Here is a 63388-nt window from a genome sequence, read left to right on the forward strand (position 1 = left end):
TTGGTCTGGTTTGGGTTTAAAGAAACCACCAGCTAAGGTCATGGTGATGATGGTGATGATTTGTTACTGATATTATTATTGATATTATTATTTGTTATTCTTATTACCATTTGTTATTGTTATTAGTTTTATTAAATTATTTTTATCTTTATCTTTATCATCTTTATCTTTATCTTTATTATCATCTTTATTACCATTATTACCATCACCATCACTATTGACATTATTGTTATCATTCCTGCAGTCTGATCCTGCTCGGGCTCCCATGGGATGTTCCTCCTCGCACACAGAGGCTGTTGCCACCTTTCCCTTTTTCTGCCCCAGGTTTCCTTGCAGCAGAAAGAATCCAACCCAGAGTCATCTTTGGCTGCTCTTGCTCAGGCAGCTCTACCAAGGAGCAGCTCAGCCCTCTGTGATCTGTCCCTTGCCCTGTGCCAAGAGCTTGGACTAAAGGATCCTACCTGTAAAAGAGGACAGAAAGGATATGCCCCATCAAACATCTGGGCATCTTCTCCCCTTTTTTACCCTGCTGCCCTTTTTCCTCTTCTCCCTTTTCCTCTTCTTCTCCCCTCTTTCCTCTTCTTCCCTTTTTCCTCTTCTCCCTTTTCCCTCTCTTCTCCCCTTTTTCCTCCTTTCCCTTTTCCCCTTTTTCCTCTTCTTCCCTTTTTCCTCTTCTCCCATTTTTCCTCTTCTCCCTTTTCCCCCTCTTCTCCCCTTTTTCCTCTTCTTCCCTTTTTCCTCTTCTTCCCTTTTTCCTCTTCTTTCCTTTTTCCTCTTCTTCCCTTTTTCCTCTTCTTTCCTTTTTCCTCTTCTTCCCTTTTTCCTCTTCTTCCCTTTTTTCCTCTTCTCCCCTTCCCCCCCCGCCTCGCTTCTCCCCTTTTTCCTCTTCTCCCCTTTTTCCCTTTTCCCACTTCTTTCCCCTTCTCTCCCCTTCTCCTCTTTTCCCCCCTTCTCCTAGAGGACAGGAGAATGAACCCAGGGGGTGCTGAGTAAGAGAACCCAGCAGGAGAAGCTGAAGATTTAGTCTTGCTTGCGTTTAAATGAACCCCCAACTAAGATGATGGTGATGATGATGATGGTTTGGCAGTGATGTTATTATTTGTTATTGCTATTATTATTACTGCTGTTGTTATTTTTATTATTATTATTAACATTATTATTAACATTATTACTATTTTTATTAACATTATTAACATCATTATTATTAATATTATTAACACTATTATTAACATTATTAGCATTATTACTATCATTATCATTATTAACATCATTAACATCATTATTAACACTACTATTATTAACATTATAAACATTATTAACATCAATTAGCATCATTATTAACATTACTATTATTAACATTATAAACATTATTAACATCAATTAACACCATTAACATCATTATTAACATTATTATTAACATTATTAGCATTATTAACATCAATATTATTAACAGTATTAACATTATTAACATCACTAACATCATTAACATCATTATTAACATTACTATTATTAACATTATAAACATTATTAACATCATTATTATTAATGTTATTAACATTATTATTAACATCCTTAACATCATTATTATTAACATTATTAGCGTAATTAACATTATTATTAACATTGTTATTAACATTATTAACATTATTATTAACATCCTTAACATCATCATTATTAACATTGTTAGCATAATTAACATTATTATTAACGTTGTTATTAACATTATTATTATTAACATCATTAACATCATTATTATTACCATTATTATTATTGCCATTATTATTAACACTATTATTATTACCCTTATTAATGTTAGCATTGTTATTACTATTAACATTCCACACACACACACACCCCCAGCCATTGTGCTCCTGGCCCAGCTGCTGTGGGTGCCCTGCTGGAGCAGGGGGTTTGGGATGGGTGATCCCCAGAGATCCCTTCCCACGCTGGGCTTGTGTGACTTTGTTTTCTGCCCAATCCTTTACTCTCCCTTCCTCCCTCCTCAAGCCCAGGGTATTTTTAGGCTCCTGATAAATCTGGTATTTTCCAAGACCCAAGGAGAGGTCATTCTATTAGTAGCAAGAAACAGCATGAGCACAAGGAGGGGAGGGGGGATGGGGGAGAATGGGGGGTGGGGACTTGGGAAGTCAGGAAGCAGGTTGGGAAAATTTTTGTCCCAATTAAAAATAGCTCAGTATAACTTTCAATTAACTTCCCAAACATTTGGGTCTAGTGACACCTTTTGAAGGAGTTCTCTGCCAAAGGGGAAGGCAGAGGATTGAAGCAGCCCTCTCCTAGCAAGGAGACAGCAATGCAGTCAGCAGCAGAGCTAGCAGCAGCAGAGCTGTCAGGCAGCAGCAGAGCTGCCAGCAGCTCCTCTTTGAAACCACTTTGGCTGTTTGGTTTGGTTGTTTTTTTTGGTTTTTTTTTTTCTTCCTTTGCAATCACTTTTGGACAGGGATTTTAGGCACCAATATCAAGCAGGCAAATGAGGAGCCAGCACGCTTCATGTGCCTGATGGTGCACAGCCTCCTGCCCTCACCTGCACCTCAGCTTCTCTCTTCTGGTTGCTCAAGGTTGGTTTGACACCAGGGAATGAGGAGGGAATGTCACAACCAAGATTGAGCCTTTCCACCTCCTGATCCCAACCAGCATATTGACCCTTTCCTCCTCCTGATCCCAACGAGCACATTTATCCTTTTCATCTCCTGATCCCAGCCAGCAGATTGAGCCTTTCCACCTCCTGATCCCAACCAGCAGACTGATCCTTTCCACCTTCTGATCCCAACCAGCAGATTCATCCAAACCAGCAGACTGATCCTTTCCACCTCCTGATCCCAACCAGCAGATTCATCCAAACCAGCAGACTGCTCCTTTCCACCTCCTGATCCCAACCAGCAGCACTTGCAGAACACCCAGGAGGCTACAGGAGGCTCAAGGCATTGCCTTACAGAAGGCATCAGGCTTGCAGACAGGGGAAGAGGAGAAGAGGCATGGACCAGGGCAGTGTCAATATTTGATCAATACCCAAACATTAGCCACAGGCAAACACAGCTCCCATCAAGCTGTCATCAATCAAAGCAGAACTTATGGACACAGATTTCTCCTGAAGCTGCAGGCAGACAAAACTTTGGTCATTTAGTCTCTGTATTTTTCATTGGCAGCAGCACAATTTGCCAGCCTCCAGCACTTCTGCCTCTCCTTGGGGCACCACCAAACCCTGTCTGCCCTGCTGTGGGCCAGGGCAGAGCTGCTTCTGCTCAGGGCTGTGATTCCCAGCCCAGGCTCTGCTCACTGAGGCACTTTCTGCAGCTCAGGGCAGCTTGGCACAGCCAGGGGCTGCTGCCAGCAGGCAGAAGCTGATGGCACAGTCACTGCCAAGGGCTGGGCTGCACACCAAGGGCACTGCCACAGCTTGGGCCCCACCTTGGGGGGCAGGAGGGCAGAGGTGGCAGCTGCAGGCAGGAGCAGACAGCACAGGGGACCCTCAAGTGCTCCCCAAGGGACTGCAGTCCATGGAGGGCATCTTCAGGAGCAGGCTGAGGGCTGCCCAGGGCCAAGCCTCTTCTTCCCTGGCTGCTGTCCCAGCAGGACTCTGTCCCTTCTGCCTTCCATCCCCATCCTGTGCTCCTGAATCCAGCTCCAGGACCCAGCTCCTGAACCTGGTTCCCATCTGCTGCTGAGTCCAGGCTGGGCCCTGCCCAGTGCCTGCCCCCAGCAGCAGTGGTGCCAGTGGTGCCAGTGGTGCCCTCAGGGGTTGGGTTCCATGTTGGTTTGTGTCTCTGTGTCTCTCTCCCCTGGCATTGTTCTTCTCTCCAGCCCAGCTGGCTTAGTTTCTCTCCCCCCAGCAGGCTCTCTCCCTTCTGCCCTTTCTCTTCCCTGAGGGCTCCATGCCAGCCTCTGCAGTGCTCTGGTGGCCTGCCCAGAACTGTCTCTTGACAATGTCTCATCCCCAAGGGAAAGGCAGCAGTGCAAGAAGCTGGAGACCTTCCAGCCCTAGGGATGGGGATGCAGAATTCCCATCCATGGCACTTTTGAGAAGAGTTTGGTTTTCAGCTGCTCTCAGTGTTGGAGCTGGGATCAAGTGGGGTCTATGACTACATGAGGATATAAACAGTTGCATGCAGAGATCTGCTCCAAGGGAAACTCCTTTGAACCCCAGAAGTGATTCCTCAGCCGAGTATGCTGCAGGCTGCTGGAACACACGGGTGGGGTTTGAAGCCATCAAAGCTGACAGTGAATTGTTTTTCTGTCTAATCACAACGAATTCTATGTAATTATAACCCCCCTGGCCGTTGTCATCCTGGGCAAGCTGCTGTGGCTGCCCTGCTGGAGCAGGGGGGTCAGATTGAAAGATCTCCAGAGGTCCCTTCCAACCCCTGTGAGCCTGTGAAAGGAACCACAGCTGCTGAACCTGCACAGCCTAAGGACCTTAAAATAAAGGATTCTCAAATCCCAACTCCTTTGGCATCTTTGGAATGGCTCTGGAATAGTTTTCAGAGGGTCCTCTCTGCCTGTGTGTGCCCCTGTGGGGCAATCCAGCAGCAGCACAGGCAGAACCTGCCCCAGGGTGGGGGCTGGCAGCTGCCTTTCCATCCCAAACTCTTCTATTCACACATCTAACCCAGCAGCCACCTGCACCTGGTGCAATGAGCAGAGGGATTTTCCCCCCAGGCATTGCCCCCTCTGCTCCACTCTGCTAAGACCCCACTTAGAGCTCTGAGTCCAGTTCTGGAGCCCCTAGGACAAGAAGGCTCTGGAGGGGCTGGAAGGGGTCCAGAGAAGGGCCAGGAGGAGGAGCAGAGGGCTGGAGCTGCTCTGCTCTGCAGACAGCCTGAGAGAGTTGGGGTTGTGCAGGCTGGAGAGGAGAAGGCTCCCAGGAGACCTTCTGGTGGCCTTGCAGCATCTGCAGGGGGCTCCAAGAAAGCTGGGGAGGGACTTTGGAGGGTGTGAGGGAGGGATAGGAGTGGGGCAGATGGAGCAAAAGTAGAAGTGGGGAGCTTGATATTGACTGTGAGGAAGAAGTTGTTGGCCAGGAGGGTGGTGAGAGCCTGGCAGAGGTTGCCCAGGGAGGTGGTGGAAGCCTCATCCCTGGAGGTGTTTGCAGCCAGGCTGGAGGTGGCTGTGAGCAACCTGCTGGAGTGTGAGGTGTCCCTGCCCATGGCAGGGGGTTGGGACTGGCTGAGCCTTGAGCTCCCTTCCAGCCCTGACAGTTCTGTGATTCTGTGCAGTCACAGTGAAGCTGGAGAGGCTGTTTGGAGCTGCTGCTGCAGGGCAGTGGGGTGGGGGAGTGCTGTGATGGGGTGGACCAGTGGGGTGCCCTCCTTGCAGAGGAGGTTGGCTCTGGAGATGATGCAGCAGCAATGCCACATTCCTGCTGGCTTTGAGGCAAAGGCTGGGGGTTGGAACTAGATGATCCTTGAGGTCCCTTCCAACCCTGACAGTTCTGTGATTCTATATGAGACTCCTCCTCAGGTGACATCTCCTGTTGCCCCCAGAGAGACCTTTCCATGCCTCCTCTAGAGTGATGGGCATGTGGAGATCAGAGAAACACTGAAATATAGAATGGGTTGGGTTGCAAAGGAGATTTAAAGGCCACCTAGAACAACCTCCCTGCAGCCAGCAGGGACATCCCCACCCAGAGCAGCTCACAGCCCCAAACACCCTGACCTGCACTGCTGCCAGCCAAGGGCAGCTCCCACCTCTCTGGGCAGCCTGGGCCAGGCTCTCCCCACCCTCAGCCTCAAACATTTCTCCTTCTCTCCACTCTCCAGCTCCCTCTTGCAGTCCAAACCATCCCCCCTTGGGCTGGCACAAGAGGTCCTGCTCAGAAGTCTGTCCCCAGCTTTCTGCTGGGCCCTTGGAGCACTGCAAGGCCACCAGAAGGTCTCCCTGGAGCCTTCTCCTCTGCAGGCTGCCCAAGCCCAACTCTCCCAGCCTGGCCTCCCAGCAGAGCCCTTCCAGCCCTGCCAGCATTGCTGTGGCCTCCTCTGGCCCTGCTCCAGCAGCTCCCTGGCTGTGCTGTGCTGAGGGCTCCAGAGCTGCCCCAGCACTGCAGGGGGGTCTGAGCAGAGCACAGCAGAGGGGCAGAATCCCCTCCCTGCCCCTGCTGCCCACACTGCTGGGGCTCAGCCCAGGCCAGGCTGGGGCTGTGCTGGCAGTGCTGGGTGCTGGCTCCTGGCCAGCTCTGCAACCCCAGCGCCCCTAAGCCCTGAGCCCCATCCCATGTGAAATGAAATAGTCCCAGGGATGAGGCTTCCACCACCCCTCTAGGCAACCTGTGCCAATGTTTCACACCCCCCACTGCATACAATTTCTTCCTTAGGTCAGGTCCAAATCTCCCCTTCTTCAGTTGGCATCCATCACCCTTTGCCTTGATAGAACTTCCTTCTGCTGGGACACTGAACTTTCATGTCCTCTGAGAACTGACTCTTCCAAACTCCCTTGGTCCCCACTGCAGTGCTGTTAGGATGCAGAAGGGCTTTAGCACAGACAAACACTCAATGCATCTGTGGCAGATGCAGCAAATGCAGCACAATACTCCGTGGACCAGAGAGCATCTGGATGTTGAGAAGCTGCCACAGCTGGCAGCTACCCATCAGAGAGATTCAGGGCTGCTGAACTTCTCTGCAGCCATTTCCAGGTGCAACATACCCTCTCCAAAAGCTTTATTGGCTTTCCATGTCCCTATTGAGCCTTTGCTTGCATGATCATAGAGTCATGGAATCACAGAATGATAGAATGGTTCAGGTTGGAAGGGACCTTCACGATCATCCAGCTCCAACCCCCTGCCATGGGCAGGGACAGCTGCCACCAGCCCAGCTTGCTCAAGGCCTCATCCAGCCTGGACTTAATACCTCCACACCACCCACAGCCTCCCTGGGCAACCTGTGCCAGTCTCTCCCCACCCTCACTCTCAACAGTTTCTTCCTCTTCTCCACTCTCCATCTCCCCTCTCCCAGCTCAAAGCCATTGTCCCTCAGCCTGGCACTCCCAGCCCTTGGCCAAAGTCCCTCCCCAGCTCTCCTGGAGCCCTTCAGGTCTCCCTGGAGCCTTTTCTTATCCAGGCTGAACAGCCTCAACTCTCCCAGCCTGTCCTCACAGGGGAGGTTCTCTAACCTCTGCTCAACTTGGTGGCCTCCTCTGGACCCATTTCACAATGATTCCTGCAAACCCACAGGTTCTTGGGCCACCAGGAAGAGGAATTTCTCACTTCCACAGGATCACAGGAAGGAGTTGGAAGGGACCTCTGGAAATCTTCCAGTCCAAGCTCCTGCCAGAGCAGGAGCAGAGAATCCAGCACAGGGCACACAGGAACACATCCAGACAGGGCTGCAAAGGCTCCACACAAGGAGACTCCACAACCTCTCTGGGCAGCCTGCTCCAGGGCTCTGGCACCCTCCCACTCAAGAAGTTCCTCCTCCTGGTGAGCTGCAACCTCCTGGGCTGCAGTTTCCATCCCTTGCCCCTTGGCCTATGCCAGGGCACAAGTGAGCAGAGGCTGTCCCTGTGCCTTCCTTCCTGCCCCCCAGCCCTCAGCTCTTGACAGACATTGAGCAGATCCCTCTCAGCCTTCTGCTCTGCAGACTGAACAGCCCCAGGGCTCTCAGCCTCTCCTCCCCAGGCACTGCTCCAGGTCCTTCAGCAGCCTTGCAGCCCTCCCTTGGCCTCTCTCCAGCAGATCCCTGTCCCTCCTGACCTGGGGAGCCCACAACTGGATGCAATATTCCAGCTGTGGCCTCAGCAGGGCAGAGCAGAGGGGGAGGAGAACCTCCCTGGCTCTGCTGGCCACACTCTGCTGCATGCAGCCCAGGACCCCCTTGGCCTTCTTGGCCACAAGGAAACCTCCTTGCAGCAAGCCAAAGCCTCCTGTGGGAGCCAGGACGGGCATAGGGCTGTGTCCCTCTGCCAGCCTCTCTGCTGGAGGCAGCAGTGGCAGTGGGGGGGACAGGCCAGCTGGGCTAGCCTTCCACTTGGAGAGCAGCAAGTGGTGCTGCAGAGGGGGCAGGGGGCTGGCTGCTGAGCCCAGACCTGGCCGCAGGGCTTTGGCACTGCTGCGGGCAGTGCTGGCAGGGCAGCGGTGACCCAGCTGTCTGGTCAAAGGCCTGCAGGGAGCCAGGAGATAGAGCAGGTTAAAGTTTAACCTGTGGGGACTGTAAAGCAGCCCCGGGGCTGCTGAACCTTTGGAGTTTGATATGATGATCAGGGACTAGGCAGAAGGACACGTCGCAGGCTCCCCAGGATCAAGGAGACCTTTTTCCCGGGCGCTGCTCTCCAGCACTGCTCAGGTTAGTGGCATCAGCTCTGGGGAGAGGGCATCTGCTCCCCCCCTGGAGAGAGGGCTGTGGGCTGCCATGGGGAAGGGGCAACTCCATCACATGCCTCCCCCAGCACCGTGCTGGTGTCCCACAATCGAATTCCCACTGCTGGTGGTGCCTGATACTGTTGGGGGGGAGTGTGGGACCTCCCTTCAGTATGGAGCTGTTCCTGTTCACCAGCTTCATTCTGTGATGAGCAAGGGTGGAGGGACAAGGGCTCTGTGGTGGCCTCGGGATAATTCCTGCAAGGAGCCCTTTCCCCATGGCTGCTGGTTGTCAGAAGAGTGGAGCCAGGCAAGCTGCAGGCCCAGAGGAGGGATTTTCCCGGCGACCATTCAGTCTCCGTTTGTTAAAGTGCAACTTCCCAGGGCTAATCATTAGAGGTCTTTCCAGACCATGTCTTATTCTTCCTTCTCTTGGCCAAAAGGTAGTCTTCATCTCAAGGGCTGCTCCTAAAAAATTCCCATTTTTTTTTTCCTTTCTTCCAAATCTCCTCCAAGTAGGCAGCTTTGGGACCCAAACATGATGCTTCCCTCCAGGTCTCTTTACCTGGAGAGATGGGAGGCTCAGGTGGGCTTCAAAGCATCCAGCTTGTGATGCTGCAAATAAAACAGGGTGAGGGGGAAGGAGGAAGGCTGGCTTCAGCACTGGGCACCCCTCAGAGAGGGCTTTGTGGGGGCTGCTGCAGCAGCAGCTGTGCATGGCAGCAACGGTTTTCCAGAGAGAGAGAAGCTAAAGAGCACCAAACCTATTGGCTCCTACAGGAACTATGACCCCAAGGTTGATGCACAGCCTGCAGAGCTTTAGCTTCACTTGAAATCTACCCCAGTTCCCTGCCAAGAGCCCTGAGTTCCCACCTTCTGTGGGATCTCCTGAGCTGGAAGCAACCCAACCTCCTGCACAGCCAAGGGACTGCAGCCCTCTGCTGTGACCCAACCTGTGCACAGCCAAGGGACTGCAGCCCTGTCCTGTGACCCAACCTGTGCACAGCCAAGGGACTGCAGCCTTGTTCTGTGACCCAACCTGTGCACAGCCAAGGGACTGCAGCCCTGTCCTGTGACCCAACCTGTGCACAGCCAAGGGACTGCAGCCCTGTGCTGTGTTGCTCAATCAGACTCTGTGCTGAAGCCTGTCCTGGTGCAGTGATCAGCTGGGGACAGACTTTGAAGCTTCAAGGGGCTGTTTGGAGGAAGAATGTGAAGAATGCTTCAATAGAACTGCAGGATGTATATATTCTACAGCCCTCAGCACAGCCAGGGAGCTGCTGGAGCAGGGCCAGAGGAGGCCACAGCAATGCTGGCAGGGCTGGAAGGTCTCTGCTGGGAGGCCAGGCTGGGAGAGTTGGGCTTGGGCAGCCTGCAGAGGAGAAGGCTCCAGGGAGACCTTCTGGTGGCCTTGCAGTGCTCCAAGGGCCCAGCAGAAAGCTGGGGACAGACTTCTGAGCAGGACCTCTTGTGCCAGGCCAAGGGGGGATGGTTTGGACTGCAAGAGGGAGGTTAAGAGTGCAGAGAAGGAGAAATGTTTGAGGCTGAGGGTGGGGAGAGCCTGGCCCAGGCTGCCCAGAGAGGTGGGAGCTGCCCCATGGCTGGCAGCAGTGCAGGTCAGGTTGCTTGGGGCTGTGAGAAACCTGCCCTGGCTGGGGATGTCCCTGCTGGCTGCAGGGGGCTGGGCTAGGGGAGCTTTACATCTCCTGTCCCTGCCTGACTCTATGACTCTCTCTGGATGAGCTTTACAGGTCCCTTCTCACCTCAACCCTTCTGTGATTCAGTGATTCTGTGCTGTTGCACAGAGCCTGAGGGGAGGGGAAATGCTAAGCAAGCTGCCATCCCCAGGGGAAATGCTTTGCCTGGGTGATGAAGGGTGCAGAGGGACTGCAGCTCTCCAGCCTTGTCAGCTGAGTGCTTGCACTGGGGCTGTGCTGCTGCACCATGCCCTTTGCTAATTAATTGTGTCCAAGCAGCTGGCAACAGTCAGACCCCAGGGGGTATTGATCCCTGCAGGGCAAACACAGCTTCCTTATCTCATTCCTGGAAACAGTAACCAGGCTTCCCCAAAAAGTCTGGGAAGGGGCAGGCTCAGGATGCAGCAGCACTGGGGGGAAGAGAGCAGAATTCCTGACCACCTTTCCTCTTTGCCACAAGAATCCTGGCACAGGAGACCAACCTGTGTCCGGGAAAACTGATTCCCCTTTTCCAAGTGAAGCTGAAGGAGGGGAGAGTGAGAGTGGAGAGGAGGAAGAAATTGTCGAGAGTGAGGGTAGGGAGAGACTGGCACAGGTTGCCCAGGGAGGCTGTGGATGTCCCCTCCCTGGAGGTGCTGAAGTCCAGGTTGGATGAAGCCTTGAGCAAGCTGGGCTGGTGGGAGGTGCCCAGGGTGGTGGGCAGGGGGTTGGAGCTGGATGGTCTCTGAGGTCCCTTCCAACCCAATCCATTCCGGGATTCTGTGAAAATCCACATCTTTCTGGGGGTAAAAGCTTCTGGATTCATCTTGCTTCTGGCTGGCTGCAGTAAAACCATAGCAGCTGACTGCAGCAGCTGGCAAGGAAGCTGTGTGTGGAAGGAGGCATGGAGAGGTGAAAGAGAGCTCTGAGAGGTTTCCTTCTTGCCCATATGGGGTTTGCTAGGCATGAAAGTGCCGTTGGAGAGCTTTGAGAGAAGCTTCAAAATAAATGAGAACATTCAGTGCAGAGAGGCAGATGCACTAAAAGGGTGCTCTGACCAAAGATCACTTTTCTAGCAGCATAGACTCATAGAATGATAGAATTGGTTGGGTGGGAAGAGGCCTCTGAGCTCATCCAGTCCAACCTTCAACCCACCCCCACCATGGTCACCCAACCATGGCCCCAAGTGCACACCTTGCTGCAACACCTCCAGCCATGGGGACTCCACCACCTCCCTGGGCAGCCTCTGCCAATCCCTGACCACTCTGGCACCAAAGAAACTCTTCCTCCTCTCCAACCTAACCCTCCTGGCACAATTTCAGGCCAGTGCCTCTCCTTCTGTCACCTGAGACCAGGGAGCAGAGCCCAACCCTTACCATGAAGGAGAGTTTTTAATTCTGTGCCCATGAGGACTTGGTAGTGCCATTAAAAAACTGGCCCCAAAATGAGGATGATTTAGGACAGTTTGCACCTCTGGGTGTCCTAATTTCCACAGAAACCTGGTTAAAGTGCAAAATTCTTCCCCATTTGTATTTGGTTGTATTTTTAGCATGATGAACAGCATCCCTCTGAGGGTCAGAGCCAGGGACATGGTGGAATTCTGGAACAATCATTTTTGAGTTTCTGTATTTATTTCTTTTATTAAATTAATGTTTAAAAGGGAAAAAAAAAAACTTAATTTTTCCACAGGTATTCCCACTTTCCAAGAGCAGCCATGCAAAGGGAGTTTTCCCACTGGGAGGGTGGCTTTCCTACTGGATTAATGGCTCCGGGGAACATAGAAGGAGAAAACAGTAATGATGTGTCCTCAGCTCCCATGGCAGCAGCTCTCCTCCCTTACCCTTAATGACAGCAAAGCAGGCAGCCCAGCACAGCAGCCCTGCTGAAGGGGCTGAGCTGGTGCCTGGAATAAAGGTAAAGTGCTGAAATCCACCCAGTTCAGAGAATCATAGCATCACAGAAGGGGTTGGGTTGCAAAGGACCTCCACAGCTCATCCAGCCCAACCCCTCTGCACTCAGCAGGGACATCCTCCACTAGATCAGGTTGCCCACAGCCCTCTCCAGCCTCCCCTTGAAGATCTCCAGCCATGGAGCCTCAACCACCTCCCTGGGCAACCTCTTGCAGTGTTCCAGCAGCCTCCTGCTGCAGAACTTGTTCCTCACATCCAATCTCCATCTGCTCTGCTCTACTTTGAAGCCATTGCCCCTGGTCCTGTCCCTGCAGGCCTTTGGGAGCAGTCCCTCTGCAGCCTTCTTGTAGCCCCTTCAGGTACTGTCAGGCTGCTCCCTGGAGCCTTCTCTTCTCCAGGCTGAACACCCCCAGCTCCCTCAGCCTGTCCTCATAGCAGAGCTGCTCCAAACCCCTGAGCATTTTTGTGGCCCTCTTCTGCACCTGCTCCATCAGTTGCTGGAATTCAGCATCCCACTGTGGCTTGCATCCTGGAAATAGCCTGGATGCATTGATGGATACAGACACTTGGGGAGTTGGAGGTGGGAAAGGTGTCCAAAGAGCTGTTTGGGTGTCCTCAGGCCAAGGGAGGAAGGAGAGAAGAGGTGCTTTGAAAAGTGAGAGCTGGAAAGATGCTTTGGTGTGCTTGGGATGTGTTGTGCTGGGATGTGTTGTGAAGGCTGAGCCCTGGGGCTGGGGAGCCTGCAGAGGAGGAGGCTGAGGGGAGATCTGCTCAGTGCCTACAAATATCTGAGGGGTGGCTGGCAGGAGGTTGGGGCCAGGCTCTGCTCAGTGGTGCCCAGGGACAGGACAAGAGGTGCTGGGCAGAAACTGGAAGATAGGAAGCTCCATCTGAACATGAGGAGGAACTTCTTGACTTTGAGGGTGGCAGAGCCCTGGGGCAGGCTGCCCAGAGAGGCAGTGGAGTCTCCTTCTCTGGAGACTTTCAAGCCACACCTGGATGTGTTCCTGTGTGCCCTGCCCTGGGTGCCCCTGCTCTGGCAGGGGGTTGGACTGGATGATCCCCAGAGGTCCCTTCCAGTCCTAGCACTCTGTGAGTCTGGGTTTTACACCTCTTAAAAACAAGAGGTGTGAGTTCTGTTTCCAACCCAGAGGACCCCAATGGAAGGAGGACAGCTCTCTAGCAGCAAGGCTTACAGACTAGCTGGGAGTGACTTTGGGCTAGCAGCTGGGAGAAGGGACCCCTACAAGAGGGGTGCTACCAAACTGGACCCAGGTCTTGTGTTGGGTCACCCATGTGTGTGTCCAAGCCCTGAGCCTGCACTCTTGTCTGGATCCAAACTCTGATGCTCCTCCTGTTTCCTCTCCTTCCTGCCTTGTCCAGAGGACATCCAAACCCCATTTTTGGACAGGACCCTCTCCCACCTGCCCTACCCAAGAGTCCATATCCATCAGTGCACCCAGATGCAAGCCACAGAGGGAAGTTTAATTCCAGCAGCTGCACTTTAGCACTTTCCCCTTGTTCCAGTGGAGACTTGCAGAGGAGCTCAGGCTGAAGGGACCTTGGGGCTGGGGTCTCCAGCTGCAGCAGCTGCTGAGGACTGTGCTGGGGCACCCCTGTGGTGAGGATGCTCCCCTGCTCACATGTGGCAGGGCTATGTCCTTGGGGCTGGGGTTGCTTGCTGTGAAGACAAGAGTGTGTGGAAGCACTGGGCACACACTAAGGCCAGCTTGTGGTCAGCACACAGGCTGAGGGCAAAGCAGCCAACCTCCCTGGAGCTCTCAAAACAGGTTTCCAGCAGCAGATGTCACAGGGGTGGTGATTAATACCTTGAGCAACCTTGAACAGTTTTTGCTCCTTTATTCTTAGCAGACTGCTGGAGCCTAGCCAGCACTGCACCAGTGTCTAGACCTGCTGGTGGAGAGCCTAACCATGTGCAAGGTGCCTGAGGAGGAGAAGCCAGGAGAGCTTGCCTGGATCACCTGATAAGGCAGAAGCCAAGAGGGGATGAGGACTCCTGTTGCAAATGCAGCAGCTGGAGGCATGCTCTGTTCCCACCCTGCCCCCAGGCCACCAAAATGCTCAGGGGGTTGGAGCAGTTTGCTATGGGGACAGGCTGAGGGAGCTGGGGGTGTTCAGCCTGGAGAAGAGAAGGCTCCAGGGAGACCTTAGAGCAGCCTGCCAGGACCTGAAGGGATCCTGCAGGAAAGTTGCAGAGATACTGTTCCCAGAAGCCTGCAGGCCCAGGGGCAATGGCTTCAAAGTAGAGCAGAGCAGGTTGAGATTGGATGTGAGGAACAAGTTCTGCAGCAGGAGGCTGCTGGAACACTGCAAGAGGTTGCCCAGGGAGGTGGTTGAGGCTCCATGGCTGGAGATTTTCAAGGGGAGGCTGGAGAGGGCTGTGGGCAACCTGATCTAGTGGAGGATGTCCCTGCTGAGTGCAGAGGGTTGGACTGGGTGAGCTTTGGAGCTCCCTTCTAACCCAGAGCATTCTGTGATGCTATGATTCTATGACCACAGCCTGTGCTCCCTGCTCAGCATGAAACCAGCAGCTGCAGGGAGATGCCACTGGGTCTGGTAGGCCTGGGGCTGTGTAGCTTGGAGAAGAGGAGGTTGAAGGTTTCTGGAATTCAGCATCCCACTGTGGCTTGCATCCTGGAAATAGTCTGGATGCACTGATGGATACAGACACTTGGGGAGCTGGAGGTGGGAAAGTGCCTGGTCCAAAACAGTGTTTGGGTGTCCTCAGGCCAAGGGAGGAAGGAGAGAAGAGATGCTTTGAAAAGTGAGGGCTGGAAAGCTGTTTTGGTGTGATTGGGATGTGTTGGGATGTGTTGTGCTGGGATGTGTTGTGAAGGCTGAGCCCTGGGGCTGGGGAGCCTGCAGAGGAGGAGGCTGAGGGGAGATCTGCTCAGTGCCTACAAATATCTGAGGGGTGGCTGGCAGGAGGCTGGGGCCAGGCTCTGCTCAGTGGTGCCCAGGGACAGGACAAGAGGTGCTGGGCAGAAACTGGAAGATAGGAAGCTCCATCTGAACATGAGGAGGAACTTCTTGACTTTGAGGCTGGCAGAGCCCTCGGGCAGGCTGCCCAGAGAGGTTGTGGAGTCTCCTTCTCTGGAGACTTTCAAGCCACACCTGGATGTGTTCCTGTGTGCCCTGCCCTGGGTGCCCCTGTTCTGGCAGGGGGTTGGACTGGATGATCCCCAGAGGTCCCTTCCAAGCCCTTCCCTTCTGTGTGCTGTGATTTTCTGTTACTGGAAATGAGAAACTTCTTTGGTGTGAGGGTGCTGGAACCCTGGAGCAGGCTGCCCAGAGAGGTTGTGGAGTCTCCTTCTCTGGGGACACTCAAAATCTGCCTGGAGGTGTTCATGGGTGCCCTGCCCTGAGTGCCTCTGCTCTGGCATGGGGTGGGACTGGATGATCCCCAGAGGTCCCTTCCAGTGTTCTGTGATGCTTTGACTCCTCCCAGAGGAGCGGTACGGAGATGGGAGCCACAGGGACAGGCAGCCCGTGGGGATGCGGTGTGGGACGCTGCAGTTTGGCAGTGGGGAGGGGGGGAAAGGCTCCTGCAGTGCCTGGGGCGCGGATGGGGTCCGCCGGGAAGGCTGCGCTGCGGTGGGAAGCCGCCGCCGAGGTGTGGCTGGCGCAGCCCAGCTACCTTCCCGGCAGGGATGAGGCTGCTGCGGGCACTCACTGCCGGCCCCAGCTCCGCCACCTCCAGCAGCATCCTGCGGGGGAAGGGGGGGCCGGAGCATGGACACACCTGGGAGAGAGGGAAAACGCTCTGGAATCAAAGGTGGTGAGTGTTAGAGAGCCACAGAACCGGGCAGGGACAGCAGTGTGGGCAGAGCTGGAGGGAGAGGATCCTGCCCCTTTGCTCTGCTCTGGGGAGACCTCACCTGCAGGGCTGGGGCCTGATATGGAGCCCTCAGCACAGGAACGACCTGTGATCAGAGGCTGGAGAACCTCTGCTGTGAGGACAGGCTGAGGGAGCTGGGGGTGTTCAACCTGGAGAAGAGAAGGGTCCAGGGAGTAGCCTTCCAGAATCTGAAGGGGCTACAAGAAGAATTACAGAATAGTCTGGGTTGGAAGGGCTCCAAAGCTCCCCCATCCCAGCCTCCTGCAGCCAGCAGGGACATCCCCAGCCAGAGCAGGTTGCTCACAGCCCCAAACACCCTGCCCTGCACTGCTGCCAGCCATGGGGCAGCTCCCACCTCTCTGGGCAGCCTGGGCCAGGCTCTCCCCACCCTCAGCCTCAAACATTTCTCCTTCTCTGCACTCTCAAGCTCCCTCTTGCAGTCCAAACCATCCTCCCTTGGGCTGGCACAAGAGGTCCTGCTCAGAAGTCTGTCCCCAGCTTTCTGCTGGGCCCTTGGAGCACTGCAAGGCCACCAGAAGGTCTCCCTGGAGCCTTCTCCTCTGCAGGCTGCCCAAGCCCAACTCTCCCAGCCTGGCCTCCCAGCAGAGCCCTTCCAGCCCTGCCAGCATTGCTGTGGCCTCCTCTGGCCCTGCTCCAGCAGCTCCCTGGCTGTGCTGTGCTGAGGGCTCCAGAGCTGCCCCAGCACTGCAGGGGGGTCTCAGCAGAGCACAGCAGAGGGGCAGAATCCCCTCCCTGCCCCTGCTGCCCACACTGCTGGGGCTCAGCCCAGGCCAGGCTGGGGCTGTGCTGGCAGTGCTGGGTGCTGGCTCCTGGCCAGCTCTGCACCCCCAGCACCCCAAGGCCTTCTCCCCAGGGCTGCTCTCCAGTCCTGCATCCCTCAGCCTGGACTGACACTGGGGGTTGCCTTGATCCAGGTGAAAGCTCTTGCTGAAGCTTGTTGAACCTCATGACCTCCTCACACTGCCCCACATCTCCAGCTTGTCCATGTCCTTCTGGTTGGATCCTGTCCCTCATGAGTACCAGCTTGCACTGCTCAGCTTGATGTCACCTGCAGCCTTGCAGAGCCTGCCCTTGATCCCAGGAGGTCATTAATGAAGATACTGAAAGCACTCATCCCAGCACAGAGCCCTGAGGAGCACCACCTGCCCCAGGCTTTATTAGAGATTCACAGCTTGCATTGGGTTGGAAGAGATCCCCCAAGGGCCTCTTGTCCAACCCCCCTGCAGGCAGCAGGGACATCTCCAGCTAGAGCAGGTTGATCAGGACCACATCAAGTGTGGCCTTGAGTGTCTCCAGGGAGGAGACAGCCACAGCCTCCCTGGGCAACCTGTGCCAGTCTCTCCCCACCCTCACTCTCAACAATTTCTTCCTCCTCTCCACTCTCCATCTCCCCTCTCCCAGCTCAAAGCCATTGTCCCTCAGCCTGGCACTCCCAGCCCTTCTCCAAAGTCCCTCCCCAGCTCTCCTGGAGCCCCTTCAGGTCCTGCAAGGCTGCTCTGAGTTCTCCCTGGAGCCTTCTCTTCTCCAGGCTGAACAGCCCCAACTCTCCCAGCCTGGCCCTCCCCAGCTCCCTTGTAGACCCCACAGCACAGCCATCTCTTTTCATCCCCACATCTGTTCTGGCCTTCAGGTACATGAGGATGGGCTCAAACCCCCCTCATCCCCAGCCTCTCAACCCTGTGATCCTGTGAACCCCTCTTTACTCTCCAAACAAGCCTAGGAGTTAGCATCCCCCTTGGGCTGCCTCTACCTTTGTACTCCTGGTAGCAACTTAAGGCAATAGAAATGATCCCAGATGACAGCATTTAGCTTTGTGGCCTATAAACCCTTGCTACAAGGAGGATTCAAGGAGGCATTTGTTGGTAGTCAACATCAGCCCATCATCATCATCATCATCATCATCATCATCACAGGACTTTAAGCTCAACATTAGACCTGCAGAGCCTCTTTCTGTGCCTGGCTCATACTTGTGACTTTTGCACCAGCTCAGAGCTCAGCATGCAGGAGGAACAGGGCAGCCTGGAATTGTATCTAAGTGAGACCACCCCAAAAAGAATCACAGAACTGTCAGGGCTGGAAGGGAGCTCAAGGCTCAGCCAGTCCCAACCCCCTGCCATGGGCAGGGACACCTCACACTCCAGCAGGTTGCTCACAGCCACCTCCAGCCTGGCTGCAAACACCTCCAGGGATGAGGCTTCCACCACCTCCCTGGGCAACCTCTGCCAGGCTCTCACCACCCTCCTGGCCAACAACTTCTTCCTCACAGCCAATCTCCAGCTCCCCACTTCTACTTTTGCTCCATCCCCCCCACTCCTCTCCCTCCCTCACACCCTCCAAAGTCCCTCCCCAGCTTTCTTGGAGCCCCCTGCAGATGCTGCAAGGCCACCAGAAGGTCTCCTGGGAGCCTTCTCCTCTCCAGCCTGCACAACCCCAACTCTCTCAGGCTGTCTGCAGAGCAGAGCAGCTCCAGCCCTCTGCTCCTCCTCCTGGCCCTTCTCTGGACCCCTTCCAGCCCCTCCACAGCCTTCCTGGCCTAGGGGCTCCAGACCTGGACCCAGAGCTCCAGGTGGGCTCTCAGCAGAGTGGAGCAGAGGGGGAGAATCCCCTCCCTGGCCCTGCTGGCCACACTTCTCCTGCTGCAGCCCAGGCTCTGCTTGGCTCTCTGGGCTGCAAGTGCTCACTGCTGGCTCCTGCTGAGCTTCTCCTCCCCCAGCACCCCCAAGGCCTTTCCTTCAGGGCTGCTCTCCAGCCAGTCCCTGCCCAGCCTCTCTCAGTGCCTGGGATTGCCCTGCCCCAGCTGCAGGACCTTGCCCTTGGTCTTGTTGAACCTCCTGAGGTTGGCTTGGGCTCAGCTCTGCAGTCTGTCCAGCTCCCTCTGGATGGATCCCTTCCCTCCAGCCTGTCCAGCTCCCTCTGGATGGATCCCTTCCCTCCAGCCTGTCCAGCTCCCTCTGGAGCCATGGTGTAACCCAGTTAGAGTCAGCTTTCAGCTTTATGATGTTTTCAACCCCCAAATTAATACAATTTTAAAAGGGGGGAAAAAAATAAAAAGACCTTTAATTAGGTGTGACCTAAAACTCCTGCTCTGAGCTGAAATAGCTGAACCCTGGGTTGTGCTAACCCTCCACCTAGATACACATCTGAAGCTATCCCATGTTCTTGATGTTAAAAAATAGGCCAAACCTGGACCTAGGTCTTATTTCTCCTGAAGTGCTGATCATGGCTGGGTGGGAAAGCCTGTTCAGAGCAGCAGATGCAACCAGTCTCTAGCTCTGCCAAGGCTGGGGCTAAGCCATGGCCCTCAGCACCACAGCTCTTCCTCTGGGAAACACCTCCAGGGATGGGGATTCAGTCACACCCCTGGGTAGCCTGGACCAGTGGCTGAGAGCCCTTCCAGTAAAGAATTTTCTTCTAATATCCAACCTAAACCTCTGCTGATGCAACTTGAGGCCATTTCCTCTTGTCCTATTCCTTGTTCCTTGGGAGCAGAGCCCAACCACCACCGGACTGCAGCCTCCTCTCAGGGAGCTGTACAGAGCAATGAGGTCTCCCTCAGCCTCCTCTGCTCCAGCCTGAACAACCTCAGGTCCCTCAGGCACTCAGCCTGAGAAGGTTCCCTTCCCAGCAGCAATGTCATGAAGGACTCAGGGCAGAATGAAGGCATCTGGGTCACAACAACCCTCACTGTCAATCCAGGCTGGGGGTGATGAGAGTGAGAGCAGCCCTGCAGGGAAGGACCTGGGGGTGCTGGAGGGGAGAAGCTGGACAGGAGCCAGCAATGGGCACTGGCAGCACAGAAGGCCAAGGGCAGCCTGGGCTGCATCCAAAGCAGTGTGGGCAGAGCTGGAGAGAGAGGATCCTGCCCCTCTGCTCTGCTCTGGGGAGACCTCACCTGCAGGGCTGGGGCCTGATATGGAGCCCTCAGCACAGGAAGGACCTGGAGCTGATGGAGAGGGTCCAGAGGAGGGCAATGAAATGATCAGAGGCTGGAGAACTTCTGCTATGGGGACAGGCTGAGGGAGCTGGGGCTGTTCAGCCTGGAGAAGAGAAGGCTCCAGGGAGACCTTGGAGTAGCCTTCCAGTACCTGAAGGAGCTACAAGAAGAATTACAGAATGGTCTGGGTTGGAAGGGACCTCCAAAGCTCACCCAGTCCAAGCCCCTGCACTCAGCAGGGACATCCTCCACTAGATCAGGTTGCCCATAGCCCTGTCCAGCCTTCCCTTGAATATCCCCAGGGATGAAAAAGGCTGCAGAGGGACTGTTCCCAAAGGCCTGCAGGGACAGGCCCAGGGGCAATGGCTTCAAAGTAGAGCAGAGCAGATGGAGATTGGATGTGAGGAACAAGTTCTGCAGCAGGAGGCTGCTGGAACACTGCAAGAGGTTGCCCAGGGAGGTGGTTGAGGCTCCATGGCTGGAGATCTTCAAGGGGAGGCTGGAGAGGGCTGTGGGCAACCTGATCTAGTGGAGGATGTCCCTGCTGAATGCAGAGGGCTTGGACTGGATGAGCTTTGGAGCTCCCTTCCAAGCCAAACCATTCCATGACTCCCTGATCTCACCTGTGCTTGTCTCCTCACACACTCAGTGAGGTTGCAATCTGCCCCTGCACCTCCCTGCAGTGCTGTCCCAACCCTGGCTGTGGGTTTAAAAACGTTGTTTATTCCCGTGCAGCTCCATGGGCATCCTTTTCCCTTTTCCATGCTCTACAGCATGGGGTTGGGGTTCGTTTTTCATCTCAGAATGGCTGATTTAGGAAGAATGACCATGGGGGCATCCTGGGATGCATGCAGAAGAGTGTGGGCAGCAGGGCAAGGGAGGGTCTCCTCCCCCTCTACTCTGCCCTGGTGAGACCACAGCTGGAGTCCTGGGTCCAGTTCTAAGCTCCCCAGTGTTTTAGTTCATCTAAAGGGGAAGAAGTAGAAGAAGAAGGAAAATAAAATCTGTTCACAGAAATTGCATCTGTGAAGGAGCTGAGCTGCTGGGAAGCAGCTCCATGGAGAAGGAGCTGGGAATGCTGGGGGACAACAAGTTCCCCATGAGCCAGCAAGGTGCCCTCATGGCCAGAAAGCCAATGGAGTGCTGGGGGGCATCAAGAGTGTGGGCAGCAGGGCAAGGGAAGTTCCCCTCACCCTCTACTCTGCCCTGGTGAGGCCACATCTGGAGGGCTGTGTCCAGTTCTGGGCTGTCCAGTTCCAGAGACAGGGAAGTGCTGGAGAGAGCCCAGGGCAGGCTGCAAAGCTGCTGAGGGGCCTGGAGCAGCTCTGTGAGGAGCAAAGGCTGAGAGCCCTGGGGCTGAGAGCCTGCAGAAGAGCAGCCCCAGAGGGCAGCTGAGCAATGCTCAGCAAGAGCTAAAGGAGCTGTGGGGAGGGGGCAAGAGGCTGGGGCCAGGCTCTGCTGAGTGGTGCCCAGGGCCAGGCCAAGGGGCAAGGAGCAGAAAGTGGAAGGCAGGAGGTTGGAGCTGAGCAGGAGCAGAAAGTTGTTTGGGGTGAGGGTGCTGGAGGGCTGGAGCAGGCTGCCCAGGGAGTCTCCTGGTGTGCAGACCTTGGAGCCCTGCCTGGCTGTGCCCTGGGCAAGCTCCTTTCTCGTGCCTGGGGGTCGGGCTCGCCGCTCTCCGGAGGTCCCTTCCAGCCGTGCCACCACTCCCCTTTTCACTTGCTCAGCAGTGTGGCCTCTCTCTCCCTCCCAGCCATATTAATTGATGTAATTTATCTCAAATCTGATTGCAGTGAGCACCCCTAATTATAACCTGATTTTTTGCTGCTAATCACTCTCAATGGAATCAAATCAGAAATGCGGGGACGGCTTGACCGGCGCTCAGAAGGACGCTGCCCTCCGCGCCTTAATGCAGCGCACAGGATATAATTTGATCCAGGTAGGACCTCTTGCTCACCTCCTCTGGTGCCTGGCTTCACCCTGAAGCCATGCCTGGCAGTGGGGGCTTGAGCAGTGAAGCTCTGCACAGGCAGCCCTCCTGCTTCTCTTTGGTTTCCTCTCCGCTGTGTGCAGCTCCATGCTGTCTGGTATGCAACCAGAACTTCTTCTTTGCCCCGTGCCAAATTGTGGGAGAAAAATAAAACCAAACTGAACAACCCTGAGAGCTGGTGGAAAAGGTTGGGGGATGCTGGCTGAAAGCCTTGGTTGCAGTGGTAGCATAGCAAAGAAAAAAAAAAAACCAACTAGAATTTCTGAAGGTTGTAGGTCCAGAGATGGCCTTAGGAGGTCCAAGCTGGCACCACCAGGTCTGCCCTTTTGCACAGAGCCTTGCAGGCACCTGCCCAGACACCAAAGCTTTGCTCCCTGGTTAGTCCTCAAGGGCTCCAAGCACAAAGCTTCCCCTGCTTAGGGCAGGTGGAGTCTGAACTTGTCATTCCCCAACCACCTGAAGAAGTCCTTCTCCGTGAGCATCACCAGGCCAGGCTGATTTGCTGACAGCTTGGTCACTCTCAGGAGGCCAACCTTGCCTCACCATGGAGGAATGAACTGAGGGCAGGGAACTTTAGGCAGGTGGCCTCCCTGCCCTTTGCCTTGCCTTGGACAGCACTAGAGGGCACAACAGCCCCAATCAAAACCTGAGGGCTCCTGGGAGAAGCCACTCTCCTGCAGCCCTGCTCTGCCCCAGCAGCTGCATTCATAACCCTTGAAGAGGCTTTCTGCTCTTACTGACCCAGAAGACAAAGGACTTCTCTCTGTCTCCTGGTTGCTGTGGCTTTCTTCAGCCTGCTCTTCAGGTTCATGCTGCAACATCTGGCCAGAGTTCATTCCTAAAGCACCAGATCTCAACTCCCAGCCCCAACACCTCCTTTTCCTCCTCACCAGCTCCTCTTCTTTCTCCTTTTCCACTCTAGTTGAGCTTTTTTTTTCCCCTCCTCATATCCTTTTCCACCTCTCTCTGGGCTTTCCTTCCACCCAAACACCTTCTACCTCACTGCACACTCACCCTTTAGAAGCAGCAGGTGAAGGCTGTTGTCCTCCAGACAACAGCTTGCCAAGGTGAGGTTGTTGAGATGCTGCCTTCCTTCAAGCCACTGCAGACTGGGAGAGAGCTGTGCTGGGTGCTGTGCCTCCTCACACACCACCTCCCACAGGCACTGGCTCTTGGTTGTCTCTCACTTTGGCTTCAAGAGGACCATGAAGACTCCTCTGACTGTTTTCAGGTCAATGCAGGCTGCAGGTGACCACAGCAGCACAAAACACAGCCACCACTTTGGGCCTTTGCCTAGCATATGGCTTGAGAGGTTGGAAAAGTCCTAACTCAGCAGCAAGCTCAGCTCAGCCAAACTGGGGGAGCAGGAAAGTGACTTCAACCAGCATGGTCTTCATCCACCACTTCAAATGTCCCCAAGGCTCCACCACCCTGCTGACAGCAGCTGCAAGAGAGGAACCAGCAGGGATAAACCAAGACCTGGTGTAGGCTCAGGAAAGCTGAAGGAGCTCCTGCCCCCACTCTTGTTTTCCTGTGAGGATCCCTGTCAGGTTCTGTGCTGTGAGGCTTCCCCTTGAGGCAGCTGTGAAGGAAATTCACTGGCCTGGAGCAATCCCAGAGTGGGAAATGATCAGGGAGCTCCAAATAAAAACATTTTTGGAGTCCTGCCTCCCATGGGAGCATCCCTGTGGGACTAGGAAGGAATCTGGAAGGAAAGAATAGAATGGCATGGGATAAAAAATGAAGGAGAAGGAGAAGGAGAAGGAGAAGGAGAAGGGGACAAGGAGGAGGAGAGGGAGTAGAGGGAGAAGGAGGAGAGAAAGGAGGAGGAGGAGAGGTAGAAGGAGAAAGGAGGAGGAGGAGAAGAAGGAGTAGTAGATGGAGAAGGAGAAGGAGCAGGAGAAGGGGACAAGGAGGAGGAGAGGGAGTAGTAGATGGAGAAGGAGAAGGAGAAGGAGAAGGAGAAGGAGAAGGAGAAGGAGAAGGAGAAGGAGGAGAAGGAGAAGGAGAAGGAGAAGGAGAAGGAGAAGGAGAAGGAGAAGGAGAAGGAGAAGGAGAAGGAGAAGGAGAAGGAGAAGGAGAAGGAGAAGGAGAAAGAGAAGGAGAAGGAGAAGGGGACAAGGAGGAGGAGAAGGAGAAGGAGAAGGAGAAGGAGAAGGAGAAGGAGAAGGAGAAGGAGGAGAAGGAGAAGGAGAAGGAGAAGGAGAAGGAGAAGGAGAAGGGGACAAGGAGGAGGAGAAGGAGAAGGAGAAGGAGAAGGAGAAGGAGAAGGAGAAGGAGAAGGAGAAGGAGAAGGAGAAGGAGAAGGAGAAGGAGAAGCCAACAGGACCTTTTTTATCTAAGGAGGTGTTTGTCTGTCTCCCCGTTGGTCATCTGCAGCAGCACCCGAGTTGCAGAGCATTGCTGCAGGTGCTCAGCAATACTCAGCCAGTACAAAGCAGCTCCTCCTGCATCCCAGCAGCTGCAGCAGTGTGCCAGCTGTGCCCTCACAGCCATCAGGGCAGGTGTGGCAGCTCCTCCTGCATCCCAGCAGCTGCAGCAGTGTGCCAGCTGTGCCCTCACAGCCACCAGGGCAGGTGTGGCAGTGGGGCAGCCAATGCCCAGGATGCTCTGGTCAGGGTTTCTCCTTGAAGGGAAGGTTGGGCTCTGCTTCCAAGCCACTGGAGATGGAGCATGGCCCAGGTGTCTGTCTCCAGGAGGGGGTTGCTTGCAGCCAGGTCTAACCTCTGCCCCTAACCCTCCCTCTTGTTCCCCTCCCTGGCAGGAAAATGGGCAGAGGAAATACGGAGGCCCCCCGCCGGGCTGGGACGGCCCTCCCCCGGAGCGGGGCTGTGAGATCTTCATCGGGAAGCTGCCCAGAGACCTCTTTGAGGATGAGCTGATACCTCTCTGTGAGAAAGTAAGGATCTGTGCTGGGTGCTGGTACTGCAGGGGGTACTGCTGGGCAGAGCTCAGCTTCAAGGCTGGACTGGAGATGGTCTGGCCCGGACTGAGTCCAGTTCTGGAGCCCCTAGGCCAGGAAGGCTGTGGAGGGGCTGGAAGGGGTCCAGAGAAGGGCCAGGAGGAGGAGCAGAGGGCTGGAGCTGCTCTGCTCTGCAGACAGCCTGAGAGAGTTGGGGTTGTGCAGGCTGGAGAGGAGAAGGCTCCCAGGAGACCTTCTGGTGGCCTTGCAGCATCTGCAGGGGGCTCCAAGAAAGCTGGGGAGGGACTTTGGAGGGTGTGAGGGAGGGAGAGGAGTGGGGGGGATGGAGCAAAAGTAGAAGTGGGGAGCTGGAGATTGGCTGTGAGGAAGAAGTTGTTGGCCAGGAGGGTGGTGAGAGCCTGGCAGAGGTTGCCCAGGGAGGTGGTGGAAGCCTCATCCCTGGAGGTGTTTGCAGCCAGGCTGGAGGTGGCTGTGAGCAACCTGCTGGAGTGTGAGGTGTCCCTGCCCATGGCAGGGGGTTGGGACTGGCTGAGCCTTGAGCTCCCTTCCAGCCCTGACAGTTCTGTGATTCTGTGTCTGTATGACTCCTGATGTGACACACTCCAGCAAGCACTCAGCCTTCTTTAAACTCCTCCCACCTTGCTGCCAACTCTTCTCTTCCCCATTTACAGATTGGCAAAATCTATGAGATGAGGATGATGATGGACTTCAATGGCAACAACAGAGGCTATGCCTTCGTGACCTTCTCCAACAAACAAGAGGCAAAGAATGCAATAAAGCAGCTGAATAACTATGAGATCAGGTAGGGGGGGCACAGACTGAACACAAGCTCAGGGCAGGAAGAAGAGCAGGAAGCAGGGCAAGGGAGGGTCTCCTCCAATTCTACTGTGTCCTAGTCTAGGCTGTCTCTGGAGTCCTGAGTCCAGTTCTGGGCTGTCCAGTTCCAGAGACAGGGAAGTGCTGGAGAGAGTGCAGGGCAGGCTGCAAAGCTGCTGAGGGGCCTGGAGCAGCTCTGGGAGGAGCAAAGGCTGAGAGCCCTGGGGCTGAGAGCCTGCAGAAGAGCAGCCCCAGAGGGCAGCTGAGCAATGCTCAGCAAGAGCTAAAGGAGCTGTGGGCAGGGGGCAAGAGGCTGGGGCCAGGCTCTGCTGAGTGGTGCCCAGGGCCAGGCCAAGGGGCAAGGGGCAGAAAGTGGAAGGCAGGAGGTTGGAGCTGAGCAGGAGCAGAAAGTTGTTTGGGGTGAGGGTGCTGGAGGGCTGGAGCAGGCTGCCCAGAGAGGTTGTGGAGTCTCCTGGTGTGGAGAGCTTCCAACCCCCCCTGGGCATTGTGCTGCTGGGCAAGCTGCTGTGGGTGCCCTGCTGGAGCAGGGGGTTGGGCTGGGATCATCCCAGAGGTCCCTTCTAAGCCTCACCATGCTGATATCCTGGGATTCCTTCCCTTTCAATGATATCTATTAATCTATTTGGTTATGTAAGGCATAGTTTCCCTTGCAGCCTAGAGGAAAGCTATTGCCTGAAGCTTTAAGAGGAAGTCATCTCTTGCCTGTGCAGTCACTGCTCTATGCCACATCATGTAGGATGCACCAAAACCCAAAATTCTCTTTGCAGGAAATTTATTCCTCATTAAAAAGAAAACCACTCAAAAAAAAAAAAAAAAAAAAAAAAAAAAAAAAAAAAAAAAAAAAAACCCCAAAAAAAAAGAAAAACAATCGATTATGTTTTGGGTGAAATTAACTTTCACCAAACCATGGCTGTTTATTTCATGTTCTTTTTGATTGTTGTGGATTTACTCCTCACTCTCCACCTATATTGCAGATATAGAATCACAGAACTGCAAGGGTTGGAAGGGACCTCAAGGCACAGCCAGTCCCAACCCCCTGCCATGGGCAGGGACACCTCACACTCCAGCAGGTTGCTCACAGCCACCTCCAGCCTGGCTGCAAACACCTCCAGGGATGAGGCTTCCACCACCTCCCTGGGCAACCTCTGCCAGGCTCTCACCACCCTCCTGGCCAACAACTTCTTCCTCACAGCCAATCTCCAGCTCCCCACTTCTACTTTTGCTCCATCCCCCCCACTCCTCTCCCTCCCTCACACCCTCCAAAGTCCCTCCCCAGCTTTCTTGGAGCCCCCTGCAGATGCTGCAAGGCCACCAGAAGGTCTCCTGGGAGCCTTCTCCTCTCCAGCCTGCACAACCCCAACTCTCTCAGGCTGTCTGCAGAGCAGAGCAGCTCCAGCCCTCTGCTCCTCCTCCTGGCCCTTCTCTGGACCCCTTCCAGCCCCTCCACAGCCTTCCTGGCCTAGGGGCTCCAGACCTGGACCCAGAGCTCCAGGTGGGCTCTCAGCAGAGTGGAGCAGAGGGGGAGAATCCCCTCCCTGGCCCTGCTGGCCACACTTCTCCTGCTGCAGCCCAGGCTCTGCTTGGCTCTCTGGGCTGCAAGTGCTCACTGCTGGCTCCTGCTGAGCTTCTCCTCCCCCAGCACCCCCAAGGCCTTTCCTTCAGGGCTGCTCTCCAGCCAGTCCCTGCCCAGCCTCTCTCAGTGCCTGGGATTGCCCTGCCCCAGCTGCAGGACCTTGTCCTTGGTCTTGTTGAACCTCCTGAGGTTGGCTTGGGCTCAGCTCTGCAGCCTGTCCAGCTCCCTCTGGATGGATCCCTTCCCTGCAGCCTGTCCAGCTCCCTCTGGATGGATCCCTTCCCTCCAGCCTGTCCAGCTCCCTCTGGATGGATCCCTTCCCTCCAGCCTGTCCAGTTCCCTCTGGATGGATCCCTTCCCTCCAGCCTGTCCAGCTCCCTCTGGATGGATCCCTTCCCTGCAGCCTGTCCAGCTCCCTCTGGATGGATCCCTTCCCTCCAGCCTGTCAGCAGCACCACACAGCTTGGTGCTGAGGGAGCCTCAGTGCCACTGTCAATGGCACCAACATAAATGTTGAACAAGCCTGGTCCCAGTACTGTTCCCTGAGAGACTCCACTTCTCCCTGGCCTCCACTTGCATATGTGCTGCAAGATAGGGCAGTTGCAAGAGTAAAAAATAAAAAATGGGATGAATTGTGATGGAAACCAATTGGCCAAAGCAGTGACAATAGCTAAGAAAATGGAACAGAGGCAGCCCTCATGTTTGTGACTGGAAACTGTGAACAAACCCCCTCCAGAAATCAACAACATATCTGCTGCTCAGCCTGCTTGCTTTGCCTTCCAGCCACACTCAGGAGTGAGTTTGTTCCAGCTTGCAGGGGATGAGTGGGATTGGCATGTCTGAGCAGGCACACCTGGCCATCTCTGGGGGATGGGGTTGGCTTTGATAGAGAGAGAGAGACAGAGAAAAGGAAAGAAGGAAAGAAAGGAAAGAAAGGAAGGAAGAAAGGAAGAATGAAAAAGAAGGAAGGAAGGAAAGAAAGAAGTGAAGAAGGAAAGAAAGAAGGGAAGAGGAAAGAAAGAAAGGAAAAAGGAAAGACAGATGGGAAGAAGGAAAGAAGAAAGAAAAGAAGGAAAAAAAGAAGGAAAGAAGGAAAGAAAGAAGGAAAAAAGAAAGAAAGAAGGAAGGAAATAAAGAAAGAATGAAAAAGAAAAAGGAAAGAAAGAAGGAAAGAAAGAAAGAGAAAGAAAGAAAAAGAGGAAGGAAGGAAGAAAGAAAGAGAAAGAAAGAAAAAGAGAAAGGAAGGAAGGAAGGAAGGAAGAAAAAGAAAGACAAGGAAGGAAGGAAGGGAGGAAGGGAGGGAGGGAGGGAGGGAGATGAAAAGTGGCATTAGTAAGCCCCAAGTGATGTCTGTCTGGGACAAAAGATTTTCATTGCCCCAAACCTCAGTGGTCAGGGCCCAGAGGTGACTGGGAAGCTCCAAGTCCATGCAGTATTCCAGGCTGGGGGCAGAGGGGCTGGAAAGTGCCCAGCAGGAAAGGCCCTGGGGGTGCTGGGTGGCAGCAGCTGGAGGGGAGGCAGCAGTGCCCAGGTGGGCAAGAAGGGCAGCAGCAGCCTGGCCTGGAGCAGCAATGGTGTGGGCAGCAGGAGCAGGGCAGGGCTTGTGCCCTGTGCTGGGCACTGGGGAGGCCACAGCTTGAGTGCTGGCTTCAGCTCTGGGCCCTGAGTGCCAGAAGGACACTGAGGGCTGGAGCAGGTGCAGAGAAGGGCAAGAGAGCTGGGGAAGGGTCTGGAGAAGAGGGCTGGGGAGGGAGGAGCAGCTGAGGGAGCTGGGGGGGTTGGGGTGGAGAAGAGGAGGCTGAGGGAGACCTCATTGCTCTCTACAGCTCCTGAGAGGAGGCTGCAGCCAGCTGGGGGTTGGGCTCTGCTCCCTAGGAACAAGAGATAAGGCAAGAGGAAATGGCTTGAAACTGTGCCAGGGGAGGTGTAGGTTGGAGATGAGCACAATTTTTTCATGAAAAGAGTGGTCAAGGAGGGAGCAGGAGAGGTTGGGGAGTGAGCTGCTGGAGAGCAGGGAAGGGGAAAGGGCCCTGGGGGTGCTGGGGGATGGGAGGTTGCCCAGGAGCCAGCAATGTGCTCTGGTGGCCAAGAAGGCCAAGGGCAGCCTGGGCTGCATCAGAAGGGCTGTGGGGAGGAGGGCAGAGAGGTTCTGCTGCCCCTCTGCTCTGCCTGCTGAGGCCACAGCTGGAATCTTGTGTCCAGTTCTGGGCCCCTCAGCTCAGGAAGGACCTCAGGGAAGTGCTTGAGAGAGTCCATCCCAGAGCCCCAGAGCTGCTGCAGGCAGTGGAAGATCTCCTGTGAGGCCAGGCTGAGGGAGCTGAGGGCTTGGAGCTTGGAGCAGAGGAGCCTGAGGGCTGCCCTCATGGCTGGGGAGAAAGATGTGCAGGGCTGGAGCCAGGCCAAGGCCAGGCCAAGGGGCACTGGGGGCAAGCTGGAGCAGAGGAGGTGCCAGGGGAAGAGGAGGGAAAGGTTTGTCCCTGGGAGGGTGCTGGAGCCTGGAGCAGGCTGCCCAGAGAGGTTGTGGAGTCTCCTGCTCTGGAGCCTTTCCAACCCCCCTGGCTGTGTTCTGTGTGCCCTGCCCTGGGTGCTCCTGCCCTGGCAGGAGTTGGGCTGGGGGAGCTCTGGGGGTCCCTCCCCACCCCTGATGTTCTGTGATGCTGTGAAGAGCTCTTGGATGTCTGCAGGTACAGCAGGAGCAGGAGGAGGAGGCCTGTTTGACCTTGTGTTTGAGGACAAGATGGGAAGGATCTTTAATTTGTCCTCTCTGTGGGAGGCCATCCTGGCTCAGTGAGCACCTGCAGCCCAGAGAGCCAAGCTGCAGAGCTGGGCCCAAGCCAACCTCAGGAGGTTCAACAAGACCAAGGACAAGGTCCTGCAGCTGGGGCAGGGCAATCCCAGGCACTGAGAGAGGCTGGGCAGGGACTGGCTGGAGAGCAGCCCTGAAGGAAAGGCCTTGGGGGTGCTGGGGGAGGAGAAGCTCAGCAGGAGCCAGCAGTGAGCACTTGCAGCCCAGAGAGCCAAGCAGAGCCTGGGCTGCAGCAGGAGAAGTGTGGCCAGCAGGGCCAGGGAGGGGATTCTCCCCCTCTGCTCCACTCTGCTGAGAGCCCACCTGGAGCTCTGGGTCCAGGTCTGGAGCCCCTAGGCCAGGAAGGCTGTGGAGGGGCTGGAAGGGGTCCAGAGAAGGGCCAGGAGGAGGAGCAGAGGGCTGGAGCTGCTCTGCTCTGCAGACAGCCTGAGAGAGTTGGGGTTGTGCAGGCTGGAGAGGAGAAGGCTCCCAGGAGACCTTCTGGTGGCCTTGCAGCATCTGCAGGGGGCTCCAAGAAAGCTGGGGAGGGACTTTGGAGGGTGTGAGGGAGGGAGAGGAGTGGGGGGGATGGAGCAAAAGTAGAAGTGGGGAGCTGGAGATTGGCTGTGAGGAAGAAGTTGTTGGCCAGGAGGGTGGTGAGAGCCTGGCAGAGGTTGCCCAGGGAGGTGGTGGAAGCCTCATCCCTGGAGGTGTTTGCAGCCAGGCTGGAGGTGGCTGTGAGCAACCTGCTGGAGTGTGAGGTGTCCCTGCCCATGGCAGGGGGTTGGGACTGGCTGAGCCTTGAGCTCCCTTCCAGCCCTGGCAGCTCAGTGGCTGTGTGGTGCTGAGTGGTGCCCAGCCAGCAGTGCCCTCTCTCCCCAGGAACGGACGCCTGCTGGGGGTCTGTGCCAGCGTGGACAACTGCCGCCTCTTCGTGGGGGGCATCCCCAAGACCAAGAAGAGGGAGGAAATCTTATCAGAGATGAAGAAGGTGACAGATGGAGTGGTGGATGTCATTGTCTACCCCAGTGCAGCTGACAAAACCAAGAACAGGGGCTTTGCTTTCGTGGAGTATGAAAGCCACCGGGCAGCAGCCATGGCCAGGAGGAAGTTGCTCCCAGGTTGGTACAGATGATGAGGGAGGGAGGGGAGGCTTCATCCCAGGGATCACTTGTGTGGCAGTCTCCAGAGGACCCAGGAACCCATGGAGTGTTGCTAGGTTTTCTTCTCTTGACTTCTAGAGACACTTTAAAGCAAGGTCTTGCCCCCATGGCATCACCATGATTGTGAGGAGAGGCTAGGGCCTGAGACTGTGCCAGGGGAAGGTTAGCTTGGAGCTGAGGAAGAATTTCTTTGGTGCAAGAGTGGTCAGGGATTGGCAGAGGCTGCCCAGGGAGGTGGTGGAGTCCCCATGGCTGGAGGTGTTGCAGCAAGGTGTGGCCATGGCACTTGGGGCCATGGTTTGGTGGCCATGGTGGGGCTGGGTTGGTGTTGGACTGGATGAGCTTGGAGACCTCTTCCAACCCAACCAGTTCTCTGGTTCTGTGATTCTGTGGTTGGCTGAAGGAGTCACCTGGCTCTGGGGTGCAGGGCTGGCAATTCCCTATGGATCCTTTAGGAGCTGGAGTTCATTAGGACTCCAGTTGGATGGTTCAGATCTGCAGCTCTGCTGTAGGATTTGCCTGAGACTGTGGTTACCTTGGGTTCTGTGTCAAACAGAGCCTCTTGGAGAGAACAGCCAGGAAAACATCCAAGAACATCTTCAGTCCTGAGGATGGGCTTGAAAAGGAGTATTTCCCACATGGGAAGGAAATTCCAGATGAGGAATTGCATCAGGATTCAAACAATACAAAGGATAAGTTTGTGCAGCCCAGTGCTGGGGACACCCAAGGAGCATTCCCTAAAGGCAGGAGTAGGGTCCTGCATCTGGGGAGGGACACCCCCAGGCATGAGTGCAGGCTGGGGGCTGAGCTGGAGGAGAGCAGCTGTGGGGAAAGGGACCTGGGAGTGCTGGTGGACAGCAAAGTGACCCTGAGCCAGCAAGGTGCCCTCCCAGCCAACAAGGCCAAGGGCAGCCTGGGGGGCATCAAGAGGAGTGTGGCCACCAGCTCCAAGGAGGTTCTCCTACCTCTCTGCTCTGCCCTGCTGAGGCCTCACCTGGGGCACTGTGTCTGGTCCTGGGCTCCCCAGCTCAAGAAGGACAAAGAACTGCTGGAGAGAGTCCAGCACAGGGCAGTGAGCTGCTGAGGGCACTGAACAGCTCTCAGCTGAGGAGAGGCTGAGCCCTGGGGCTGGGGAGCCTGCAGAGGAGGAGGCTGAGGAGAGATCTGCTCAGTGCCTACAAATATCTGAGGGGTGGCTGGCAGGAGGCTGGGGCCAGGCTCTGCTCAGTGGTGCCCAGGGACAGGACAGGAGGTGCTGGGCAGAAACTGGAAGATAGGAAGCTCCATCTGAACATGAGGAGGAACTTCTTGACTTTGAGGCTGGCAGAGCCCTGGAGCAGGCTGCCCAGAGAGGCGGTGGAGTCTCCTTCTCTGGATGTGTTCCTGTGTGACCTGCCCTGGCTGACCCTGCTCTGGCAGGGGGCTGGACTGGATGATCTCCAGAGGTCCCTTCCATCCCCTACCCCTCTGTGATGCTGTCACCATGGTGAAGCAGAGAAATGCTTGGCAGGTGTTACCCTGAGCTGTCCTTGGAGCCACTTCACCAAGGCTCTCCTGCTTCCTCCAGCTCAGGAACTCAAGTGCTGGTGAAAGCATTCAGCAAACCTTCTGCTTGGAGATTCTGAGACCCACCAAGGTCCTCTCACTGTCTCTATACAGCAGCCTATGAACCACCCTTAGTAATTGAAATCTTTTATTTTTTTTCTTATTGTAATGCAAATGAGCCTGGGTTGGAGTGCTGAACACAACCATGGGGAATCTCACCCTGGCTATCTTGCCTTTTGTTCTGCATTTTCTTCATCAGTTCATCTTCTTCCTCAGTGGGAGAACAGAGTCACAGACTGCACAGGGCTGGAAGGGAGCCTCAGAGGGCATCTTGGCCAACCCCCTGCAGGCAGCAGGGACACCTCCAGCTACAGCAGGCTGCCCAGGGACACAGCCAGGCTGATCCTGAATGTCTCCAGGCATGGAGCCTCAACCCCCTCCCTGGGCAGCCTGTGCCAGTCTCTCCCCAGCCTCACTGTGCAGAACTTCCTCCTGATGTCCAACCTAACTCTGCCCTGCTCCAGTTCCAAACCCTTGTCCCTCAGCCTATCCCCACAGCCCCTTCTGAACAGTCCCTCCCCAGCCTGCCTGGGGGTCCCCTGCAGATATTGAGATGCAGCTCTGAGGTCTCCCTGGAGCCTTCTCTTCTCCAGGCTGCACAGCCCCAACTCTCCCAGCCTGGCCCCACAGTGGAGGTTCTGCAGCCTCTGCTCATTTTGGTGGCCTCCTCTGGAGCCTCTCCAGCAGCTCCAGGTCCTTCTTGTGCTGGGCCCCAGAGCTGGAGGCAGTGCTGCAGGTGGGGAGGTCTGAGCAGAGCAGGGGCAGAATCCCCTCCCTGTGCTGCTGCTCTCCCTGCTCTGGATGCAGCTCAGCACTCAGCTGGCTCTGGGCTGCCAGGGACCATTGCTGCCTCCTGGGCAGTTTGTTACCACCTGACACCCCCAAGGCCTTCTTCTAATCAGTTCCTCCCCAGCCTTCCTGTAGATCCCCTCTAGAGACTCAAATGCAGCTCTGAGGTCTCCCTGGAGCCTTCTCTTCTCCAGGCTGCACAGCCCCAACTTTCCCAGCCTGTCCTTGCAGTAGAGGTTCTCCAGCCCTCTGACCATCTTGGTGGCCTCCTCTGGAGCACCTTCAGCAGCTCTATGCTTCAGCAGCACTTAACAGCAGCCTTGGGGGAGCAGAGTACTTGGAATGCTGAGCCCTGCCAGCACAGCAGATGGAAGGAACACATAGCCCTGAACATGCTGATTCCCAATTTGGGGACATCTCAGTAAACAGTTGGGGGAGTTTCAGAGGCCTAAGCAGAAGCCAGAGCCTTCTGATGTTGCAAACATATGGGAGTAAAAGGTTTCCAGCCAGGGCTGAATGTGTCTCCAGCTGATGCTTTGGATGGATGTGAGACTGGATGGCATCACCTAGAGGCTTCCTTTAACTCCAAGCCTCACTCTCTTCGAGGGAGCTCTGTGCAATGGACAGAAAGGGTCAGAAAGAAAGATGGTTCCTGTGAAAGCTTTGTCTCCTGGTGGAACAAGAGGCTGGAGAAAGGCTGGGCTGGTGCAAGAGGAGAGGGCAGGCACCAAGCTGAGCTCCCTGCAGCAAGTCACCCAGGTCATTGGCATTCCACGCTTGGGAGACCCCATCTACAGCACAGGGACCACTTCTGGGCTCCCCAGTTCCAGAGGGACAGGGAAGTGCTGGAGAGAGTGCAGGGCAGGCTGCAGAGCTGCTGAGGGGCCTGGAGCAGCTCTGGGAGGAGCAAAGGCTGAGAGCCCTGGGGCTGAGAGCCTGCAGAAGAGCAGCCCCAGAGGGCAGCTGAGCAATGCTCAGCAAGAGCTAAAGGAGCTGTGGGGAGGGGGCAAGAGGCTGGGGCCAGGCTCTGCTGAGTGGTGCCCAGGGCCAGGCCAAGGGGCAAGAGGCAGAAAGTGGAAGGCAGGAGGTTGGAGCTGAGCAGGAGCAGAAAGTTTTTTGGGGTGAGGGTGCTGGAGGGCTGGAGCAGGCTGCCCAGAGAGGTTGTGGAGTCTCCTGGTGTGGAGAGCTTCCAACCCCCCCTGGGCATTGTGCTGCTGGGCAAGCTGCTGTGGGTGCCCTGCTGGAGCAGGGGCTTGGCCTGGGTGATGACCAGAGGTCTCTTCAAAACCCTTCCATTCTGTGATTGTGTGCTGCTGTGCTTCTCTGAAGGGAAGGACAACTGCTTCATGCTAGGAAGGCTGATGATGAGCTGGGGTTTACAGGCTGCATGTGGGCAGCACTTTCCCATCTGGCTCTGGCTGTTAGTCACCACAAATAGAGAGCTGGCTGCTAATGGCAGCCTGCTGAAATGAAATGCCATGGAGCCCCTCCTGAGCTACCATGTTCCTGTTAAACAGAGGAAATAATCCCAGAATCATAGAATCACAGAACTGTCAGGGCTGGAAGGGAGCTCAAGGCTCAGCCAGTCCCAACCCCCTGCCATGGGCAGGGACACCTCACACTCCAGCAGGTTGCTCACAGCCACCTCCAGCCTGGCTGCAAACACCTCCAGGGATGAGGCTTCCACCACCTCCCTGGGCAACCTCTGCCAGGCTCTCACCACCCTCCTGGCCAACAACTTCTTCCTCACAGCCAATCTCCAGCTCCCCACTTCTACTTTTGCTCCAGCCCCCCCACTCCTATCCCTCCCTCACACCCTCCAAAGTCCCTCCCCAGCTTTCTTGGAGCCCCCTGCAGATGCTGCAAGGCCACCAGAAGGTCTCCTGGGAGCCTTCTCCTCTCCAGCCTGCACAACCCCAACTCTCTCAGGCTGTCTGCAGAGCAGAGCAGCTCCAGCCCTCTGCTCCTCCTCCTGGCCCTTCTCTGGACCCCTTCCAGCCCCTCCACAGCCTTCCTGGCCTAGGGGCTCCAGACCTGGACCCAGAGCTCCAGGTGGGCTCTCAGCAGAGTGGAGCAGAGGGGGAGAATCCCCTCCCTGGCCCTGCTGGCCACACTTCTCCTGCTGCAGCCCAGGCTCTGCTTGGCTCTCTGGGCTGCAAGTGATCACTGCTGGCTCCTGCTGAGCCTCTCCTCCCCCAGCACCCCCAAGGCCTTTCCTTCAGGGCTGCTCTCCAGCCAGTCCCTGCCCAGCCTCTCTCAGTGCCTGGGATTGCCCTGCCCCAGCTGCAGGACCTTGCCCTTGGTCTTGTTGAACCTCCTGAGGTTGGCTTGGGCTCAGCTCTGCAGCCTGTCCAGCTCCCTCTGGATGGATCCCTTCCCTGCAGCCTGTCCAGCTCCCTCTGGATGGATCCCTTCCCTGCAGCCTGTCCAGCTCCCTCTGGATGGATCCCTTCCCTCCAGCCTGTCCAGCTCCCTCTGGATGGATCCCTTCCCTCCAGCCTGTCCAGCTCCCTCTGGATGGATCCCTTCCCTCCAGCCTGTCCAGCTCCCTCTGGATGGATCCCTTCCCTGCAGCCTGTCCAGCTCCCTCTGGCTGGATCACTTCTCTCCAGCCTGTCCAGCTCCCTCTGGATGGATCCCTTCCCTCCAGCCTATCCAGCTCCCTCTGGATGGATCCTTTCCCTCCAGCCTGTCCAGGTCCCTCTGGATGGATCCCATCCCTCCAGCCTGTCAGCAGCACCACACAGCTTGGTGCTGAGGGAGCCTCAGTGCCACTCTCCATGGCACCAACAAAGATGTTAAATAAGCCTGGTGCCAGGACTGGTCCCTGAGGGACTCCACTTGTCCATGGACCCCTTTGATGCCATTTGTGAGATCTCTTCAAGAATGCTTTTCAGGATTCCCTTTTTCCTACCACTGAGACAGGCATCTCCATATCTCTTCCAATTTTTTTTTTTTTTCACAATTAAGGCCTTGGTGGACCCAATCTTCATGTCATAGAGATCAGAAAGAAAGGAAACTTCTTGGGGGTGGAGGGAGGGAAAACCTGCAGAAGAAGCAGACCTGAAATTCATTGTTTGGAAGGTCTCTCTAGCACTTAGCTTGCTTCTGAGACACAAAATGCTCCCTACTGTCCATCCAAAGAATTAGCTGCTGGGCTAATTGCTGGAGAAGAAAGTGTGTCACAGACAGAGCTCATGGAATTTGGGGCTCTGGGTATTAGTGGGTGGCCAGATTTCAACCTTTGTCTTCTCTTCTGAAGAGAAAAGGGAGGAAGATCTCCCTGCAAGATGTGCAAAAACAAAAAGACTGAGAATAAAAGGAGAAGGTAAAGACCTCACCTGGCAGCACTACACCCAGTTCTGGTGCCCCCCAGAAGTGCTGGAGGGGTGTCAGGTGGTGACAAAGTGCCCAGGAGCCAGCAATGGTCCCTGGCAGCCCACAGCCAGCTGAGTGCTGAGCTGCATCCAGAGCAGGGAGAGCAGCAGCACAGGGAGGGGATTCTGCCCCTGCTCTGCTCTGCTCAGACCCCACCTGCAGCACTGCCTCCAGCTCTGGGGCCCCCAGCACAAGAAGGACCTGGAGCTGCTGGAGAGGCTCCAGAGGAGGCCACCAAGGTGAGCAGAGGCTGCAGAACCTCCCCTGTGGGGACAGGCTGGGAGAGTTGGGGCTGTGCAGCCTGGAGAAGAGAAGGCTCCAGGGAGACCTCAGAGCAGCCTTGCAGGACCTGAAGGGCTCCAGGAGAGCTGGGGAGGGACTTTGGAGAAGGGTTGGGAGTGTCAGGCTGAGGGACAATGGCTTTGAGCTGGGAGAGGGGAGAGTGAGAGTGGAGAGGAGGAAGAAATTGTTGAGAGTGAGGGTGGGGAGAGACTGGCACAGGTTGCCCAGGGAGGCTGTGGGTGGTTTGGAGGTGCTGAAGTCCAGGCTGGATGAGGCCTTGAGCAACCTGGTGTACTTAGATGGTCTTTAAGACCCCTTCCAAGCCAACCCCTCCTGTGACTCCATGAACCTGTGAGGCAGGTATCAATGCTGTCAGGAGAAGACAAGAGGAGCAGTCCCCATCACCATTGGAGCTGCCTCAGCCTTACAGCTGTGAGAGCAGCCTGTGGCAGGCAGGTTTCATTCCATGTCAAACACCACTAACTGACTGATCAATTACTCAGCAGAGAGGGTGACCAACACACATGGTCATGTGCCTCACTGTGATCAGGTGGCCACAGCATCACCTTCAACCTGCTCTGTATTTGCTCTTTCCATCCTCTGCCACTCAGCAGCTGGAGCCAGTGTGTGCACAGCCCAGGGGCTCCTCCTCCACAATCTGGTTTATCATGGAATCACAGAATGGGTTGGAAGAGAGCTCCAAAGCTCATCCAGCCCAATCCCTCTGCACTCAGCAGGGACATCCTCCACTAGATCAGGTTGCCCACAGCCCTCTCCAGCCTCCCCTTGAATATCTCCAGGGCTGTCTCCTGACTTTTTGTGTCCTTCCTTTTCACTCACTTCTGCTGCAATTTCATCCACCTTATGACTTCAAATACCTTGTTTGGGTTGAGAGCAGCTCTGAAGAAGAAGCCTTGAGGGTGTTGGTTGCTGAGCAGCTGCCCAGGAGCCAGCAGTGCCCTCCTGCAGCCCAGCAGGCAGCTGTGTGCTGGCTGCAGCCAGAGCAGTGTGGGCAGCAGGGCAGCAGAGGGGATTCTGCCCCTTGGCTCTGCTGGGCTCAGACCTCACCTCCAATCCTGCCTCCAGCTCTGCTGTCCCCAGCAGGAGAAGGGCACAGAGCTGTGGAGAGAGTCCAGAGGAGGCCACAAAGATGATCCAAGGGCTGGAGCAGCTCTGCTGTGAGGAGAGGCTGAGGAAGCTGGGGGAGAGGAGAAGGCTCCAGGGGGACCTCAGAGCTGCCTGCCAGGACCTGAAGGGATCCTGCAGGAAGGCTGCAGAGAGACTTTTGCTGAGGGTGTCTGGAGACAGGCCAAGGGGAATGGTTGAAAGCTGAGGCAGAGCAGGGTGAGACTGGAGCTGAGGAAGAAGTTCTTCAGTAGGAGGGTGGTGAGACTCTGGCACAGGCTGTTGGTGTCTCCATCCCTGGAGGTGTTCCAGCAGGATGTGGCCATGGTTCAGTGGCCATGGTGGGGTTGGGTTGATGGTTGGACTGGATGAGTTTGGAGGTCTTTTCCAACCCAGACCAAGTGCCTGTCTGCCACTGCCCATGCCAATCCCTTTCCAGGAAGGATCCAACTGTGGGGACATCCAATTGCTGTGGACTGGGCAGAACCTGAAGTGGAGGTGGATGAAGACACCATGTCATCAGTAAAAATTCTCTATGTCAGGAACCTCATGCTCTCCACCACTGAGGAGACCATAGAAAAGGAGTTCAACAGCATCACACCAGGTAGGACCCCACTGAAATGGTGACTCCTACCTAGACTGCTGCCAGTGGGAACATTTCTCCATTCAACAGATGCCTAAGGAAGAGGCAAAAATATCTGGGGTTTGGTTTTCCACTGTTAAATGGTCATGTGCAAGGCCACAAAAGTCATCAACAGGCTGATGAGTGGAGGGCTGGAGAACCTCCCTGTGGGGCCAGGCTGGGAGAGTTGGGGCTGCTCAGCCTGGAGAAGAGAAGGCTCCAGGGAGACCTCAGAGCAGCCTTGCAGTACCTGAAGAAGGCTTCAGGAGAGCTGGGGAGGGACTTTGGAGAAGGGCTGGGAGTGCCAGGCTGAGGGACAATGGCTTTGAGCTGGGAGAGGGGAGAGTGAGAGTGGAGAAGAGGAAGAAATTATTGAGAGTGAGGGTGGGGAGAGACTGGCACAGGTTGCCCAGGGAGGCTGTGGGTGATGTGGAGGTGTTCAAGGCCAGGCTGGATGAGGCCTTGAGCAACCTCAGCTGGTGGGAGGAGTCCCTGCCTGTGACAGGGGGCTGGAGCTGGATGATCTTGAAGGTCCCTTCCAACCCAACCCATTTCATGTTCCTGTGATGACCAACATGGGCTGAAGGCTCCAACATGCAGATCATATCATCCCATGATGGGCTGCTTCACTTCCAGCAAACAGCAGAGCTAACCTCTTTAAGGTGATTTGATCATGGCACTGAGTGCCGTGATGGTCCTAGGTTGATATTGGACTCAATGATCTTGGAGGTCTTTTTCAACTAAGACAATTCTGTGATTTGTAGCTCAAACAGATCTAAAATGCTGCAGGGTCCTGCAGCTGGGCCAGAACAATCCTCACTATCAGTCAAGGCTGGTGGATGAGGGGATAGAGAGCAGCCCTGCAGAGAAGGACCTGGGGGTGCTGGAGGGGAGAAGCTGGACAGGAGCCAGCAATGGGCACTGGCAGCACAGAAGGCCAAGGGCAGCCTGGGCTGCATCCAAAGCAGTGTGGGCAGAGCTGGAGAGAGAGGATCCTGCCCCTCTGCTCTGCTCTGGGGAGACCTCACCTGCAGGGCTGGGGCCTGATATGGAGCCCTGAGAACAAGAGAGACCTGGAGGTGATGGAGCGGGTCCAGAGGAGGGCAATGAAAATGCTCAGGGGATTGGAGAACCTCTGCAATGGGGACAGGCTGAGGGAGCTGGGGGTGTTCAGCATGGAGAAAAGAAGGCTCCAGGGAGACCTTGGAGCAGCCTGCCAGGACCTGAAGGGGCTACAAGAAGGCTGCAGAGGGACTGTTCCCAAAGGCCTGCAGGGACAGGCCCAGGGGCAATGGCTTCAAAGTAGATCAGAGCAGATTGAGATTGGATGTGAGGAACAAGTTCTGCAGCAGGAGGCTGCTGGAACACTGCAAGAGGTTGCCCAGGGAGGTGGTTGAGGCTCCATGGCTGGAGGTCTTCAAGGGGAGGCTGGAGAGGGCTGTGGGCAACCTGATCTAGTGGAGGATGTCCCTGCTGAGTGCAGAGGGCTTGGAGGATGAGCTTTGGAGGTCCCAGACCATTCTGAGAGATTCCGGTGTCATAACAGTGATTTTTTTCTGTTGTTGCATGGTTTTGCTCTCTGTTAAAAAGAGAGCAGCAGCTGTGTGCTTGCAGCAACCTTCTCCCGTGGCAGAGGATGATGGCAGAGTCAGTTCCTGTGAGTGCTTTTGATCTCAGCTGCCTACATCTGAGTTTTGTCATCGTTTTTATACCCCCAAATTAATAAAATAACAATAAATGACAGGCTCCCACCTCCTTCTGTGAGCCTGTGAATAGTCAGAGCTTATCACTGAGTGCAGGATCTACCCTGGTGCCTGCTGCATGCACTCAGGCTGAGGTTCTCCCAGCAGCCAGTGGCTTTGTTGGGAATAAAAATCCTGCTTGGCTTACAAAGGAGATTTTTTGTTTTGGTTTGGTTTGGTTTTTTTTTGCTCCTGAGTGGCTCCAGCTTGAGGAAATTCCACCCCAAGCCAACAAAGCAAATCTAAGCCCTTGCTGCTGCTCTCCAAGCCACACAGTCCATTAGGCATTAGCAGCTCCTGCTTGGCAACAGGAATTTGCCTTTCATCTCAGTCCTCTCCACTTCCTGCCATTAATTTTTTAGCAGGCACTACAGAGCTGCATTTGGCCTGCACTGACTTCTTGTCATTCCTGCTCCATGCAGTTCTCTTTTTTTTTCTTTCTGCTAGGTTGCAGTGCATCTTTGCAACTTTCTTTATCAGCTTTTCCTGACCTTTCAATGCTTCTGATGTTTATTCCTAATGTTCAGCCTAAATCTCCCTTGCTGAGGATCCAAAGGAGCTATGATCCAGAGGTCTCCATGCCAGAGCAATTATCACACCACTACAGACTCCACCAGGAGTGCTGCTCACACACCTTGGGTTGTGACAGAGCACAAGTGGCCCCCTTCAATCCGTGCCAAAGTCAGTGCCTGAGGACATCCTCACTTGTCTCACTGAAAAGCTCTCCGTTTGCTCCCTAGGGATTTTGGCATAACCCCCTGTCCCTTGCAAAGCTTCCAGCAGCAGGAAGGTCATGCTCTCCAAGTGTGCTGAAGGGGAAAATATTCCCTGCATCCTGTCAGAGGGATGGAGATGACCTGGAGGCTGCTACCACATTGCTTTGCCCCAGCAGAGGCAGAAGCGGGGAAGGGGTAGGAAGCTCAGGCAAGGAGCTGAGAGCCATCAAGGAAGGAGAAATGAGATTTTTTTCAGAGCACAGAGAGGTCTTTAAAACCTGGATTTGTAATCAATGCATCAGCAAAGAACTGCCATGACTTCAGGCTCAGAAATTCCCCCCTCTGACCCCAGAAGGACACCAAGTGCTGCTGACTCCTCCGGTGTCGTTTCGAAGACCTGCAGGCTGCTCAAGGTTAGAGGCTGGGACAGGCTTCATTTCGCCTGCTGGAGCTGCTGCTGACTTCCCCTGATCTCCCAGGAAAGATCTTTTCTCCTGCAGTTATTGAAGTGAGAGCTTTTTGCAGCAATATGATATTTCCCTCTGCAGCTGCTGGGCTTTAAAGGGTAAGAAAGCCACCAGCAGAGTCGTTCCACATCTCTTAGCTGTACTTCCAAAGGATGTGTTTTGGGGGGGCTTATAGTTTTTGGTGGCTGGGTTTGGTTGAGGATGTGCTTCCCAATTCACAGGAGGAAGGGGGAGATGGATAATTAGAGAAGAAAAGAAAGCAGATGCCTAAAGCTTGTGAGCACAGGGAACAGGACCAATGTGCTTATTTTGGAGACAAACTTATTAGTGCTGAGGGTCTCAGTGCCAAGGAGCTGCCTGCAGCAGAGCAGCTGACAAGGAGAAGGGAAACTTGTACAAGGTAGACACAGAAGAGATGTGTTGGATGATAGATGTTGGAAGGGACCTCCAGAGATCATTGAGTCCAACCCCACTGCCAGAGCAGGGTCACTGAGGGCAGGTCCCACAGGAACACATCCAGGTGGGTCATGAAAGTCTCCAGAGAAAAAAAAAGCCACTTACAGCTGGGATCATTTGGAGTCATCACAGAGGTGTAAAAAGATTCCACCTGAATGGAGCAGGGTTAGAGGTTTCCAGCCCAAGCCCACTCCCAGCAGGACCAACCACTGAAGCTCAGCAGGCTGATGGGGCCATACCTGTGACACCATCTGGGACCCTACCCCAAGGATGCCCCATTGGTGAGGTGTCCCTGCCCATGGCAGGGGAGTTGGAACTGGATGATCCTTGAGGTCCCTTCCAACCCTGACAATTCTATGATTCCCACAGGGAATTCTGTTTCTTAGGGCCAGACCTGCTGCCCACTTGCTCCCAGACCATCCCCATGCTCAGAGGTGCCCTGTGGCCAAGACAGGACTGGGTGCTCATTCTTGTTGAATGTCCTGAGTTGATGGTCAAGAGGGAAGCCTCCTTGTTTCATGGCAGAAACATCAGCTTCCCTGAGGCTGCCTCAGGGGAACACTCACCATGCCTGTAGGACACCATGGAGATGGTGTGATGACATTACCTGCAGCTCACCAAGTCCTGCACTGTGCCATGGATGTTAGGAACAAGTTCTGCACCAGGAGAGTAGTGGAACACTGCAACAGGTTGCCCAGGGAAGTGGTTGAGGCCCCATCCCTGAAGATCTTCAAGGGGAGGCTGGACAGGGCTGTGGGCAACCTGATCTAGTGGAGGATGTCCCTGCTGAGTGCAGGGGCTTGGACTGGCTGAGCTTTGGAGCTCCCTTCCTGGCCAAAACATTCTGTGATTCTCTGATTCTCTGATTCTCTGATTCTGTGACTCTGATTCTGTGACTCTAATTCTGTGATTCTCTGATTCTCTGGTTCTCTGATTCTGTGACTCTCTGATTCTGTTTCTGTGATTCTATGATTCTCTGATTCTGTCATTCTGTCATTGTGTGATTCTGAGATTCTGTGATTCTGCTCAGCCCTCCAGTCAGAAGGGCAGAGGCAGTGCCCAACAGAGCATTTTGATCAGGAGGAATTCACTGTAGTTTGACTGGGAACTTAGTGGTGCCTGACCCCAAGTCAGCCTTGAAAGTTTGCCTTGAAATGCTTCAACCATTATCTATTTACCTTCCCCAGACACCTACATCCCAAGAGGCAAGAAGACACTCTCCTCTTCTTCTACCCTTAGTCAGCCTTCACCCTCCAAGGGTTTCACCACCCAGCACAGCTGCTCTTCCAGATGTGTATTGTCCAATGAACACCCATTCCCAACTCATTTCCCAACAGGTGCAGTAGAGAGAGTCAAGAAAATCCGGGACTATGCCTTCGTGCACTTCAACAAGAGGGAGCACGCAGTGGAAGCCATGAAGGCCTTGAATGGGAAGGTAAAGCAGCTGGAGATACCAACTCCTGGGGCTCATGGGCAATGCATCAGGCACAGCTGAAGCCAAGCTGCCTGCTTTGTTAGCTACAAGAACACCTGGGAGGTGTCAGCTCTTTGCAAGCATGTGTGACACTCCTGAATGCCTTCTTCAGGAGCAAAGGGCACATGGTATAGAACCAGACTGGTAGGGTTAGATAATCATAAAATCATAGAATGGTTTGGGTTGGAGAAGGCCTCCAAGTTCATCCAGCTCAACCATCAACCCAGCCCCACCATGGCCACCAAACCATGGCCCCAAGTGCCATGGCCACACCTTGCTGGAACACCTCCAGCCATGGGGACTCCACCACCTCCCTGGGCAGCCTCTGCCAATCCCTGACCACTCTTGCACCAAAGGATTTTTTCCTCCTCTCCAACCTAACCTTCCCCTGGCACAGTTTCAGGACATTTCCTCTCCTTTTCTCACCTGAGACCAGGGAGAAGAGATCAAACTCAACCTCACTGCAGCCTCCTCTCAGGAGCTGTAGAGAGCAATGAGGTCTCCCTCAGCCTCCTCTTCTCCACCCCAAACCCCCCCAGCTCCCTCAGCTGCTTCTCCCTCCCCAGCCCTCTTCTCCAGACCCTTCCCCAGCTCTCTTGCCCTTCTCTGCACCTGCTCCAGCCCCTCAGTGTCCTTCTGGCACTCAGGGCCCAGAGCTGAAGCCAGCACTCAAGCTGTGGCCTCCCCAGTGCCCAGCACAGGGCACAAGCCCTGCCCTGCTCCTGCTGCCCACACCATTGCTGCTCCAGGCCAGGCTGCTGCTGCCCTTCTTGCCCACCTGGGCACTGCTGCCTCAGCTCCAGCTGCTGCCACCCAGCACCCCCAGGGCCTTTTGTGCTGGGCACTTTCCAGCCCCTCTGCCCCCAGCCTGGAGCCTTCCTGGGGTTGTTGTGACCCAAGGGCAGGACCCAGCCCTTGGCCTTGTTGAACCTCATCCAACTGACCTTGACTCATCAATCCAGCCTGGCCAGGTCCCTCTGCAGAGCCTCTCTGCCCTCCAGCAGCCCAACATTGCCACCCAATTTAGTGTCCTCTGCAGCCTCCCTGAGGCTGTGCTGAATTCCCTCATCCATTAAACAGATCTGGCTCCAGCCCTGAGCCCTGGGTTGGACTTAATAATTGTAAAGGTCTTTTCCAACAAAAACAATTCCCTGGTTCTGTGATTTGGAGGTTCTGGCAAAGAAAACCCAGAAAGAGGACAAGAAAAGGAGGGGTTCCAGGTCCCCTTGGTTTGTGCTCACATCCCTCTTCCACGCCTGCCAAGGAAAACACTCCCAGGGGCAGTATGGGAATGGCAAAGCAGGACAGACAAGGTCAGCCCAAAACATCTGCTCCAAATTCAGAGGTGGCTTTGCAAGGAGTTTGCTGTATTTAGCCCTTCTGGCACTGCATGTAATTCACAGCACTGTAATGTGAGAGCTGTTCCCAAGGAGGTGTTAACCCCACTCCTATTTTTAGTGCCACTGTTCTCCTCCTAGGAGCACGTAGAGCCTGGCTGCCTTGCACACTGCTTTGCAGGGAAGGAAAAGCCTTTGGAACGCTTCACAGCAGAGCTAAGTCAGTCAGGAAGCTTCTCCCAACTGGGAGCAGGGCTGAGGGCTCTCAACATGCTAAACCCTTACCCAGACAGTGCCTTCTTCCACCCTGGGGACAGAGATTTTAGCTTTTACACAATCCCAGCATGGTGTGGTGGGATGGGACCTCTGGGCGTCACCCAGCCCAAGCCCCTGCTCCAGCACGGCACCCACAGCAGCTTGCCCAGCAGCACAATGCCCGGGGGGGTTGGAAGCTCTCCACACCAGGAGACTCCACAACCTCTCTGGGCAGCCTGCTCCAGCCCTCCAGCACCCTCACCCCAAACAACTTTCTGCTCCTGCTCAGCTCCAACCTCCTGCCTTCCACTTTCTGCCCCTTGCCCCTTGGCCTGGCCCTGGGCACCACTCAGCAGAGCCTGGCCCCAGCCTCTTGCCCCCTCCCCACAGCTCCTTTAGCTCTTGCTGAGCATTGCTCAGCTGCCCTCTGGGGCTGCTCTTCTGCAGGCTCTCAGCCCCAGGGCTCTCAGCCTTTGCTCCTCACACAGCTGCTCCTGGCCCCTCAGCAGCTTTGCAGCCTGCCCTGCACTCTCTCCAGCACTTCCCTGTCTCTCTGGAACTGGGTAGCCCAGGTCCTTTTCCATGGAGCTGCTTCCCAGCAGGTCTCCCTTCACCTGTGCTGCTGCAGGAGGTTGTTCCTCCCCAGGGGCAGGATCCCACCCTTGCCCTTGGTGTAGTCCATGAGGTTCCCTCTGCCCAGCTCTCCATCCTTGTGAGGAAATTGCCTCCCTGGGCAGGGCTAATTCCTGTGTCCTTTGGAAACTTAGACTCACACTTCTCCTCCGCTCTCTCCCCACCCCCTGGCATGAAGGTGCTGGATGGATCTCCGATCGAGGTGACCTTAGCCAAGCCCGTGGACAAGGACAGCTACGTGCGCTACACGCGGGGCACGGGGGGCAGAGGCTCCATGCTGCAAGGGGACTACACCTACGCCTTTGGGCACCTCTACGACCCTGCCACCGCCTACCTGGGCCCCCCAGTGTTCTACGCACCCCAGACCTATGCAGCCATGCCCAACCTCCACTTCCCTGCTGCCAAAGGGCTGGGCAACAGGAGCGTCATCCGGCCCCCCTCCATCCGAGGTAACTCCTGCCCTGCCAAGCATCTCCCCTGGGGCTTCGCTGGCGGCTCCCTAGGCTCCTGGTGATGTGGTGGATCCCTTTCAGAGGGGGAGGGAAGGGAGAGTTTCTAGGCTCTGTCCTTCATAAGGGTGCAGTAACCTTCCAGGGCATAACCACTCTCCCAAGGAAAGAGCTTCCAGGCTGCTCCTTGGGGCAGTGATAACAAACCACAACTTCTCTTGGTTCGGCCCCAGCAGGGAAGATCAAATCAAACCATTTTCCTTTCATAGAATCATAGAATCATAGAATCAGTCAGGGTTGGAAGGGACCACAAGGATCATCTAGTTCCAACCCCCCTGCCATGGGCAGGGACACCTCACACTGCATCAGGCTGGCCAGAGCCTCATCCAGAGCCATCTTCCTCCAACCCCTGAGGCAGGGTAGGGAAACCACCACTATGGAATCAAGTCATTGATTGCAGATTCCTCTTGAGGGGCAGGTGGGGATCAACAACCTAATAACAAACAAGCTCTGGAGCATTTCTGAAAGCTGCCGGGGCTCTGCTTGTGACCTTGGGTGTCCACACCTGGGACCAAATCAAGCCCCCACACTTGGCTACCCCCACATGAAATCACATGGCAGGGATTGTTTGGTATGTGAAGAGTTAATGAGCTTAGGAGATAGCTAAATGGAAAGAGAGAGAGAGATAAATAGATTGATAGATTGATAAATACATAGATTGATAGATTGATAAATACATAGATTGATAAATAAATAGATAAATAGGTAGATAAATAGATTGATAGATAAATTGATAGATAGATTGATAGATAAATTGATAGATAGATAGATAGATAGATAGATAGATACATAGATAGATACATAGATAGATACATAGATAGATACATAGATAGGAAGGTAGATAGATAGACAGACAGACACAGACAGGTAGATAGATAGATAGAGAGATAGATAGATAGAGTAAGTAGATAGATAGATAGATAGAGTAGGTAGAGAGAGAGAGATAGATAAGTAGGTAGAATAAAAAGTAAAATAAAATCCAGTAGGGAGAGGTAAATTCATGAAAGAAATGGTCTGGAATCAGCTTGGAAGTAGAAAAAGGTGATTTTAAATCTATGTATATGTACAGCAATAACAGGGGGAGGTTACAAAGGTAAGGGATAAGGATAAATGGGAAAATATACAAACCCAAGCCCAGCTGGCCTTGTATTCCCTGGATGTAAGTGGATTCAGTTCTTTGGGAAGCGTGGATGCAGCTGGGAAAACAGCCCCCAGCAGGTGGTCAGTGCAGGAGCAGTAGATGACCACTGTCGAGCAGGCGAAGCAGGGAAAGAGTTCAGATGTGGCTCTCCTTAAATAGGCTTTGCTGGACAGGAAGGGGCAGTGGAATAGACCACCTCTGAGCCAAGGGGAACCCTTCTTCCTGGGAGGGGGAAAACCAAGTCTGGATCAAGTTTCTTTTGTCCACCTGGGGGCTGGTTCTGTTTTTTCAGCCCCCAGCAAGGATGGGTGTAACCCAGCACAGATAGATAGGTAGGTAGGTAGATGGGTAGATAGATAGATAGATAGATAGAGTAGATAGATAAGTAGATAGATAGATAAGTAGATAGATGATAAAATAGACAAAGTAGATAGATAGATAGATAGATAGATAGATAGATAGATAGATAGATAGATAGATAAGTAGGTATATAAGTAGATAGATAAGTAGATGGATAGATAAGCAGATAGATATGTAGATAGATGATAAAGTAGATAAGTAGATAGAGTAGATAGATAAGTAGATAAATAGATGATAAAGTAGATAAGTAGATAGAGTAGATAGATAAGTAGATAGATAGATAAAGTAGATAAGTAGATAGATAGATAAGTAGATTATAAAGTAGATAAGTAGATAGATAAAGTAGATAGATAAAGCAGATAAGTAGACGGACAGATAAAGTAGATAAGTAGATAGATAAAGTAGATAAAGTAGATAGATAAGTAGATAGATAGATAGATTGAGTAGATAAGTAGATAAGTAGATGATAAGTAGATAAGTAGATGATAAAGTAGATAAGTAGATAGATAAAATAGAGAGATAGAGTAGATAGATAAGTAGATAGATAAGTAGAATGATAGATAAATAGATAAGTAGATGATAAAGTAGATAAGTAGATAAAGTAGATAAAGTAGATAGATAAGTAGATAGAGTAGATAGATAAGTAGATAGAGTAGATAGATAAGTAGATAAGTAGATAGATAAAGAAGATAGATAAGGTAGATAGATAGATAGATAGATAGATAGATAGATAGATAGATAGATAGACAGACAGATAAGCAAACCTGCCCCTCTGTTCTTCCTTCCAAAGGTGGCAACTGTGGCAATCAGCTTGTGTCCCCAAGGCCAGGGGCAGGTCCCACAGCAGGCTGGGATGAAGCAGACTCTCCATCAAGGCTGATAAGGACCGTGCCAGCCAATTTTTTCCCCCTTCCCAAGGAAAGAGAGAGAGGAGCTGGAATTTCTCTTGCTGCCTGCCACAGGTCACGCAGGGAAAGGTGGAGCTGTGCCAACCCACCAGCCCTCTCTTGCCTTAGAGTCATCCCAGCTTCCTAAGTAGGGCTCTCCAGGGGAAAAACTGAAGTGTCCTATGGAGAAAGGAAGCGTTTTGGTTCACAGAAGCAAGGTGTGGGAGTTTTAGGCTGTGCCTAGGGAAATTTTCCACAGACCTTGAACAGAAAATGATAGAAAGTAAGTAAATTACCATTGGAATCCTGAACCCTTCCAGACACTGAGATTCCCCTGCCGCCCCAACCCAGGGTAAGAAGGAGTCCCCACATCGAACCTGGCCAAAGGAGAAGGTGGGAATGGGGTCAGGGAGAAGCAGGGCTGCCACAAAACCCCTCGGTGGCCAAGCACAGGGAGCGGACGTCTTGCCTGGGCGAGCCCAGCAGCAGCCTTCCTCCCGCCCTCCTCCTCCTCCCCAGAGCCCAGCCTGCGGAGCTAACTTTTCCCTTTCAGGGAGGAGCAGGGTGGATGTTTTTCCCTCGGTTTGATCCAGTTTAATGCCTTCTTACATTCCTAGAAATTTACATGAATGTACCTGTAGGGGCTGCGGGCGTCAGAGGCCTGGGAGGTCGCGGCTACCTGGCGTACGCAGGGCTGGGGCGCGGATACCAGCTGAAGGGAGAAAAGAGGGCAGAGGAGAAGCTCTACGACCTCTTGCCAGGAATGGAGCTCACCCCCATGAACCACATCGCTCTCAAGCCCCAAGGGATCAAACTGGCTCCTCAGGTAGGTGTGGGAAACCTGCAGGCAGGAGCTGGAGTGGAGCTTGAATCGGGATTGGGCTAGGCTGGAAAAGACCTTGAAAGATCACCAAGTCCAGCAACTAACCCAGCACTGGCCACTGCTAGGCACCAATGCTGAGCTTGAAGGCAGGCAGGGATTGAGCAGTGGCAAAGAGAGATCTCAGGGCCTTAGGACAAGTGGTTAAGGCATCAGGAGCTCAAGCAGTGATCTCCTCTGTTCCCTCTAACCAACACTACCAAGTCCAATGCTGAGCTTGCAGGTAGGCAGTGATGGAGCAGTGGCAAAGAGAGACCTCAGGGCCTTAGGTCAAGTGGTTAAGGGATCAGAAGCTCAGTGATCTCCTCTAATCCCCAAACCAACACTGCCAAGTCCACTGCTGAGCTTTCAGGTAGGCAGTGATGGAGCAGTGGCAAAGAGAGAATTCAGGGCTTTAGGTCAAGTGGCTAAGGGATCAGAAACTCAGTGATTCCCCTCTGTCTCCCCATCCAACACTACCAAGTCCACTGCTACTCACCACTGCTGAGCTTGCAGGTAGGCAGTGGTGAAGTGAAGACAAAGAGAGAGTTCAGGGCCTTAGGTCAAGTGGTTAAGGGATCAGAAGCTCAGTGATCTCCTCTATCCCCTACCCAACACTGCCAAGTCCACTGCTGAGCTCTCAGGTAGGCAGTGATGGAGCAGTGACAAAGAGAGACCTCAGGGTTTTAGGACACGTGGCTAAGGCATCAGGAGCTCAGTGATCTCCTCTATCGTCTACCCAACACTGCCAAGTCCACTGCTACTCACCACTGCTGAGCTTGCAGGTAGGCAGTGGTGAAGTGAAGACAAAGAGAGAGTTCAGGGCCTTAGGTCAAGTGGTTAAGGCATCAGGAGCTCAGTGATCTCCTCTATCCCCTACCCAACACTGCCAAGTCCACTGCTAATCACCACTGTTGAGTTTTCACGTAGGCAGTGATGGAGTAGTGACAAAGAGAGACCTCAGGGCCTTAGGACAAGTGGCTAAGGCATCAGGAGCTCAAGGAGTGTACACAGTGATGAAGCAGTGACAAAGAGAGACTCTATCCCCTTACCCAACACTGCCAAGTCCATTGCTGATCCTTCAGGTAGGCAGTGATGAAATAAAGACAAAGAGAGACTTTGGGGGCTTAGGACAAGTGGCTAAGGCATCAGGAGCTCAAGCAGTGTTCTCCTTTGTTCCTCCTACCTAACACTCCCAAGTCCATTGCTGATCCTTCAGGCAGGCAGTGATGGAGCAGTGACAAAGAGAGACCTCAGGGCCTTAAGATAAATGGTTAAGGGATCAGGAGCTCATGCAGTGATCTCTATCATCCTACCCAACACTAGCAGGTCCACTGCTAATCACCACTGTCAGTGATGAAGTGAAGACAAGAAGTCCAGAGGCAATGAAGAGAGACTTCAGGGCCTGAGGACAAGTGGTTAAGGGATTGGGAGCTCAAGCAGTGTTCTCCTCTATCCCCCCTGCTGTGGGGTGTGATGAGGGAATGAAGAGGAAGAGCCAGAAAATCAATGTCTGGCTCCAAGCCTGGTGTCTCTGGCAGGACTTTGGGTTCTTTAATCATGGGTTGATTACCAGGACACCAGGCATGCTGGCAGTAGATGAGATACATCTGTCTGAAAAGCGTAGAAGGATCTCAGCCCAGGAGCTGGCAGGACCCACTGAAAGAGCTTAGAAAGGGGAAGGGCACAAAACTGGGCTGGCTGGAAATAAGCCCAAGGGCAGCACTCTGCTGTTTGAAGGGTGAGGGGCTAGGGAAGGCTGTCAGTGGAAGTAGGGAATGGAGACCCAGGTGGTAGCAAAGATGCAAGGGTGATGGATTAGAAACCACAGGAGCACCTGTGAGAACAGGCAGGCAGAAGCTGGGACTACAAGAAGGTGGCAGGGCCAAGGATGAGTGCAGAGTCCTGCAGCTGGGGAGAAAGAATAAACTGCAGCAGGACAGGTTGGGAGGGGATCTGCTGGAGAGCAGCCCCAAGCAGAAGGAGCTGGCAGTGCTGGGGGGCAGCAAGTTCTGCCTGGCACAGCAATGTGCCCTGGGGGCCAAGAAGGCCAAGGGGGTCCTGGGCTGCATGCAGCAGAGTGTGGCCAGCAGAGCCAGGGAGGTTCTCCTCCCCTGCTGCTCTGCCCTGCTGAGGCCACAGCTGGAATATTGCATGCAGTTCCTCTCTGCCCAGCTCTCAGCCTGTCCAAGTCTCTGAATGGCCTCACAGCCTTCAGGTGTCTCAGCCAAGCCTCCCAGTTTGGTACCATCAGCAAACCTACAGAGCAGACCCCGTCTGTCTGTCTGTCTGTCTGTCTGTCCCTTCGTCAGTGTCATTGCTGAAGATGTTGAACAGGACCAGACCCAGCACTGATCCCTGGGGCACTCCACTGGTCCCAGCTCTCCAGGTGGCCTTGGCACCACTGACCACCACTCTCTGCACTCTGTTGTGTAACAGTTCCCAATCCCTCTCACTCTCTGCTCTTCTGTCCCACACCTCCTGAGCTTGCTCACTAGGAAGCTCAGGAAGGGTGGGATAGAAGAAGAGACAGTGAGATGAATGTCCTGACACACCTGGTGGTGAAGTCAGCTAGGGAAGGGTCCTGCTTGGACCTACTGTTTGTGAACAGAGAAGGGCTTGAGGGTGATGTACCACTTGGGGACCATCTTGGGCACAGCCATCACAGAATGAGTTCTCAGCTGCTGGAGAAGGAAAGAGGGGTGCAGCAGATCTGCCACTTGGGACTTCTGGTGGACAGACTTTGGCCTGTTTCAAAGACTGGCCAGCAAGAGGCCCTTGGGACTTATGCTCTAGGCCCTTCACCAGCTTTCTTGTCCTTCCCTGTATCTGCTCCAGCACCTCAATGCTTGAATCTGCACTGGAGATTTGATAACCAAATCCATTCTTTCACCTCCAAAGACAGCAAAAAAAGACCTAAAATGCCACTAGTTGCATCTTGCAACAAGCATCTGCCCTATGGTGTCCTTTCTCCCTCAAAGGACAGCTTTCATGAACACCCATGGGTGCAAGGTGACTTCCAGTTATGGCTAGATTAAAGCACTGAGCAGGAAGAAACTCTCACCTAGTCTGATGCCATAGGATGCCACCCCTGGGGCTCCACCAGGGGATAAATGCACACCCAGAGGAAAAGATGTCAGCTCTAAAATCATTTCTGGGGAAGAAGGGTTGGGTTCCTGCACTGCCCAGCCCAGCCCGGAACTTTGGTTTCTCCAGGAGGCTTTTGATGTAGTCCTGTGTGCAGGGTTGGGATCCAGATGGATGGCTGAGGGCTGAGGAGAACAAAGTCCTCGAGGTTCTGAGGGTCCAGCTCTTAGGGCAAATCCTTTCCCCTTGCAGAGAAACATAGAATCATAGAATTGTCAGGGTTGGAAGGGACCTCAAGGATCATCCAGAGCCTGAAAGGTTTTGGAAGGTGTTGGCCTGGTGAGGTTTTGGTAAGGCCAGGTTGGAGAACAGGGCTGAGGTTGAATAGGAATTTGAGTGGTTTGTATTCCTGGATATGTTTGTGGGCAGTATTTCTATTCAAACTCTCCAGTTCTGTGGAGTGATTTTGTTTTACTCCTTTGGGGAGGGGTGAAACTGCTCTCTGTTCACTCAAACCAAGAGAGTGGGGGATGTGAAGCCAAAGCCAGAGCACCTCTGGGCAGTGCTTCCTAATCATCTGGGCTTCAGCTGTACCAAGGCTGGGGGGACAACATGGTTCAGCTCTTCTCTTTCAAACTGGAAGCAGAACTCACCTGCTGAAGGCCAGGTAATTAATTGGATAGAAACAGCCCTTTCCATCTCTTTTTTGTTTTTTTTTCCCATTCTTCTTTTCTCTCTTTTTTAATGACAAGAGAACTGTTTGGATTTTCCCCATCAGAGCAGTGAAGATGAATGTGACCTTGGTGGCTTTTAGCACCGTGCTGAAAAGCAGAGATAGAGCTTCTGGTTGGGGAAGGTGGAATTCAAAGCAAATTAGACTGATAAAAGGATAAAAACAGATAACCAGCAAAGGGGCAAAGACAGCCAAATGAACAGGGCAAGTTCTGCACCAGGAGAGTAGTGGAACACTTCAACAGGTTGCCCAGGGAGGTGGTTGAGGCTCCATGCCTGGAGATCTTCAAGGGGAGGCTGGAGAGGGCTGTGGGCAACCTGATCTGGTGGAGGATGTCCCTGCTGAGTGCAGAGGGCTTGGCCTGGATGAGCTTTGGAGCTTCCTTCCAAACCAAAACATTCTGTGATTCTGTGATTCTATGATTATGTGAATAATTAAGTGCAGAGATTCAAGGAATTTTTTAATGTCTGAAGCATTTAGATGAATCTTCAAGTTGCACACAGCCTCTGGTCTGCCCTATATATATTTTTTTAACTGAACCTCCAGGAAGGTGGCACCAAGAACCCCTTTGGAAGGGAGGAAGCTGAGCAGTGCAGGAGCTGGAGAGCTTCTGGTTGGGGGAAGAATTCAAAGCAAATCACATGGATGAAAGAGTAAAACAGATGATCAGGACAAAGCCAGCCAATTTAACAGGACTCCAGACCTCACCTGGAGCACTGGATGCAGGTCTGGAGCCCTCTCTGCAGGAAGGACCTGGAGCTGATGGAGAGGGTCCAGAGGAGGCCATGAGAATGCTCAGGGGGTTGGAGCAGCTCTGCTATGGGGACGGTCTGAGGGAGCTGGGGGTGTTCAGCATGCAGAAGGCTCCAAGGAGACCTCAGAGCAGCCTGCCAGGACCTGAAGGGCTACAAGGAGGCTGCAGAGGGACTGTTCCCAAAGGCCTGCAGGGACAGGACCAGGGGCAATGGCTTCAAAGTAGAGCAGAGCAGATTGAGATTGGATGTGAGGAACAAGTTCTGCAGCAGGAGGCTGCTGGAACACTGCAAGAGGTTGCCCAGGGAGGTGGTTGAGGCTCCATGCCTGGAGATCTTCAAGGGGAGGCTGGAGAGGGCTGTGGGCAACCTGATCTAGTGGAGGATGTCCCTGCTGAGTGCAGAGGGGTTGGGCTGGCTGAGCTTTGGAGCTCCCTTCCAACCCAGACCAATCTGTGATGCTATGATTCTGTGATTCTGTGATTCTAAGAATAATTGACTGCAGGAATTTGAGGGATTTTTTTTTTTGTTTGATGTTTGAAACACTCAGATGAGTCTTCAAGGTGCACACAGCCTCTGGTCTGCCCTATAGATATTTTTTTAACTAAGCCTCGAGGAAGGTGCCACAACCTCCCCTTTGGAAGGGAGGAGGGTGAGCAGTACAGGGGCTGGAGCTGGGTGTGAAGGAGCAGGCTGCAGAGGGACATGACTGAATCCCCATCCCCTCCCTGAAGGTGTTTCAAAGCCATTTGATGTGGCGCTGAGGAGATGGTTTAGCAGTGCTGGGGTACCAGTTAGCCTCGATGCTGCTAAAGCTCTCCTCCAACCCAAAGGAGTCTGTGAAACTAACCTGCCCCCCCAAATCCCTTTTCTCCTTTCTAGATCCTAGAAGAAATCTGCCAGAAAAACAACTGGGGCCAGCCTGTTTACCAGCTCCACTCTGCCATTGGCCAAGACCAGAGGCAGCTCTTCCTCTACAAAGTCACCATCCCAGCCCTGGCCAGCCAGAACCCCACCATGTATGTCACTGCCTGGCACAGGGCTGGGGAGGGGGCTGGGGCACAAGGCTGGGGAGGGGGCTGGGGCACAGCCCTGTGAGGAGAGGCTGAGGGAGCTGGGGGTGTTCAGCCTGCAGAAGAGGAGGCTCAGGGCAGACCTCATTGCTCTCTACAACTACCTGCAGGGAGGTTGTAGCCAGGTGGGGGTTGGGCTCTGCTCCCAGACACCAGGGACAGAAGGAGAGGACACAGCCTCAAGCTGTGCCAGGGGAGGTTTGGGCTGGATGGGAGGAAGAAATTCTTGCCAGACAGAGAGATTGGCCCTTGGGATGTGCTGCCTGGGGAGGTGGTGGAGTCACCCTCCTTGGAAGTGTTTAAAAAGAGCCTGAGTGAGGCACTTGGTGTCATGGGTTAGTTGATTGGTTAGTTGATTGGTGCTGGGGGATAGGTTGGACTTGATGGTCTCCAAAGTCTTTTCCAACCTGGTTCATGTGATTCTGTGATTATTTCATTCAATGGCATTTGAGGTATCATCTCTTCTCAAGATACACAGCTTCCTCTTTCCCCTTTGCACAGCTTCCTCTTTGCCCTTTGCACACCTTCCTCTTTGCCCTTTTTTAATAGATATAGCAGGGAGACCAAAAAAAGAAAACTCCAAAGCAACCACCCACAAGCTCCAGCAGCCTGCTAGGGACCTCAGGAGTGCTGGGTGCTCTCTCCCTGGTGGTGCCAAGATTACAGCCAGCTAGAAATAATCAGGTGCTTGTGAGGACAAAACTGAAGTATGCATTAGGCTCTTGTGGGGGAAAGAAAACAGCTTGAAGGAGGGTGCTGATAATTCAGCTTCCAAAGATGATTCCAAACGTTTCTGACCTAAAGAAAATTTTGTTGCTGTCTGTTGGAAAGAAAGAAAAAAAATAACAACCCAGCCTGCAGCAGGCTTCCTTGCACCAGGATGGGGCAGGGGGGGAGCTGATGGGAAGTAGCTCTGCAGAGAATGGACCTGGGAGTGCTGGGGGACAATCAGTTCCCCATGAGCCAGGAAGGTTCCCTCATGGCCAAGAAGGCAAATGGTGTGCTGGTGGGCATGGAGAAGAGTGTGGGAAGCAGGTTGAGGAAGGTTCTCCTCCTCCTCTATTTGGCCCTACTGAGGACATAACTGAAGCACTGTGTGCAGTTCTGGGCTGCCCAGTTCCAGAGACAGGGAAGTGCTGGAGAGAGCCCAGGGCAGGCTGCAAAGCTGCTGAGGGGCCTGGAGCAGCTCTGGGAGGAGCAAAGGCTGAGAGCCCTGGGGCTGAGAGCCTGCAGAAGAGCAGCCCCAGAGGGCAGCTGAGCAATGCTCAGCAAGAGCTAAAGGAGCTGTGGGCAGGGGGCAAGAGGCTGGGGCCAGGCTCTGCTGAGTGGTGCCCAGGGCCAGGTCAAGGGGCAAGGGGCAGAAAGTGGAAGGCAGGAGGTTGGAGCTGAGCAGGAGGAGAAAGTTGTTTGTTGTGAGGGTGCTGGAGGGCTGGAGCAGGCTGCCCAGAGAGGTTGTGGAGTCTCCTGGTGTGGAGAGCTTCCAACCCCCCCTGGGCATTGTGCTGCTGGGCAAGCTGCTGTGGGTGCCCTGCTGGAGCAGGGGGACCTTCCAGCCCTCACCATGCTGACACTCTGAAATAACTTCCTTTTTTTCTCTTTTCCTCTCAGCTTCCCCCAAGCTAACCTTTTGCTGTCCCCACAGACATCCCTTCACACCACCCAAGCTCAGTGCCTACATCGACGAAGCCAAAACCTACGCCGCGGAGTACACCCTGCAGGCCCTGGGCATCCCCACCGAGGCAGCTGAGGTGCCTCCTGCAGTGCCAGCTTTTCCAGGTATAGAGTCATAGAATTGTCAGGGTTGGAAGGGAGCTCAAGGCTCAGCCAGTCCCAACCCCCCTGCCATGGGCAGGGACACCTCACACTCCAGCAGGTTGCTCACAGCCACCTCCAGCCTGGCTGCAAACACCTCCAGGGATGAGGCTTCCACCACCTCCCTGGGCAACCTCTGCCAGGCTCTCACCACCCTCCTGGCCAACAACTTCTTCCTCACAGCCAATCTCAAGCTCCCCACTTCTACTTTTGCTCCATCCCCCCCACTCCTATCCCTCCCTCACACCCTCCAAAGTCCCTCCCCAGCTTTCTTGGAGCCCCCTGCAGATGCTGCAAGGCCACCAGAAGGTCTCCTGGGAGCCTTCTCCTCTCCAGACTGAATAGGGAAGCTCTGTATGCTGAAGGTGTCCTGGAATATTATTTCCCCCACTGCTGCTTTCTTGTGGATGTCAGAAGTGATCCTGTTTCTGGCCACTGAGGACAGAGCTGGTGGTGGTCTTCCCCTGTCCTGCTCTGCCTTGGCTTAGATGTCATCTTCCCTGCCTGTGCAGTCATTTAGCTGCCAAGTTATGCTGTGCACAGCACAGAGCAGCTCATGCTGGAGGCAGCTGTGGGGAGGTCTCTGCTCTGACCCACCTGCCAGCAGGGTCAGTGCCACAGACTCAGTTTTCCTGGGTCCAGGGATGGGTACTTCCCACCACTCAGGGCCTCATCCTGCTTATTCAGTTTCCCTCCTTTCCTTCCAGTTTGTGGCTGCCTCCTTCAACTGGGAGCCCAAGACAGGATGCAGGATCCAGAACTGGCATCCTCAGTGCCACACCTGGGGGGAGTGCCCTGCATGGACCTACTGGCTGCAGCCTGGCTGCTGCTACTAGTAGCTGTTCCTCACTGCAGAGGTGCCCAGATGGTTGGGGTGTGGTCCATCCATCCTCCCTGAGCACCCCCCAGCTCCTTTTGAACCATCTTTTGGCCTTCATCCACCAAAGAAATGACACAAGCCTGGAAACCAGGGACCTACATCTGGGGAGGGATAACAACAGGCACCAGGACAGGTTAGGAGCTGCCCTGCTGGAGAGCAGCTCCATGGAGAAAGAGCTTGGAGTGCTGGTGGGCAGCAAGTTCTGCATGGCACAGCAAAGTGCCCTTGTGGCCAGGAGAGCCAAGGGGGTCCTGGGGGCAGCAAGCAAAGTGTGGCCAGCAGGGCTGGGGAGGTTCTGCTGCCCCTCTGCTCTGCCCTGCTGAGAGCACAGCTGCAATCCTGTGTCCAGGTCTGGGCTCCCCAGGTCAGGAGAGACAGAGAGCTGCTGGAGAGAGGCCAAGGGAGAGGCAGGAGGAGGAGTTGGGGACTTGAGCATCTCCCCTGTGGAGAGAGCCTGAGAGCCCTGGGGGTGTTTAGTGTGGAGAGGAGAAGGCTGAGAGGGATCTGATCAATGTCTGTCAGTAGCTGAGGGCTGGGGGGCAAGGGGAGGGGGCCAGGCTCTGTTGGGGGGTGCTCAGCAATAAGGAACAATGGAGACAAAGTGGAACAGAGAAGATTTCAGCTCAGTATGAGGAGAAACTTCTTTGGTGTGAGGGTGCTGGAGGCCTGGAGCAGGCTGCCCAGAGAGGTTGTGGAGTCTCCTTCCCTGGAGACATTCAAAAGCCACCTGGATGTGTTCCTGTGCAGACTGCCCTGGGTGACTCTGCTCTGGAAGGGGGTCTTGGATTGGATGAGGTCCCTTTCAACCCTAATGGCTGTGAGGCTGTGATCCTGGGAAGTGAGGCTCTGATCCCAGCTCAGAGGCACGACCTTGACTCTGCTCTCCAGCATGATGTAGTGGGAGCAGCAGATGCCAAAGCTGCACACCAGGAATGCATTAGTCACTGCTCCTGACTTGTTTGGAGTGTCTCAAGGATGGATTTAAAACAAACAAAAAAAAAAAACCCAACACAACCTCCCCCCACCCCCAAAAAAAAACCCCAAAACAAATCTATCCGGCTTCCTGCCACAGGAGTCCACAAAAGCCACAGGAAAATCAATCTGTCTGGCTTGTGCAGGCTGCTGCTGCAGCATGGAAACCACACGGGCCCTCTACTGAACCCAGCCTCCACTTACTGCTTAATTAGAACCTCTCTTTTTACTTTCATCCAACCTGATTTATGTTCCCTGGAAACTCGACTGATTGACATACATTAAAGTTTTGGTCTGCCAGCACAGGCTGCTCCTTGAGCAGGGCTTGCTGAGGCCCAGCTCAGCCCCAGGAAGCAGAAGATTTCTCTTCTGATAGTGGCAGACAGGCTTTAAATGACAGACTGGGGGCTGGAGCAGCTCTGTGAGGAGCAAAGGCTGAGAACCTGGAGAAAAGCAGCCCCATGGAGTTCCTCATGCAGTTCAGCAAGGGCAAGGGTAGGGTCCTGCCCCTGGGAAGGAACAACCTCCTGCAGCAGCACAGGGGAGGGGGGACCTGCTGGGAAGCAGCTCCGTGGAGAAGGACCTGGGCTGCCCAGTTCCAGAGACAGAGAACTGCTGGAGAGAGTCCAGGGCAGGCTGCAAAGCTGCTGAGGGGCCTGGAGCAGCTCTGGGAGGAGCAAAGGCTGAGAGCCCTGGGGCTGAGAGCCTGCAGAAGAGCAGCCCCAGAGGGCAGCTGAGCAATGCTCAGCAAGAGCTAAAGGAGCTGTGGGGAGGGGGCAAGAGGCTGGGGCCAGGCTCTGCTGAGTGGTGCCCAGGGCCAGGCCAAGGGGCAAGGGGCAGAAAGTGGAAGGCAGGAGGTTGGAGCTGAGCAGGAGGAGAAAGTTGTTTGGGGTGAGGGTGCTGGAGGGCTGGAGCAGGCTGCCCAGAGAGGTTGTGGAGTCTCCTGGTGTGGAGAGCTTCCAACCCCTTGTGCTGGTTTGGGGCCAGACAGATCCTCTCTTGCCCCGAAAGGGACAAAAGAATGAGACTCACACAAACGGATTGGAGAGTGATGGAAAGTTTAAATGGAAAAAAAAAAAAAAAAACCAATTGGTGAAGCTACAGAGAACTACAAACCATAGTGACAAAGAGTATCCCAAAGCGTACAGAACCCCTCACAGAATTCCCAAAGGCTTCCCAATCCTTCCCTTCTTCCCACCTGAGGGTAAACCCAAACCCCCCAGGGCTCTTTCTTCCCCCTCCCGCTGCTAGGCAAGTCTCAGGCTGGCCAGGTCTGAGACTGCCCCCCCTCCATTCTCCTCCTGGCATTAGGCCTAGACAGGCCTAAGAGGCCTTGAGGATACTCCCCCGGCATTACCCGATAAGAGAGGACATCTCCCATGGGAGCAGAGAGGGAAGAAAGAGGAAGAGAATGACTTTGCAGATGGCCTTATAGGGTGCAGGATTTATGGGTAGAAATACGCCGTTTCCTGTGTCCACCCCTGTGGGTGGGCACCCGGGACACCAGAGGTGTATCTCATGCGGCAGTGGCAGGGGGCACCCAGCCTAAACTGCCACACCCCTCCTTGGGCATTGTGCTGCTGGGCAAGCTGCTGTGGGTGCCCTGCTGGAGCAGGGGCTTGGGCTGGGTGGTCTCCAGAGGTCCCTTCTAGCCCCTCCATGCTGGGGTTCCCTGATTCTTTTCTTCTCAACTCCAAGTTGCACCTCCCTTTGCTGATGCAAAGAAGACAGTTTGAGCTGCCACAGCAGGATCACAGAATGGTGAGGACTGGATGGGACCTCTGAAGATCACTGAGCCCAAACCCCTGCCAGAACAGGATCACCTAGGAACACATCCAGGCAGACTTTGGGAGTCTCCAAATACTCACAATCTTAGGGTCACATCTTCAACAGGGCTACATGCTCCCAATATCTCCCTCCCCACCCTGACCAGGACCTCAGCTCTGACTGACCTTGAGCTAATCCCATTGCCCAGCTGCTCAAGCAGAGATTCCAGACCCTGGAAGATGGTAGCTTGGCAGCAGAGCCTGCTCCAGCAAAGCCATTGGGCACTCAGGCTGCTCTTCCCAGCTGTGGCCTTGGGCTTGCTTCTTTCACAACCAAATCTTGTGGTCTGCCCCAGGAGCTGCTGTGCTCTGCCTTCAGACAAAGCAGCTCTGAGTGATGTTTGTTTTCCCAATGATTCATTTGAAATCAGCAGAGGGAACATTTTCCCATGGAATAGTTTGAAGTCTTGAAACCACATTTTCCAACAGAAACTGATAGGGGGGGAGGGGGAAATAAATAAATAAGTAAATAAACAAATGTCCCATTTACTAAATATCTCCTCCCCAATACCCCACCCAGAGGGAGTTTGGCTGCTCCCTAAGGTTGGCTGCCATCTGTTTTGGTTGGGAAGGGCTCAGAGCTGTATTTTCTTCAGGAAACCTCCAAAAACTACTCCTACCTGACTTCATTCTCTTGCCCCTCCTCGTGCCATGCAGTAGAACCACAGAACTGTCAGGGTTGGAAGGGAGCTCAAGGCTCAGCCAGTCCCAACCCCCTGCCATGGGCAGGGACACCTCACACTCCAGCAGGTTGCTCACAGCCACCTCCAGCCTGGCTGCAAACACCTCCAGGGATGAGGCTTCCACCACCTCCCTGGGCAACCTCTGCCAGGCTCTCACCACCCTCCTGGCCAACAACTTCTTCCTCACAGTCAATCTCAAGCTCCCCACTTCTACTTTTGCTCCATCCCCCCCACTCCTCTCCCTCCCTCACACCCTCCAAAGTCCCTCCCCAGCTTTCTTGGAGCCCCCTGCAGATGCTGCAAGGCCACCAGAAGGTCTCCTGGGAGCCTTCTCCTCTCCAGCCTGCACAACCCCAACTCTCTCAGGCTGTCTGCAGAGCAGAGCAGCTCCAGCCCTCTGCTCCTCCTCCTGGCCCTTCTCTGGACCCCTTCCAGCCCCTCCAGAGCCTTCCTGGCCTAGGGCCTCCAGACCTGGACCCAGAGCTCCAGGTGGGGTCTCAGGAGAGGGGGAGAATCCCCTCCCTGGCCCTGCTGGCCACACTCCTGTAGCACAGACCAGCTCTGTGCACTGAGCAAAGCCAACAAACCCAGAAGCCTTTTCTCTTCAAGTGCAAATTAATATTTATTTTTCCCCCCCTCTGGTCAATTTGTTCTTCATTCAAGCATTTTATGTGTGTCACCTGCTTCCCAGGCTAGAGCCTGGAAACAGGCTGCTCAGCACACTCTGCTCCCAGGAGCCTCCTTACCCAGCAGCTCAGAGCCAGCCCTGGAAAAGGACAGGGTAGAGCTGCTGCTCTGGGGCCATCCAGGTAAAGGATGTGCTCAGAGCACTGCAAACATCCTCTGAGCTCAGAAAATCAATGCCTGAGGGGAAAACATTCAAGGGCAGGGGAAGGGGGAGTGGGGTAAGGGGAGGGGTTTCTTCAAGCAGTGTGTTCACAAAATAGCAGGTGGGGAAATGCAACAATTTCACAGATTTCTGTGACTTTTAACTGGGAGGGAAAATGCCAGCCCTGAACTATTTACCTGAACTAAATTATCTTAATGATGTGGCAGAGGTGAGACTGCATCTTGAGTGCTGGGTTCAGTTTTGGAGCCTTCTCACTGACAGAAGGACACTGAGGGCTGGAGCAGGTGCAGAGAAGGGCCAGAGAGCTGGGGAAGGGTCTGGAGAAGAGGGCTGGGGAGGGAGGAGCTTTGCGGTCAGGGTGAAGGGGGGGGGGGGGGGGGTGTTGTGGTGGTTAAAATTTTTTTTTTTTTTTTTTAAACATTTTACCGTTATTTTTAGAACTTTAAACTAGATTTAAAGCTTTGTCGTTACAAACCTAGCAGAGAAAAAAAACAGATATGTTTGAGAACCTACCCTATATTGTATTTTTTTTTTATAAATTTTTTTTTATCCTATTTTTATGGTTTATTTTTTTTTTTTATAATAACTTTTTTAATTTATTTTTTTTAACTATTTATAATATAACCTCACCCCCTGCCCCACCCCCCCCCAATGAATTAATCAAATTATAATTATTCACAAATTAAATTTTTAAAACCCCCCCCCCTAATTACCCCATAAATATGAGAACTAATTGGATTAAAATTATATAAATTATATAAATTAATATTTACAAAAAAAAACAGGCTACCATGGTGGGTAATTTTTTTTAATACACAAGCACATAATAACAAAATCCCCCCCCCCCCCCCCCCACTATATAAACCAAAACATAAATAATCAAAACAACATTATTAATAACTAATTAAAACTAAACAAAAAACACACCATAACTTTATAAAAAAAAATACAATAAACACAAAAACCAAAAAAACCCCCCCCTAAAAAAATAAACCCACCTATAAATAAAACAAGAAAAGAAAAACAAAAACAACCCACAAAAAACTACTAAAAACGAGGAGCTGAGGGAGACCTCATTGCTCTCTACAGCTCCCTGAGAGGAGGCTGCAGTGA

General features: G+C 54.1%; 1 protein-coding gene across 1 annotated transcript; it reads left to right on the plus strand.

Moving 5' to 3' along the window:
• Positions 1 to 21539: 21539 nt before the first annotated feature.
• Positions 21540 to 57028, plus strand: A1CF (APOBEC1 complementation factor; the record flags this gene model as incomplete). The annotated part of the gene is made up of 10 exons (XM_054398723.1): positions 21540 to 21638; positions 24454 to 24588; positions 25284 to 25414; positions 30690 to 30928; positions 38589 to 38753; positions 43490 to 43587; positions 46030 to 46300; positions 49366 to 49574; positions 55062 to 55198; positions 56895 to 57028. Coding segments are annotated over exons 1-10 (1618 nt in total), but the record flags the coding sequence as incomplete, so codon positions are not given.
• Positions 57029 to 63388: the final 6360 nt, after the last annotated feature.

Source organism: Indicator indicator, unplaced genomic scaffold (genome assembly GCF_027791375.1).
Source record: "Indicator indicator isolate 239-I01 unplaced genomic scaffold, UM_Iind_1.1 iindUn_scaffold_92, whole genome shotgun sequence".
In the NCBI taxonomy this organism is placed as follows: domain Eukaryota; kingdom Metazoa; phylum Chordata; class Aves; order Piciformes; family Indicatoridae; genus Indicator; species Indicator indicator.